This window comes from Acipenser ruthenus, chromosome 5, assembly GCF_902713425.1.
Source record: "Acipenser ruthenus chromosome 5, fAciRut3.2 maternal haplotype, whole genome shotgun sequence".
Taxonomy (NCBI): domain Eukaryota; kingdom Metazoa; phylum Chordata; class Actinopteri; order Acipenseriformes; family Acipenseridae; genus Acipenser; species Acipenser ruthenus.
The window spans coordinates 48,659,327-48,731,415 of record NC_081193.1 but is presented as its reverse complement, the minus strand read 5'-3'; positions in this window follow the sequence as shown (position 1 = coordinate 48,731,415).

Below are 72,089 nucleotides of genomic sequence, written 5' to 3'. Positions count from 1 at the left end.
CTTATTATTTTTATTTCTTAGCAGACGCCCTTATCTAGGGCGACTTACAATTGTTACAAGATATCACATTATTTTTACATACAGTTACATTATTCTTAGCAATAATAGCTGTATTTTGTGGTCACATGACCAAAAAAACCCACAAATACTTGCCATCTATATATATATATATATATATATATATATATATATATATATATATATATATATATACACACACAGTATGTGTGTGTGTTTGCCTGGGGAATCTGAAAGGGAACATATTGTAATTTTGATGTAAAACAGCCAACTCCCAAAATCACAACATTCTTGTAGCACAGAGGGTCATAAGGGCCTCAGCAGAGAAGGGGTTTAAAGATAAACAATTCACTACCCATTTAAATGCGAGAATGGCAGATTTGATTTCCAAAGTGGTTGCAGTGCAGGCAAAGAGAAGGAGAATAAGGAGTAAGAGAAGGTATCCTTTTGCTAGATTATACAGACCCTGTATTCATTTTGTGGACCAAACAGATGATCAGATTATTAGTCATTTTCAATTAAATACACAAGCAATATTGGATTTATGTACAGAGTTATCAGAGTATTTCGAGACCTCCACAATGCGCAGCTTTGCCGTTCCTGTGGTAGTGAAGATAACCACTGCCCTAAGATTCTATGCTACAGGGGGCGGTCAAAGTATGGAGAATATTTTATGCCGGTTAGTGCTCTGGACTCTTGACCGGAGGGTTGTGGGTTCAATCCCCAGTGGGGGACACTGCTGTTGTACCCTTGAGCAAGGTACTTTACCTAGATTGCTCCAGTAAAAACCCAACTGTATCAATGGGTAATTGTATGTAAAAATAATGTGATATCTGTATGTAAAATAATGTATAATGTGATAGCTTGTAACAATTGTAAGTCGCCCTGGATAAGGGCGTCTGCTAAGAAATAAATAATAATAATAATAATAATGCCAAAATGAAAAATAAACAAATAAATATAGAAATAAATAAATAAATGTCTACTTATTTATTTATTTCAATATTTATGTATTTATTTATTTTTTCATTTATTTATTAATAATGTATTTATTTTATTTATTTATTTTTCACTTTGGTATTAAATCCATGTCAAAGATCTGAAATCTGAAACACGTTATTCTATCCTCTGTTTTGCGTGGTCACAGGATCTGTTGATCCTTTGCCTTGTGGGAAGGTTTTATATAAATGAAGAACTGTACCAAAAATTATTTCTACTTCGTCAGACAAAAAATGTGTTTTTCTGTTATTTTTTATTTTCTCCAAAACCAGAGAAGCAGATTCTCCAATTGTTTTGGGGTTTGCAGCCATTTATTGTAAAGCACACCACTTGTGTTTTATTTCAGAAAAGCAAATGACCTTTACAAACATCTGAAGAACTAAATATAGGTGATTCTGAACCCTGTCTGCTCATTACCATCCTAATTGATATTCTGCCTAATCAATCAGCATGTTAGTGACTACAGATTTCGAAAATCACACCTACATTGACACGTCTGAATCCAATGTTATAATTTAGTAATCTAGACCAGCATAAGTGACTTAAATGCTTAAACCCCTAATTAAACACTTAGTCATTTACGAAAGCCGGGGCTCTACCAGCCCTGACTACACCTGCCAAAAAAACAAAACATAACTTTAGTCAATTTAGTCACTTATGAAAATAGGGTCCCCAGCGTTTAATTGGGAGTATAGGGTGCCTTGAATCTGTGCAGGGCACAATGAAATCTCAAGACTATCAAGGCATTCTGGAGCGAAATGTACTGCCCAGTGTCAGAAAGCTCTGTCTCAGTCGCAGGTCATGGGTCCTCCAACAGGATAATGACCCAAAACACACAGCTAAAAGCACCTGAATGGATAAGAACAAAACATTGGACTATTCTGAAGTGGCCTTCTATGAGTCCTGATCTGAATCCTATCGAACATCTATGGAAAGAGCTGAAACTTGCAGTCTGGAGAAGGCACCCATCAAACCTGAGACAGCTGGAGCAGTTTGCTCAGGAAGAGTGGGCCAAACTACCTGTTAACAGGTGCAGAAGTCTCACTGAAAGCTACAGAAAACGTTTGATTGCAGTGATCGCCTCTAAAGGTTGTGCAACAAAATATTAGGTTAGCGGTCCCATCATTTTTGTCCATGCCATTTTCATTACTACAAATTACTAAAATTGTTACAATTACTACATCCATTGAATTTAAATTTGTTTTATTACTGATGCTTTTGTTTTTATTATCCTTAACTGTAAATAAAATTGTTTAAAATGTATGTATTTATTTAACCAGGAAATTAACCCATTGAGACCACCACCAAAATGTACTAGGGGCAATAATTTAGAAATTACAAATACGACCAACACAATAAAATGTGTGGTTCAAGTTTGATACGGAGATCAGAAAACATAATACATAGGATATCTATTTTTAAATGTGATTGTGAACTGAAATAATTTTTTTTTTTTTTAAATAAAATTATAAATATGTAGCTAAAGTAAGCACTTCTAGGAAATGAACTGTTAATTGTGAAGAGAACATACAAAAAAAAAACCTGTCATCATATCCAAAAACTACAAACTAACAATTGTTAGGCTTTACATACTATGTGATAAAGGCTTTACATACTACTCGCAAAAAAAAAGGAGCAATGCAGCCTAACTCATTTATTATCATGATCATACTTAGCTTCATATGGGCTTGCAGCGATCCTGCATTTCTGTCGACACTGGTGGGTTTAATTTGTTGTTATTGTCTGTAGCAAAAGAGCTGCTGATGTATTTTGAGATTGCAGTTGCACAGACATAGTTAAGGTTTGAACAAAGGTTCTGTTTAAAGACAATTTTACAACCAGCTCAAAAGGGGGGTAAATCCCCATCGATATGCATAAAAACTGGGGTGTGTGGTCAGATTGACAGGCTCAACAAACCCTGTGAATGGGGCAGCATTTGGTTAAATACTTTTTGATATACAGAGTGGCGATAAAAACAGCTGTTTTAAAAAGAAAACATTTAAAAATTAAGACGCTTTTGTATACACCTGTATCTCAAAAAGTACTGCTAATTAAGGAACCACACTTGGCATACACATAGTCCCGGAAGTGTAGATGTGCAACGGGGTATTTATATGTTTTGGGGGGGGGGGGGGGGGGGGTCCTGGTTTTACCGAAATTGAACCTTAAAGATAACGGTCTGACGTCACTTCTGTCTGATGTTAGTGCTTGGCAACGTTGCTTTCGACCGTTCCATTTCACTGAATAGGGAGACATTGAATAGCCTATAGTTCAGCATACATGGGTCAGATCTTTGTTTCTGTCAGGATAAAACTGGTAATAATATCAGTTTGTGATAATAATGACTTTTTGTGCCTTCAGTAATGGGGAAACTAATAATAATTAGTTCATTTAGGAAATACGTTTTTCTTCTCAGCCCCCCCCCCCCCCCCCCAGTGGCAGTGGCACTTTACAGTATTACTCTGTTTGCTGGGTTGTATTGTTGCTCACAAGTCCTTAATTTGTAATGCAGGGATGGCAGGGCTCCAGCAATAATTGAATTTAAAATGAAAGTCTGTACGTTGCTGCTGCTTGAATAGAATGAACATAAAAAAAAAACACACACACACATATCAGAGCGAAAAAAAAAAAAAAAAACTTCATAACTAAAGAGGGAAACCAAGAGGTGCCGTGGCTCAGCCCTGGAGAGCCCTGGAGAGCCCTGGCACAAATTAAGCACTAGTTAAATAATAAAATGTAAGCCTTGGATAAAGGCATCTACCAAATGGATCAAAAATAATAAAGACTACAATGTATTTGTTATGACACCTCCTATTTTAAACTCCAATTGCTTTTTGTTTATTGAAGATCGTTTTTACTGGGTTTGTGATTATTTGTTTCTATCACAGTTGTAATTTGCTTTGTTAAACTAATGATCTGACTGACAGCTTTACATGGCCCGGCTTGAACAAAACTCCTGTTCGTCAAGGAACACATTGAATCACATAAAATAAATACATACTGCCTGCTGGATACAAAAAAAGAAATTAAACATGTAGATAGGGAATCATTACTTCAAAAGAAAACAAAAGATTGTGGTAACCCCAATATGATTTGTTTTTCAACTGAATTTAATTATATAGCAAATTACATTAAAATGATAATTTACAAACATTGGCACATCTTAAAATGTGATCACTCTTTGAGAGAAGTAATTCAAGAATATCCACCTTGTGTCACATTTAAACGTGCTAAGAATTTAAGAGATATCTTGGTACATTCCTTTAGTCCTAAAGTAGAACATTCTTGAACTTGGCTTTCAAATAAACCTCCTAATGGTAATTACAAATGCGGATATTGCATACATTGTTCCACACCATGAATACAAAACATTTTCCCCATCCAAGATCAGGTAAAAAAAACAAGATTAAAGGGTTTATAAATTGTAACACTACTGGGGTTATTTATATGTTAACTTGTCCGTGTGGTCTGGACAATATTGGACAAACTAAGAGAAGTTTGAAAATACGGATTGCAGAACATAAAGCAGCTATTCGAAATCAGAATAATGACTATGCTATGGCAAAACACTACAGAAAAGCTGGACATGGATCTTCTCCGCACTCACTGAGATTTGTGGGTGTGGAGAAGATCAACGTACCAGCTAGAGGGGGGAATGAGGTTAACATTCTGTTATGCAGAGAAGCACATTGGATTCTTACTTTGAATACATTGGAACCTTCAGGTCTCAATGACGATATTAATTTATGTCTGTTAATCTAACAACATGTTATTAGTAGTTAATCAGATTGATTCATAGTTTTTGCAAGATGTGAAATGCCTCTAATCATGATGTAATTATAATCACCTGTTACCATTGTAGCTTGCTGACTTTTTTAATATGAAAATAAAAATACTTTTATTTACAAGAGGAATGCCAGCATCACGTCCTGTTTCCTCATCTCATGGAGGCAGCGGCAGCTCCTGCTCCTCTCCTCCTAGCTCCGGAGGTGTACTCGGGAGGGGAGCCCCTGGTCATGAAGACAGCAGCGGGAGCTCCACTTCTCCCTCGTGTTCTGTAGCTGATGGCGTCCTTTTCTGGGGCTCCGGCCCCAGACTTTCCAGCGACGTAAAGGCTGCTGATGTTGGAGTTAACACCACCTCGGGCAATGACAGGCAGGTATCTCCAGGCAGCGTGTTGCAGGCATCCCCGGGCGATGGTGAACTGGCATCCCCGGGCGATGGTGAACTGGCATCCCCGGGCGATGGCGAACTGGCATCCCCGGGCGATGGTGAACTGGCATCCCCGGGCGATGGCGAACTGGCATCCCCGGCCGATGGCGAACTGGCATCCCCGGGCGATGGTGAACTGGCATCCCCGGGCGATGGCGAACTGGCATCCCCGGGCGATGGCGAACTGGCATCCCCGGGCGATGGTGAACTGGCATCCCCAGGCGATGGTGGCTCGGCAGCCCTAAGCGGTGCAGGATCGGCAGCCCTAGGTGTTGCAGGCTCGGCAGCTTTAGGCGATGCAGGCGTGGCAGCCCTATTTATAATAACAAAAATAATGATGATAATAATTAATAATATATATATATATATATATATATATATATATATATATATATATATATATATATATATACATAAATAATAAAAGGGGCGGGCACCTTGCCACATACCCTTATTAACCATTCTTATTAGGAGAGGCTCTAAGATCCTATGTTCACAGGAAGATTATGTTACCGCACAGCACACTTTTATTAGCAGGGTAGATCAGTTCACCAAAAATCATTGCATATAATCATGTAGTAACCAAAATGTGATGGAAATTAAAATGTAAAGCATTTATATGTTTGTTTAATTTTTTGTGGTGCGTATATCACATTTATATATTTTTGTAAAAGCATGAAATGCAGACAATGATTTTCTTGATAAATAGTGTCTAACCTGTCTAATGCAACACTGATGCTACAGTATAGTAATGTTTTGGCAATATACATATGGCGCACATTTTTGTCTTTGTATGAGGTGAAGACAAATTAAACTGTCCTCATGTGTAGTAACTTATATAATGCATCCCTGTTGCAGTTACATTTTTATCACAATGGGAAAGAGATCAGATGGTCCTGGAAGTAGATGGCTGTTTGGCAGTTTCTCTTTCCAACAGTCTTCAAACCGATGACTAGGTGCCACCCCAGAGGACCCCAAACATTGTGAATAAGCGACTGAATAACTATTTTAAATGATATCTTGGGAAGCACTTTATAAATCCAGTTGTGATTAAACCTCAGTTCTTAAAGCGGAATCTAGAGCATGATCTGTAGTACAGTAATCTGTCGTGTATCCGCCCATCACATATCTGCCTTAACCGTTTGTCCGCCATGATGTGCTCTGTGTGCTGCCATTGCTGGTAGTGTCACGTGAGCTGTTCAGTGTGTTGATATGTAAATAAATCCTGTTCGCCTTCGGGACGTATCAACTCCAACCTCCATCTCAATCTCCTGCCTGTCACTCAGCAGCAAAGGGGAGGAGAGCTCCCTAATAAAAGCTGAATCTCAAAACAATAATTGTGTGAATATAGTAATTGTTACGGCTGTGTATAATGGTATTTAAAACAGGATTAATTTATGCTCCTTTTTACATATCCGCCCTTACATTGAGTCCCCCACAGTCGGATACGCGATGTATTACTGTACTTGCTAAAAAAAGAAAAGATTTTATGTATGTGCATTGGAATGCTGTTATTGTATCTGTCTGTTTATTCTTCATGAATATGGCCCTTATTTATTGTACGGCAGTATATTTATATGCCAGTATTCTCGTTTTAACATCTTACAATAACTCTCTGAGGCTATATTTCCGTTGCAGTGGAGTTCTGTACAGCAGCAAACCTGATTATCAGTGTTGTGAAGACAAATGCATTCCTGTTAATAGCAATTCCACTGCAGTGTGCTGTGGTAGGCAGCTACTAACCCCTAAGTATAACTATGAGTGCTGTGTCAAAGTTTTACCAGATATGTGCTTTCAATAAATGACTTATAATTTACAGGGTTTGTTACACAACAATGTTAATAAAATAAGAATGACACTGGATATAACTTGTGGCCGAGTGCTGTTGAGTGGCGGGTGAGTGGTGAATTCATGGACCAGAAACAGGAACCAAAACAAGGAATGGTGGTGGTGAAACTGCAGCGCTACGGCGCACAGTGTATTTACTAAATGATAAAACAAAAACAAAAGATTTAAACAAAAAGGCGCGTTGGCCAAAGAAATAAACAAATAAGGTTTAGCAGTTGTTTCACTTCTACTCTTCTCTCTCTCTCAAAACCCGTCTTGCCTCTGACACTCTCCGTGAGGGTAGAGAGCTGCAGGTTTATATACAGTGACCATCTCCCAATTAGCAACAATTAATCGATGAATTAACTCGAGAGATGGTCACCGTCTGCACGAGCTTAATAAAGATGTGTGACTGTCAGCTAGTTAAATAAATCACTAGCTGATCACTCACGCATCCTCACGAGGTTTTTAAAAAACAACAATAACAAATAAGCAGCGCTTTGCAGTAATATAAGCATAAATCATAATATAAAATAAATAATAAACAAAGGGGCGGGACACTCCGCCACAGAGCTTCTCCTCACAGCTCAGCAAGTGGCACCTCAATCTTGACATGAACACCCCCAGCCATTGTCCTGGGTCTCTCAAACAGAAACTTCCAATTGTTATGCTGTATGATGGTTTTTGTTGTGGAGTAATATCCACTGGTGGGATAAAGTCATTTTACATCAAATCCAGGCCTCCAGAGGTGAAAAGCAGGAGAGGCTATTGAAATATCCCACTAGGCCACTATTTATTCATTACTTCTTATCAAGCTTGTGACCCATGTGGCAATTCATTTACTTGTGCTTTCTAGTGTTTAAGTAATAGCTATGCCCCATGTAGGCAGCCTATTGAGTTTGGATCCTGGTATGTAGTCATTTCCTGTTAGTAACCAACCAGCTGCTTCCCCTAATAACTAAAATGTTTTGCAGTCAGTAAGATGCTTGACCCCAAAGACACTGCTGAGGTGAAATAACTCAGGAAGTGTAACAGATTTATTTAGAGGGAAGGAAAGGAAACTGAGAACTGTATGTTTGCGATATCATGTTTCTATCGAAACTGCGTAATTTGAGACCTATATGGTGAATGTAATTGCATGACAGGTAAGTGTTTTAAAAGTATTTTGTTAGCTTCAGCTGCTGTCATGTATCAATTTGTTTGTGCATTGGCTGTTCCTCATGTATAGACACACGATGATGCCAAATCAAAACTGTTATTATTCTGTATTTTTTTATACTGCAATATTTACAGGTTACGTGTGTTTTCCCAATTCAGACCAGTTTCGTGTTTCGGTCGGGCTGGACAATGCTTGCTGCAGTGGCAATCCTTATTCCTGGTTGTGGCAACGAAGAGAAGGGAAGTGTGCACAAAGAATTCCAAGGTAAGGTTGTTTTATGATAAAAAATCCTTTCATCTAAAAACACACATATTGATCATGAGTTTAAGGTCAAGGACTGCTACACTAAGTGGTGTCTATGCTAACATAGAATCCATTGAAGATGAACTGAACATTCAGTTGTTGATGCTTTTATTAATATTTGAAGGTATTTACACAGAATAAGTCCATAGAGATCTCATTTCCAGGAATGCTCTATCACCGTTTATGAAAGATTTTGAATACATTTGTCCAGCTCGGCCCAAGCTAATGGATTTTAGCCAGGACACCTGGAACACACATAGGGGTTAATTTGTGACTTAAACAGACCTCTTTCTGCCAGACCTACTTTTTTAAGTTAATAAATGTGTCATTTTAAAATGGCTTGGAAAAATTAAAAAGTGTTCTTGGCTAAACTGCACAACATGATTGTGCTGTAAAAACAGCATTAACCACTTCATGCTATGAATTCTCTATTCCAGGACATTCTCTACAATATTACATGGGTCTTTGTCTCTTTTCTTTTTTACAATTCAAAGACAATTAGAAATTAAACAGAACGGTATGAGAAAACTATCTTTATCTGCTTTGTAGATTATTTCTTCTTATAATTTCAAAATTTCAGAATTACCGCACAACCTGTCTTGGGTTATTTCTGACATAAATAAAAAATAAACATTATTAAGAGAGACAGCAGTATTAGATCTGCCCCTGTTTAGATCATTAAAAGGAATGCTGTGACTCTGTATGCAAAGTAGGTTTTGCATCTCACCTGAAGGAAGACCCCCTGCTGTACTCTACAACACTGTGCTTGGACATTGCTTAAGTTCTGGCCCAGAGAGAAAATTAACCCCAAAAGAGTAGCTAGGAATGTCTTGAAATCATAACCTAATATGGTATTTTTACAAACAGTTCATCTAAGTAACTGCATAGTCCTATTAACAAAAAAGAAAAAAGAATATGCACATTTTTTATCCAGCATCTTATTTAAATTATGTTCTGAAATATCAATTTTCTCATAATAGACCACATCCTGGAGAGAACATATGTTATGATGGATTGAACCGTTAGGGCAACTAACGACCATTTGCCTAGAACAGGTACCAGGAGTCTGAAGGTTCATAATTCAGCAGGGCACAGTAGTGTAGTTTTCACGTGTTGTGATTTTTCTAATTCCTAACCTTGGCAATACATGTCTGAAGTTACTACAAGGTTTTTATTTTATTAATAATTTTGACTGTATTTTAAGTCAAATGGGTAGATAAAAAGCAAAAGTATTCAATTTAATAAATAATTGCCTTGAGTTCTCCATGTTCCTCCAGCTTATAAACACTTCATGACACATTCGTCATTATTTTTGCTTAAATGTACTATGGTATTTGGCTGTATGCAGAACCTCTCCAGACATTTTACTGCTATGTAGATTTTGAATTATTATTTTATTGTATGACATTTTTGTTTTTTATTAGGACTGGCAAGCTAGTTCCATAGTTCTGTAGTTGAAAGATAACGCTGGTCAAGGTTAAATAGGACCCCCCCGCCCCCCCATTTAAGTGTTAAAAGCTTTTCAACTGCTATATATGCGAGCCTGTCTATGAGACAGTGAAGTGAAAAAGAGCTGTGATAATAATTATAAAAAACTCATCAAGGACACACAATCATTTGCTAAAAATCTACATAAGAGAACCGTTCACTTTGGTGCACAAAAATATTTGATAAAGCTGAGATCTTAATAATTTAAAATATGTTCCCAGTGAATGATGCCAAGGGTTTTTTTTTTTTTTTTTTACATGATAAACACAAATCGCAGTTGGTTGGGTTGATCATTCTAAATGCACACTTCCACTTTTAAGGTGGAACCAGAGTTTATTAAAACTGCCCTCCAGTGCCTTACTTAGAATGAATCCCATGCCACAGTAACTGGTCATTTTAGGAATATTACTAACCAGGCAAGTGGACAAATTCAGACAGATTCACAGTAGAAAGAACTGCCCTGATATGAAATGGATGTGACCTAATTTGCTATCCCAAAACTTTCTTAAACCGAATAAGTATGGACCACATACTCCCATCTGTGTTTTTTTTTTTTTTTAATTTTGTTTAAGTCAGGGTGGAGACTCAGTCATTAACAAAGTCACATTCCAATTGTAAGATTTCCTTGTGACATGATTAGATTTTAACTAAAGACATGGAAAATTGAAATTTTTCATTTCTATTGTTTTATTTTGACTGAACAGAATGTCTTTTTTTAAAATCATACAACTTCATCCTGCTTGAAATATGTTTTATTACAATGTTAATATTGAACAAAAGAGGATCTGGACATTACTGGTAGTTACTACGAGTACTGCAGAACCATAAATACCCCAACTACATGGGGATGCTACACGTACCTCAGTGTATGCTTTACTCTATTACTAACACTTCTGTTTGCCTAAGGGAGCTCCTTAACAGAATCACATTGAATTGACTTTCTCACACCAAATCCGATCTAGCATGTCCCAGTTCAGTTGTCTTTGTCAATATGTATTTTATAAATGGAATGAATTAACAGATGCTGTTGGACTAAAACTGCTGGGGTAGCATTTATATTTTTGCTGCTCTCTCAGGACTGCTAGGTTATATATGAGTAATACAGGTGCCCAAGGATGAAAGTCATGCCTGCTTCATAATTTCATATAATGATGTCATTATAAGAAGGTAGCATTTTTTTTCTCTAAAACATATTCTCAGAGCTTTTTCCTACAAACTGTCATTAGTACAGTTTTGTTTCTAAAAAAAAATACAATTAAAAAAGGAGTAAGAAACAAACAGGGACTACTTGCAAGCTCCTAAATTAATTGTCTAATTAATTAATTAATTAATTATTTGTTTCTGGTTTGGTAACTTTATTTTGAAGAGTTTTTCCTGTAAGAAATGTGGAAATGACAAGTTGGAATAAAAAGCTTTGAGAATCTTGTCCTTAGTCTTTTTAATAATTTTCCAAAACTTAAAAAACGTGCACTGATGGTGTATTGCTTTTTTGTCATGTCAATTCAATTTAGATATTTATTTACACTGCATCATAATTATTTACTTAATTATGACTGTAAACTTGTGTCTTAAAGATCGTAGGATTCTCTATAATTGCTTGCATGCAGTCTAATGAATACAATTTTACTTTATTACAAAATAATGTAAAAGTAGTGAATGTTATGCCTATAAAAACAAAACAGTAACAAGTCAAAAATTATAATAACATACTTTAAGTAGGTTAAGAATAGTAAATAAAATATGAAAATATATATGGGTCATGCTGTATATATTTTAAAACGGTTGTATAATGCTAACATATAACGCTTATCGCACTTCATATCGCCTAATAACAAACTAACATACTTTCAAATGTAACTGAAATCAAGAATGTGCTTGAAAAGAATGTCAGATAGGTTTGCCACAGCAAGGTTGATGGTGTCATAGTTCAAAAGTTGTGATACTATATTTGATAGAGCAGCCAGGGATCAAAGGGTAGACATCTATTCTAGAAAATTGTCTAGCTGTTTATTTGCAACTCATTCATGCTGAAGTGATGCACTATGGGAATTACCACCAAACTCCACTCAGCAACATCTGCTCTCCCTAAGTGAGTTAGTGCACGTCAGACATCTTTATGTCAGAATATTGCAGTGATGGATGCAGTCTCCAGAAAATGTTGCATAAAAATCTGGTGTGCCGTTCTGGCCGTTAAGTGAAATTACTATTTAAATTAATGGTGCTGTCACAGTTTATCTGTGCAAAGAATGAACGCTGATTAGGGTATTAAGCAATTAGCAATTTATCATACTGGAACAAGGTTGATAGTAATTAAAGTAGTGATGGTTTACCCAAGGAAATAAAATAGGAGTCACTTCCTGTTAGACTAATAATAAACCCTGTGTTGGAGAATTGTAGTTCCTCCATAAAGAATATGAAAAAAAAATAACCCCTTCCTAAAATTCAATAGACTTGTTTTATTTAGGAGTTGGCATGAATAGAGGGTAACCAATCCACATAGTTTTGACTAGGATTGTCACCGGTTATGTATTTTACTAAACTGTGCCTTATTTTGCTTGGCTGTGTCCTTTACTCCAAATTCCATTTACACTTCTGAAGGAAGGAGCATCATTTGGATTTTCCAAACCCACAGATTTTCTGTCAGATAACATGTGCCGAACATTTTGAACAAGATCAAACAATTCAATATTTTGGATTAATTAAACTACATAAATGTCTCTACATCTACTCCTAGAAAAAAGTACAAATGCAAAAAAAAAAAATGTTTATGTTGGAGATCTTCGGGGGCAACCCTAGTTTTGCCAATACAAAGTCATTTCAATAATTATTTCCTTCACTGGGTATAAAACCACATTAACCTTGACTAATTATTGTTGCACATTGTTATAACCAGCATGTTTTTTGATTCATATGGTTTTTGTACCACTAAAATATTTATATATGTTTAAAAGCCAGGGATCTGTGAAAGAGACTGTGTTGTTTTTTTATGATAGTATTACTAGTGTATTTTATCATTTTGTTTATAGCAAATTTCATAGCATCTGTTCAGTGTATGATATGCAGCATATTTAATCCTTTCAGTACAGACGGGATCTCAAGGTCCCACTTTAACTTAGCACGGTATGTTAACATACAGTATGCCGTCTGAAATCACGCTGGAACCTTATGGAACTATATATATATATAAACAAGCAATGTGATTGGTCGAGCAAAGTTCCAGCAGTCCATATATTGGATGGATATGGACAATTGGAGCCTCATCACATTATTAGAAATCACTACGCTGCCTCACAGACTTTAAAGTAACAGTAGCCATGTTTACAGTTACAGATGTACATTAAAGCTATAAAAGTGAGTGACCAATTACCAGCAAAAACAATCTCAAAGAAGTAAGTAGACATGCCGATTTGGATGAAGAACAATTAAATGAACTGAAATACAAAAAAAATTAAAACTAATTGCTGTCTTTATATTCACTCACCCCGACTTTGTCACTTCAAATAATGTATTTTTAGCAGTTTGTAAATGTCAAAGGAAAACACAAAAAGACACTTGTGCACATTATCCATCCCTCTCTGACACAGACCTTGAACAAATTACTGAAATCCGAGACGTTGTTGAATTTATTTTTATTCCTCACTCTGTTCTGCTCAAACACTGTGTCTGTACTGAGTGACAGGAAAAAAAAAAAACTCAGTGCTGTCTCAGCTCCGCCCCCTGATGTATCTTTTCAATGGCAATGTGCACAATATCAAAAATAAAGATGTACTTTCTTTTACATGTTCTAATTAAATTAATGTACTCAGCTTAACTTAGCGTGTAGTTCAGAGTTATAAATGGGACTACTTTATCGGCGTAAGGATATTTAATTTAAAAAAAAAAATGTTTTGCTCTAAACATGATTTATGATTTTTTTCTTTAAAGTCGCTGTTTTTCCTGGATTATAAATGCAATAAGGCCCTTCAGGATGTATGTATACGTAAAATATACAGACTTCTCTGGGGTTGGAGGCTTTGTCCAGAGGCATCCGTATATTCGACGAGTACACCGTTGGGACTTATTGCATATATATATATATATATATATATATATAGTTAGTAAATATGGACTGTAGACAAGGCGTATAGTGGGAAACTATAGTTTCCAGTCAAGAAAGTAATGTTTTTGAAGTCTATAGCGCATAGTTATTAAAAAAAAAATTGGCATAGAATGGATGGAGACGCAGATGGATCACATTAGTTTACTGTAAAGCTGTTTCTTAGTTGGTGCTTATCTTGGTGAGAGCCAACTTCAAATCAGCATGAAGTTTTAACATCTACTCTCATGTAATGGAAATCATGAAGCTCTGGATACGTTCAGTGACTGCTGTGAATAGTACAGCTGGCAACAAGGGAAAGACCTTGTGACAGCCTGTAGAGACAGCTGACAGGAGGAAAGGGTTAGCTACCCTCGTCGGCAGTATCCAGCTCTGTGTTTACAGGATGCTGGAGACACCCGCACAAGGCTTCTATGAAATTAAAGAGAAAAATACCCCTAATGTCGACGAGAGCGGGGGTGGAAGATGACTCAGTGTTGGACAACACAGTTAATGACTTAGGATCGGAAATGGATATGAGAATGGAGAGTACTTCACAAAAGACTAGTTCAAGATCTGCAGTTAGCAAAGATATGGAACTCCAGGTTTGTGTCTGCGGCTGAAGCAAGGTGACAACGGTCAGGGGTTTGAAGATTCATCAAGGGAGAATGAAATTCTTGAGGGAGAAGGGACAAGGGCCTCACATTGATCAGTACTTCTTACAAAGTCAGTCAAGTCAGTCGAATGAAATCCAGCAACAAGAAGCAAACCTCAGTTCGCAGGATATCAGCACCCCTGTCATAGATGAGAGCAGGACTTGCATAAACACTACTAGTGAACCTAATGACCGTCAGATGAACCAGCATAAGAGAGAAAAGAACCTCAACGGCACAAGCCTGGAGTTAAAAGAGCTTGTGAGAAAACTGCATGGGACACAGTAAACACGGATCTCTGTTTTGCATTGGAAAGGTTAAGTGGAACAGTTGAAAAGAAACTGGATAAATTTGGGGACATTATCTACGCATATGGAAGTGAGAGGTTTGGAGTTGAAAAAAGGAAGGAAAAAGTACAAACCATTCCTGGAAAGTCTAGATGGCAGCAGGAGATTGAACGCTTAGTTAGAGAAAGGAGACAGCTGAGGAAGCAATGGAGAAGAGCAGAACCAGGTCAGAAGGAGGGACTCAATCTGTTACAAAGGGTCATAAAAGACAAGCTTGCAACATTGTGCAGAGCTGAGTGCCTACAGAAATTCTACAAAAAGAAGGAGCATGCGAGAACTAACTTTTATAAAGATCCATTCAAATGTGTAAAGAAGTTATTCACCAGTGAGAATAATGGCACACTAAAAGCATCTAAGTTTGAGCTGGAGAGATATTTGGAGGAAACACATACAGATTCAAAAAGGCAGGAGCCTATGTCAAGTACTTCAGACATCCCACTTATCAATCCACGAGAATACCAAATAGAGGACTGTGCATCTAAGTTGAAAGAAGTAGAGCAAGCTGTGAACAAAAGCAAGGGCTTCATCATCTCCAGGGCCTAATGGGGCAGCAGTGTGTAGTGGTTAGGACTCTGGACTCTTGACCGGAGGGTCGTGGGTTCAATCTGCTGCTGTACCCTCAATCTACTGCTGTACCTTGAGCAAGGTACTTTACCTACATTGCTCTAGTAAAAACCCCTGTATAAATGGCTAATTGTATGTAAAATAATATGATATCTTGTAACAATTGTAAATCGCCCTGGATAAAGGCGTCTGCTAAGAAATAAATAATAATAATATAATAATAATAATAATAATAATAATAATAATAATAATAATAATAATAATAATAATGGAGTTCCATACAGAGTGTACAAGAGTGCTTCAGTTCTACGAATCAGGCAAGCGGAGTCCTTATAACTAAAGAAAAAGATCCTACAAGCATCAGTCAGTTTCACCCTATTTCCCTATTAAATGTAGAAGGCAAGATTTTCAACTTACCTATTAAAGAACTGCTTCATTGATACTTCAGTACAAAAAGTGTGCATTCCAGGTTTCCCAGGATGCTTAGAACACATCAGTGTGATCTGGCAACAAATTCAATCAGCTAAAAAGGAGAGGAAGGAGCTCCATGTGACATTCCTGGATTTGGCTAATGTATATGGTTCCATGCATGAACTTCTTTGGGCAGCATTTGATTTTTTCAGTGTACTGATGACAATAATAAATTTAGTGAAAGCCTAATTTGGAGATTTGCAATTTCGTTTTTTAAACTTCAGAATTCAGCACTACATGGCAATGCCTAGAGGTTAGAATAATGGCAGGATGCACCATTTCTCCACTGGCTTTTACCATGGCAATGGAAGTAATTATTATGGCATCAAAATGGGTACTGGGAGGAGAGCGCTTGGCTTCTGGAATGCGACTACCACCAATTCGAGCATACATGGATGACATGACAACCATGACTACAACAGTAGCCTGCACTAATCGGTTATTGGGCAAATTAACCAATAACATTGAATGGGCACGAATGCAATTCAAGCCCACTAAATCAAGTAGCATCTCTATAATTAAAGGTAAAGTAGTAGATAAAAGGTTCTACATTAATGGAGAAGCCAGTGAAAAGTCTTGGGAGATGGTATGACGGGGATCTAAAGGACACAGTTTGTGTGGGAGAAGTTAGACAACAAGCAGTGGAAGGGTTGAAGAGCATAGACAGCAGCACTTTACTGGGCAAACTGAAACTCTGGTGCTTTCAGTTTGGTCTACTGCAGAGGCTGCTGTGGCCACTGACTGTGTATGAGGTTTCTTTGACAACAGTAGAGAGGCTGGAAGCTTTAATCAGTTCATACATCAGGAAATGGTTGGGATTTCCACGCTGCCTCAGCAGAGTGGGACTTTGTGGTAAAGGAATACTGCAGCTACCAGTCTCCACTCTAACCGAGGAGTTAACACTTGAAGCCCCGCGGCAGTCATTTTGGCGATTTTTAGTTTTAAATGTAATTTTCTCCAGTCGTGTAACACATATGGGGCTGCGTGTTCATGTACCTTTCTGTCCGTATGTATTAAATCTATAACAAAAACAGTGTAAAACAACAAGTTAGAAAAATGCTACAGCCGTCTAAAGTGGTGATATCAAACACAAAAGTCCAAGTTAGGAGAAGCAAATAGGCACAATTGGAAAGGTGCTGGGGCCCAAGATTCACACAATTCTTGCTTCTAACTTGGTGCTTTTTTTTGATCGCTTCGCTCCACTTTATCGCTCCACCGGGGGATTATTAAATAATGAATCCCTCGGTCACTAATATAAAAGCCTGCAGCTCTCGGCACTCGGGGTGGTGGTGTGTTAGAGAGGAGTGACAGAAAAACTAAACTACGATTAAACATAGGAACAGTGAAGGCAATCTGCCCAGCCTGACCTGTGTTTTATATATTTTGTTTAAATATTTATTTTCGCTCTGTGAGCAAGTTTCTTTTAGTTAAAATATTTTATTTATTTTTGTATTATTCAAAAATAAAATGGTGCGAGCACCTTTAACTGCAGTACTTGCCTGGTGTCAGTACTTTTCCCTTCCTGCTTCTGCCTGATGTCACCGACTCAGCCACCCTGTCACAGTGACAAATGCTAAATGGACTTCAAATACTTTCCCATAAAAAATGTTACTTTATTAACATGAATTTGGCAGAGGCCTTTATCCAAGGTGACATACAAGGAAAGCAGTTTATATAATAACAACATAAACACAGTAATCACGTAGTTCATAATAATTAACAGGTATGTACCAATATAGGAAGCAAGTTACATAAAACAGTGTTTCCCAATCTTGGTCCTGAGGACCCTGTGTTTGTTGATTTGTGTTCCAACTGAGCTTTAAATTACGAATTGAACCCTCAATTGAATGAATAAAATGTCTAATCAGAGCATTTGAATCATTTGTAAAAATGGCTGGCTGCACAAGCCTCAATTAACACTAATCTAGGACTACATAATGTTAACTCAGGTAAGGTAGTCCAAGATTAGTGCTGATCAGGGTTTGTGAAAGTAGCCAAGAGAGTTGGATATTTCAAGTTATTTCTAACATTGCATTAAGTCACTAATTGTTAGTTCAATTGGGGGATCAATTTAATAATTGAGAACTCAGTTGGAAGACAAACAGCAGACACAGTGGGCCCGCAGGACCAGGTTTGTGAAAAACTAACATAAATGATGAGATATATGTATATATTTATATATGTGTGCATTGCACAATTATTATTTTTACTTGTTTTGTTTGTTATGTTTAATAAACATGAAGTTCTCAAAAGTATCCTTTAGTTTGCATCTTTCAGGTTAATCAACTTTACCAGCAATACTGAAAAGTCTCTTTATTATGAGCATTGTTATTGAAAAGTGTTTAACCTGTTAAATGCAAAGCTACTTATTCAACATAGATACATAAAGAGCGAATAAGAAGCTGAGCGATTGGTATATGTGGCATATTTATCCACTGTTCTGCCCCAGTAAACCACGTTGGGCCGGGCTAAATACAAGTGGGGCTTGCAGAGGGGTTGCCCCTTGTCAGGTACCGGCAAAGAAATCGGCAGCCCAAATTGATTTAACCCTTTAAATGCAAGGCTTTTTCTAGCGAAGAAGCTATGCAATTGGTATATGTGGCATGTTTGCCCTCTGTTCTGCCCCAGTAAACCACGTTGGGCCAGGCTAAATACAAGTGGGCCTTGCAGGAGGGTTGCCCCTCTTCAGGTACCTGCAGAGAAATTGGCGGCCCAACGTGATTTAACCCGTTAAATGCAAGGCTACTTATTCAACATAGATACATAAAGAGCGAATAAGAAGCTGAGTCATTGGCATATATAGCAAGTGTACCTGCTGTTCTGCCCCAGTAAACCATGTTGGGCCAAGCTAAATACAGGTGCAGCTTGCAGAGGGGGTGCCCCTCGCCGGGTACCTGCAGAGAAATCAGCGATCCAATGTGATTTAACCCATTAAATGCAAAGCTACTTATTCAATGTAGATACATAAAGAGCGAGTAAGAAGCTGAACAATTGACATATGTGGCATGTTTGCCCTCAGTTCTGCCCCAGTAAACCACGTTTCATTACATGAAACTTGTACTTTTTATATAGGTATATAAATGTCAATTGCTGTGGATAAACGCATCAGCCAAATCAATTAATATGACATGTAGTTTTCTAGCTTGCTATTTATTAATTTATTTATACATTTATAATATAAACATGTATTCATTTCTACATTTATTTATTAAAAAATATTCATTTCTAAATGTATTTATTCCTCTATGCTTTTTTTCAAATCAGTTATTTATTTCTACCAAATAAATTATTCCTTTATTTATTTTTAATTAAACGAGGAACTACAATTTATCAGAGTTCGGAGATTTAGACAAGGAAGCTACATGCCACTCTTGTGTGCAATTCCATTCTATGGTATCTACCAAACAAACAGGAAACCAGAAATCTTCAAACAGGAAATCGAAAATTTCTAGAATTGAGCATCATCTTCACGTTTTCAGCAAAAGCTGGTGAGGCTGGATGTAAGCTTAAAAAATGAACGCATTTTAACAACTGCGCAGTGGCGCAGCGGGATAAGGTCATGTGCTCTTTAAGAACGTCATGTTTCAAGTTCAAACCACAGTATTTTTTTGTTGTTGTTTTTTCCTCCTGCGATATGTGCTGTTTTAAAACATAAATAATTTGTTTAATATAAATGGTGTGGATATCAAACTGCTTGCTCACCCTGGTATGTTTTGACGTTGACCAACATGAGGAATCACCTGATTGGTAGATGTCCAGTTATTTAGCTTTTCTGTTTGAATAGTCGCTACACACCCTTAAAAAGTAGACTACCGTTCCTCTCAATATTCTCACAAAGCATGAAACGCGGGAGTGCAGAAATAAAGGAGATATATTACATTATACCTAAAAGCCCCGGGAGCAGTCACATTGATGGCCACACAGAAAACAATTGTATTGTGATTATACAGAGCGGTATTCTACTTTATTATTTTTATTTACCAGTTCGCAATGTGTTTAACTGTAATTAGATTAGTCTCTACTCTCTGCCTGAGTGAATGACTGTTTTTCAATCAGCATTTTCAAAGGCTGGTGCCTGCTTGCCAGCTGCGCTGCTTTGGTCAGTCAATTAGCATTGGGACTAGTGAAAATAAATACCAGAGACCGTGGAGTTTTACAACGCAAGAAAATATGGAGTTGATGTTTTGGATCAGATGGCACGTAAGTATTCCATGAAAGCTGGCTCCTGATGGTGGCCTTTTCATGTGTTTTACAATGTATTGGACCTAGCAGCCATCAGCTCCTGGGTACTTTACAAAGAATGCACAGAGAAGAACTTACCAAGGAGAGAATATATTTTACAGTTAGCATAGGAACTTCGCAAGAAGCATTTGGAACAGAGGGAGACTGCCAAGCGTGTACCCACAGCTGAAGCTGGCAACCCCGCTGAGGTTGGCAAGTGCAGTAAAAATAAAACTTTGGGCAGCTGTTCCCTGTGCAGAAAGGCGGCGTGGAGAAGCGCATTATCTGTATTGATTGTGAACAGCCTTAGACTCAAGGTAAAGGAATACCATTTTGTCGAAAAAAAGAAAAATAAATTAGACTTTTTTTTATAAGTTCTTGTGCTGTGCGCTTCTGTAAAATGTTTTCTTCTAAGTTTATTTATCTATGTTGTTCAGTTGCTTTTGCACATCTGAAAATAAACTGATTGCTGTTGAAAAGTTAAAAATGTATTGCTGTCATTTCCGTTTTATAAATATGTATGTTGTAAACCTATGTCTGTTCAGATGTTTATTTATTTACATTTTCTTGTTTTGATTTGTAAAATAAATGTTCATATACAGTACTGTGCAAAAGTTTTAGGCAGGTGTGAAAAAATGCTGTAAAGTAAGAATGCTTTCAAAAATAGACATGTTAATAGTTTATATTTATCAATTAACAAAATGCAAAGTGAGTGAACAGAAGAAAAATCTACATCAAATCAATATTTGGTGTGACCACCCTTTGCCTTCAAAACAGCATCAATTCTTCTAGGTACACTTGCACACAGTTTTTGAAGGAACTCGGCAGGTAGGTTGGCCCAGACATCTTGGAGAACTAACCACAGTTCTTCTGTGGATTTCGGCAGCCTCAGTTGCTTCTCTCTCTTCATGTGATCCCAGACAGACTCGATGATGTTGAGATCAGGGCTCTGTGGGGGCCATACCATCACTTCCAGGACTCCTTGTTCTTCTTTACGCTGAAGATAGTTCTTAATGACTTTCGCTGTATGTTTGTGGTTGTTGTCATGCTGCAGAATAAATTTGGGGCCAATCAGATGCCTCCCTGATGGTATTGCATGATGGATAAGTATCTGCCTGTACTTCTCAGCATTGAGGAGACCATTAATTCTGACCAAATCCCCAATTCCATTTGCAGCCCCAAACTTGCAAGGAACCTCCACCATGCTTCACTGTTGCCTGCAGACACTCATTCGTGTACCGCTTGTGGCAACCGCCATACAATGTGCTGCAAGAAGCGTAGCACCTGCGCATTCTTAAGTGAATGCCAGTAAGCCTGGCCAGGCAATCTAGTTATTTCATGACAGCGTTTTTTAATTAGCTCCTTAATATTTCGCCATACATATATGTGTATATATAATCTATATCCTTGCCTGGTTTAAAAATAAACTCTTGGGGCAATTATTGTTTTAGTTCATATGCTGAGTACATTGTTTAAATTTGGGATAAAACACTATGGTCCTAGACTAATTCCTTTTAGATATTTTGGCCATGACTGTTTTCCGTAATTGGGGGCGGAGCTACCTTTGTTTGAAAGCTCGAGACCAATAGGGTTCGACTAATAGCGGGTTCGACTAATACTGGTGCAATAGCTATTCTCACACGCTGCTCAGTTCGCGTTGGGCAATACTACCGTTTTGGGACCTGTTTTCGTCCAGTTGTTTGATTTATATATTTACTTTGATCCTTTACTGCTGTTGTGGGACAACAGATGAGAGAAAACATTTTCAAGCAAGTGGCGACTCCCAACATTGTATGAACTGGAGGACTTGCACACGAATTCATCACAACCGGGTGAGATCGATCCTTTTCTATTTTTTGCTGCAGTTTGGATTACAAATATTTTTTGAATGGCCATTCAGGTTTTTGTTTGAAGAGCGGTCTTTTGCGATTGCTGGATTGTTGTGTTATTTTTCTAGAACTTTATTGGTTTGTTTTGTTTGTTTTGTTACTTTCTGGGTGCGTTTTAATATCAAGCCCTTGACTGAAACTTTTGAATACTCATACACTTGTATATTACTATTGCAACTGCATGGGCCATAGAATGAACAGTCTGATTATTGGTTGGCCTGCCTGTATTTTTTTGTTGTCTCCTTCCCTTGTCTCCTTCCTTCTTTTTTGTTTACTCAAGGGCAGCAGTGTGGAGTAGTGGTTAGGGCTCTGGACTCTTGACCGGAGGGTCGTGGGTTCAATCCCCAGTGGGGGACACTGCTGTTGTACCCTTCAGCAAGGTACTTTACCTAGATTGCTCCAGTAAAAACCCAACTGTATAAATGGGTAATTGTATGTAAAAATAATGTGATATCTGTATAATGTGAAATAATGTATAATGTGATACCTTGTAACAATTGTAAGTCGCCCTGGATAAGGGCGTCTGCTAAGAAATAAATAATAATAAGTTCCAACAGTGAGGCAGAATATTAATGGTTTTGCTATACATTAGTATTGTAATTGTATGTATCGGTACAAAGGCCTGTACATATATATATATATATATATATATATATATATATATATATGTGTATATATTGTGACAGAGATCGAATGAGTCTTAGTGTTAGATCTCCCTCTCGACCTGTGAGAGCACGGTATACGAGGAACAGAGTACCCTTAATGAAATGGCACGACAATTTATTCCGTAGGGTAGATGGAAGTCGGTCAGTTCGGAAGGGGGCGGAGCCATGGCACCCGAGCTCAGTGACCCAGACGGTAAGCGGCGTGGCATCCGAGGACTGGAGGAGCGGATGCGCTCGTTAACCTCGGGGTCATGGGCGAGGGTATAAATAGGGGGCATGGCTTGAGTGATCTGTTCCTTTGCAGATGGTTAAACCAAATAACCTAGAAGGAGCCCGTCTTGTTTGTGCTAAAACCGTGAGTGATTGCTTGTCTGTGTATTTACACTGTTTGTCTTGTGTGTCGTTTCTCACAAAGATTACTGAGCACGATCCGGAGCTGCAGCCGCCGGCCAGCGAAAAACCCGGACTTCACCACGCACCTTTGCACTACAGGAACTGTCTTTTGTTTGCACCTTTAGCACTTTAATCACGCACTGTCTTTGTGTTTGTGTTTAGTGTGGGTGTCTGAACGGGACTTTGGGGTTGCGGGTCAAACCCGTAGGATTTACAAATAGAAGTGATACACGCCGCTGTATCACTTCCAGCACTATTATTATTTGCAGGTTTTGCCTTAAGGCTCTGGACATTTATTAAATTAAATAAACACCCTTGCACCTGTACCAACGTTGTCTGTGTGATTCTTCTGCACTGCACTCACCTGCACGTCATTACCACTTTGCCACACGTGGTTGTCAGAAGTGAGGATGGACTACGCAACACTGTCGGCGCTGCTGGAGCAGCTGGACAGCAGACGGGAGGGGGAGGAAAGACGGAGAGAGGAGAGGTACACCGCGCTGATCGAGAGGGTCGGGCTGGCAATACCTCCCACAGCAGCAGCGGAACGCGGCTTCATAGCGCCCAAAGCAAGGACGCATAAAATGACGGCGGATGATGATCCAGAGGCATACCTGGTGGCATTTGAGCGGCTGGCTACCACCGCGTCATGGCCCCGACAGTTCTGGGCAAGCCAGCTGGGACCCTGCCTGATTGGGGAAGCGCAGGCAGCCTACCAGGCGATGGGGGATGACGACGCCGCTCAATATGACCTGGTAAAACTGGCTATTCTCCGCCGTCTTAACATTACGGAGGAAACGCACCGAGTGAGGTTCAGGGAGTACAGGAGGTCCCCGAACGTACGCCCCAGGGTGGTCGCGCAGAAGCTCTGTGACCACATGATACACTGGCTCACCCCGGCGCTAAAAACAACTGCCCAGATGGGGGAGGCCATCGTGATTGAGCAGTTTTGTCATGTGGTCGGCGCCGAGACCCAAGGATGGATACGGCGCCACAACCCCGACACCCTGGAACAGGCAGTCAAGCTCGCTGAGGACTTCGAGGACTCCCTGGTATCGGCCCAGACCGGGCTACTCACCCCGCTACCTCAACGGAGCAGCCGAGCCCCACCTCCTCTCTCTGCTCCATCAACCCCACCACCAGGACCGGTTCAACGACTTCCGAGAGCACCAACCCCAATGGGCGACCTTGCCTCCTCTTCATGGAGACCAAGGTCGGCCCCCAGCGGGGGTAGAGGTGCTGCCCCTGCCCCGTTGCCATACCAGCAGCGGGACAGACCATTTAACACTGTGCCCTCCTTTCCCCCTACCTGTTTTAGGTGCCGCCAGCCGGGACATCAGGCTAGGTCATGCCCATCTGCGATGGAGTGTGACGTGGCCGTCTGTAATCTGGCATCTGAAGCGGGTGAGCGAGGGAAAAATGGTCGGGAGGGGCCTTGTATTGTTAAGGTGATTTTTGGAAATGTGAAAACCCATGCATTAGTGGACACAGGGTGTGGTCAGACCTTAATTAGAGCATCTCTCTTAGGCGGTATGGTGTGGCAGCCACAAGGTCAGGTGGCGATCTCCTGTATCCATGGAGACACGGCAACATACCCCACAGTAAAAGCATATTTATCGGTCAGTCCGATGAAACGTTCCCTGGTAGTTGGGGTAGCGGAAAGGTTACCACATCCCATTATTCTGGGTCGGGACTGGCCCAATAATAAAGATTTATTGAAATTAAGGGCAGTCCCGGCCATACACGCAAATGTGGCAGAAAAAGTAGAAGGGGAAATGATTGGTAATGTTTTTCCCTTTCAAGCGGAAATGTTCTCTTCCCTGTTCCGGCCGAAAAAAACAAACAAAGAGAGAAGGCTGCGGAAATGGGAGGGAGCGTTAATGAGACAAGGCTGGGGGCTGGTGGGAGCCTGTTATAACGGTGAAAAACGTCAGTCAAAGGGGGTCGGAACGCAGTGTGACCGAGAGGGCGAGGTTACTGGGCCATCAAGGGCAGATGTTACTCCCGCCCCGCTCAATATACCGGACATGTGGCACTCGAATGTGAACCTAGTGTGGGAGCAGGACAATGACCCATCACTGGTGCACATTCGGGGACAGGTCCGGTCCATTGAAGGTAAGGATGTTGAAGGCGCTGGGGCACTAGTATTTCCACACTTCATTATCAAGGGGCAATTACTATATAGGGTAAACCTGGCCGCGGGCACAGGACATCCTGTAACACAATTATTGGTCCCCCCGTCTTGTCGGCTGGAGGTCATGAGGCTGGCGCATGATATCCCTTTTGCGGGGCACCTCGGAGTTGACAAGACAAGGGAACGGATATTGGCTCGATTCTTTTGGCCAGGTCTTTATAAGGAAGTGTCGAAATATGTAGCCACATGCCCAGACTGCCAGAGAGTAGCGCCGGGTCGAGTGCGCCCCGCCCCTTTGGTCCCACTGCCGATTATTTCCACCCCCTTTGAACGCATCGCAGTGGACATAGTCGGCCCTTTGCTACCTTCTGACTCCGGGTATACGCATATATTAGTGGTGGTAGATTACGCAACGCGATACCCAGAGGCAGTTCCATTGAGGTCCACTAGTGCTGCTGCGATAGCCAAAGAACTAGTGCAGATTATGGCAAGAGTAGGGATCCCCAACGAGATATTGACTGATCATGGAACTAATTTCTTGTCAAATACGCTACAGCAGGTATATAAATTACTAAAAATACGTCCCATCAGAACGTCGGTTTACCATCCACAGACGGACGGTTTGGTGGAACGTTTTAATCAGACTCTAAAGGCGATGCTGAGACGATTTGTGAATCAGGAGCAAAAACATTGGGCATCACTTCTTCCCTACCTCCTTTTTGCAGTGAGAGAGGTGCCGCAGAGTTCGACAGGGTTCTCCCCCTTCGAGCTCTTGTACGGCCGACAGCCTCGCGGCATTCTCGATCTGTTGAGAGAGGGGTGGGAGGAGCACAAAGGCTCGTCCAAAAATGTAGTGCAGCATGTGCTCCTACTGAGAGATCGCCTAGATTTGGTCGGTCGTTTGGCCCAAGACAATCTCAGATCGGCTCAGCATCGACAACAGCAGCATTACAATCAAAATGCATTAATCCGAACTTTTCGACCTGGAGACAAGGTAATGCTGCTACTTCCCTCAGCGGAATCCAAACTATGTGCTAAATGGCAAGGGCCATATGAGGTGATTCGGGCTATAGGAAAGGTGAATTACGAAATTAAACAGCCCGATCGCCGTAACAAAAAAGAAATTTATCACATAAATTTATTAAAGCCCTGGCAGGCAAGAGAGGTGTTATTTATAGCCCCAGGCAATATAGAGGATGATTTAGGGCCCGAGCTAGAACCCTCTAGCACAAAGAACATTTCGATGGGGGAACAGTTACTTCCTGATCAGCAACGTGAACTACGCAGGTTAATTGAGGAATTTAGCAATGTTTTTTCTAACACGCCCGGTAGAACTAACCTCGCTGAATATGACATTATCTCTCCCCCAGGTGTCACAGTGCGAGAGAGACCTTACCGGGTCCCGGAAAGTCGACGGAGTGGCGTTCGCAAAGAGGTATGGGACATGCTCGAACTTGGGGTGATTGAGCCTTCCAGGAGCGAGTGGTGCAGTCCAATTGTGATAGTGGCCAAAAAGGACGGCACCAACCGCTTCTGCGTTGATTTCCGCAAGGTAAACGCTATTGCCAAGTTTGATGCGTATCCCATGCCTCGGGTCGACGAACTCCTAGATAGACTGGGGACGGCGAGGTTCATCTCCACTCTGGATCTGACGAAAGGATATTGGCAGATCCCGTTAACTCGTAGGTCTAGAGAGAAAACCGCATTTTCAACACCAGAGGGGCTGTTTCATTTTATAACCATGCCGTTTGGGTTACATGGTGCGCCTGCTGCCTTCCAGAGACTGATGGACCAGGTTTTACACCCACATCGTGAATATGCGGCAGCGTATATTGATGATGTGGTTATTTACAGCTCCACCTGGCGAGAGCATTTGGCTAGGATCACAGCCGTCCTTCAGTCTCTAAGGGCAGCCCGGCTGACAGCTAACTTGCGAAAATGTGCGTTTGCCAAAAGAGAAACACAATATTTGGGATTTGTAATGGGGAATGGCAGGGTGAAACCCGTTGTCTCCAAGGTCCAGGCCTTGGTAGACGCGGCAATCCCCAAAACCAAGGCTCAAGTGCGGTCGCTACTGGGGTTAGCCGGTTATTACCGCCGCTTTATCCCCGAGTATGCCACAGTGGTTAATCCCTTAGTTGACCTCACCAAAAAGAGCGCACCAAATTTAATTAAATGGTCAGAAGAATGTCAGGGGGCGTTTAATACTGTTAAGCAGAGACTTTGCTAGGCCCCTGCTCTCATCACTCCAGACTTCACTAAGAGATTCATCCTCCACACCGATGCTTCGGATGTCGGTTTGGGTGCAGTCCTGTCTCAAATGGTAGGCGGAGTAGAACACCCTGTTTTGTACATAAGTAAAAAAATGCTCCCTCGGGAGCGCAACTACTCAGTCGTCGAAAAAGAGTGTTTGGCCATGAAATGGGCTACTCACTCTTTAAGATACTACCTGCTGGGACACTCATTTGATCTTGTCACTGACCACGCCCCACTCAAGTGGTTAAGCACAATGAAGGACAGCAATGCCCGGATAACTCGGTGGTATCTGGCATTGCAGCCCTTCATGTACCATATGGTACACCGTGCAGGGAAAGACCACCAAAATGCGGATTATTTTTCCCGGGAGGGGGGAGTAATGGGAAAGGTAGGTTTAGCCGAGTGTTCCTTCGGCTCCACTCTGAGCGGTGGGATATGTGACAGAGATCGAATGAGTCTTAGTGTTAGATCTCCCTCTCGACCTGTGAGAGCACGGTATACGAGGAACAGAGTACCCTTAATGAAATGGCACGACAATTTATTCCGTAGGGTAGATGGAAGTCGGTCAGTTCGGAAGGGGGCGGAGCCATGGCACCCGAGCTCAGTGACCCAGACGGTAAGCGGCGTGGCATCCGAGGACTGGAGGAGCGGATGCGCTCGTTAACCTCGGGGTCATGGGCGAGGGTATAAATAGGGGGCATGGCTTGAGTGATCTGTTCCTTTGCAGATGGTTAAACCAAATAACCTAGAAGGAGCCCGTCTTGTTTGTGCTAAAACCGTGAGTGATTGCTTGTCTGTGTATTTACACTGTTTGTCTTGTGTGTCGTTTCTCACAAAGATTACTGAGCACGATCCGGAGCTGCAGCCGCCGGCCAGCGAAAAACCCGGACTTCACCACGCACCTTTGCACTACAGGAACTGTCTTTTGTTTGCACCTTTAGCACTTTAATCACGCACTGTCTTTGTGTTTGTGTTTAGTGTGGGTGTCTGAACGGGACTTTGGGGTTGCGGGTCAAACCCGTAGGATTTACAAATAGAAGTGATACACGCCGCTGTATCACTTCCAGCACTATTATTATTTGCAGGTTTTGCCTTAAGGCTCTGGACATTTATTAAATTAAATAAACACCCTTGCACCTGTACCAACGTTGTCTGTGTGATTCTTCTGCACTGCACTCACCTGCACGTCATTACCACTTTGCCACAATATATATATATATATATATATATATATATATATATATATATATATATATATATATATATATATATATATATATATGTTTGTCTTTTCCAATTGCCATGTTTATGTGATTTAGCATTGCAGTGTTGGTGTGCTCCTTGAAGGATTATCTAGAAATATACTGGGTAGTTTCTTCTACTAATAGTTCTACTGGATATTGTTTGTTCTACCAACCTGGATGTTTAGTTTGCTTACCATTGAGTCAGGGTTGATAATTGCCAGATTTCTGATTTTACTTAAGACTTACTGTTCTGATTACTCCAGGGTACACCTGTTCTTAGTACTATCTACAAATAGACATAATAAACCTATCCTGTTTAAAATTTACTCCCTTGGTTCTCGTGAAATCCTTGTTTTTTTGCTGTACTGATTTACCTGCTGGGGCTGTGGTATTGAATGTTTTATGCTCGGTGCTAGTATACACTTATGGCCTAGGTGTTTGGTTATTGTACGCTAGGCGAGCCTTTGGCGAACAAACTACCTTCTGCTACAGCCAAATATTTCAAATTTTGACTCATCAGTCCAGAGCACCTGCTGCCATTTTTCTGCACCCCAGTTCCTGTGTTTTCGTGCATAGTTGAGTCGCTTGGCCTTGTTTCCACGTCGGAGGTATGGCTTTTTGGCCGCATGTCTTCCATGAAGGCCACTTCTGACCAGACTTCTCCGGACAGTAGATGGGTGTACCAGGGTCCCACTGTTTTCTGCCAATTCTGAGCTGATGGCACTGCTGGACATCTTCAGATTGTGAAGGGAAGTAAGCATGATGTGTCTCTCATCTGCTGCAGTAAGTTTCCTTGGCCGACCACTGCGTCTACGGTCCTCAACGTTGCCCGTTTCTTTGTGCTTCTTCAAAAGAGCTTGGACAGCACATCTGGAAACCCGTCTGCCTTGAAATTTCTGCCTGGGAGAGACGTTGCTGATGCAGTATAACTACCTTGTGTCTTGTTGCTGTGGTCAGTCTCGCCATGGTGTATGACTTTTGACAGTAAACTGTCTTCAGCAACCTCACCTTGTTAGCTGAGTTTGGCTGTTCCTCACCCAGTTTTATTCCTCCTACACATCTGTTTCTGTTTCAGTTAATGATTGTGTTTCAACCTACATATTGAATTGATGATCATTAGCACCTGTTTGGTATAATTGTTTAATCATACACCTGACTATATGCCTACAAAATCCCTGACTTTGTGCTAGTGTACCTAGAAGAATTGATGCTGTTTTGAAGGCAAAGGGTGGTCACACCAAATATGGATTTGATTTAGATTTTTCTTCTGTTCATTCACTTTGCATTTAGTTAATTGATAAATATAATCTATTAACATGTCTATTTTTGAAAGCATTCTTACTTTACAGCATTTTTTTCACACCTGCCTAAAACTTTTGCAAAGTACTGTGTGTGTGTGTGTGTATATATATATATATACACACAATGCCTATAGAAAGTCTACACCCCCTTGAACTTTCTTTCACATTTTGTTGTGTTGGTGCCTCAGCGTTTCATGCATTTAATGAGGATTTTTTTCCACTTATCAACAGACCATACTCCACACTGTTAAAGGGAAAAAAGTTATATATTAAAAATACAAAACTGAAAGATCATACTTGGATAAGTCTCCACCCCCCTGAGTTAATACTTGGTGGAAGCACCTTTGGCAGCAATTACAGCTGTGAGTATGTTGGGATTGGTCTCTACCAACTTTGCACACCTAGATTTGGCAATATTTGACCATTCTTCTTTACAAAACTGTTCAAGCTCTGTCAAGTTCCTTGGGGAGCGTTGATGGACAGCAATCTTCAAGTCATGCCACAAATTTTCGATCGGATTTAGGGCTCTGACTTGGCCACTCAAGGACATTTACCTTTTTGTTCCTTAGCCACTCCAGTGTAGCTTTGGCTGTGTGCTTTGGGTCGTTGTCATGCTGAAAGGTGAACTTCTGTCCCAGTTTCAGCTTTCTTAAAGAGGGCAGCAGGTTTTCCTCAAGGACTTCTCTGTACTTTGCTCCATTAATTTTCCCTTCTATCCTGACAAGTGCCCCAGTCCCTGCCGATGAGAAACAACCCCATAACATGATGCTGTCACCACGATGCTTCACAGTAGGGATGGTGTTCTTTAGGTGATGCGCTGTGTTGGGTTTGCACCAAACATAACGCTTTGCATTTAGGCCAAAATGTTCCATTTTAGTTTCGTCAGACCACAAAACTTTTTGCCACATGGCTACAGAATCTCCTGAGTGTTTTTTTGCATACTTCAAATGGGATTCAAGGTGGGCTTTCTTGAGTAATGGCTTCCTTCTTGCCACCCTACCATACAGGCCAGATTTGTGGAGTGCTTGGGATATTGTTGTCACATGCATACTTTGACCAGTCTTGGCCATAAAAGCCTGTAGCTCTTGCAAAGTTGCCATTGGCCTCTTGGTAGCCTCTCCTATGAGTCCCCTTCTTGCTCGGTCATCCAGTTTGGGGGGACGGCCTGATCTAGGCATGGTCTTGGTGGTGCCATACACCTTCCACTTCATAAAATCGTCTTGACCGTGCTCCGAGGGATATTCAAGGTCTTTGATAGTTTTTTATACCCATCCCCTGATCTGTGCCTTTCAACAGTTTTGTCCCGGAGTTCTTTTGAAAGCGCCTTGGTGCTCATGGTTGAGTCTTTGCTTTGAAACACTGACATATCTTATCAACTGATACTATTGGTAGCAAAATATTTCAATCTATGCCCCTTTTTACACACTATATAGATGCTGAAATATGTGAGACATTCTTGTTAAAGCTGATTCTTTAAGATCCAGCAAAAAATTTAAACTGGAGTACAGTGATATACGGTTTCTTTCCATGTTGGAAATGTGCAGCTTGTGACAATGCTATTAAAACTAAAACCTTTATAAGTCATGTAACTAAAAAAAGAATACAAGATTTCACAAGTTATTACCTGCACATCTGATTTTGTAATTTATTTAATTTCCTGCCCTTGTAAGTTACAGTATGTTGGTAAAACCAAAAGACAACTACGGGTGCGCATTAATGAACATAAAAGTGCCATCTGGAGGAAAGTCGTACACACGCCACTGGCTATACATTTTGCGGAGGTAAACCATTCCATTTCAGACTAAAAATTTTGTGGTATACAAAGATTATTTCAGTCTCGTAGAGGGAGTGACTTATTATTTCAGTCTCGTAGAGGGGGTGACTTGAATCAAAAACTACTTCAATGTGAAGCAAAATGGATCTTCTATCTCTCGACAGTACAACCGGAAGGCAATAATGAAGAACTTGGATTATCATGTTACCTATAATATATAATTAATATCTTTATATCATTAATTTTTTTTTGATAATTAATTCATTACATTATACTTAAGACTTGTTGGCTCTATGGCCGCTAATGTTTGTCTATATTGTATTTACATATTTTTAACATCGGTGTTACTCTCTTTATTATTTTGGCTGTAGTAGATCTACATGAATTGAAATAGTCTAATCAATAGATTCTAAAATTCAATAATTAGTAATATGATGTATTTAAGTGATTTCTGCCATTGTTGTTTTTGCTATTTTTCTGTAACTCGTCCTATAATGAAATTTTATAATAGTATTTAATAATATATTCCCTCTAATGTCTATCACAATATTAACATATTAATTGGTCTGTGTACATGTTGTTCTGTCTTCAATAGAACACCTGAGCTCTGATATTTATCTTTAATTGAAGATGGTGTTCCTAATTTGCTAGCACTGAAGATGGTCATGCGACCGAAATGTTTGCACTGAGCACTTTTTGCACTGTATCACTTTTTTGCCTGTTCTACTAATAAAAGACATAATTTGGCATAATTTCGAATTTTTTTTGTGTTTTTTTTTATTTTCTGATTCATAAATAGATATCTTTAAGTGTTACTGTTATAGACAACATCTATTAAACCCCATGTTCTGGTACTATCAACAGCCTGTGCTAAGGAATGGCCTCCCTCCATCAACTCCATTGATGTTGTCATATTCCTTCAAACCTACTGATTGGGGATTTCTTTTTAAGTGCATATTCTGTGTCTTACTTCGAAATGCCAACAGTCAGCTAATGGATGCTGCACCTGAGTCTGTAAAGCATGAGGCAGATATAGACCTCTAATTAGTTTGTAGGTGCAGTTGGAACATTTAGCTCTTCTCATGTGTGTTATCTATGTGCTGGGAAAATTGTCTACACAGGAGTCAAACTCATTACAGCACTGACAGGAGGACCTGTTGGGAATCATTCCCTGATTTTAGATGTGAGCTAGATTGAACACCCCCCCCCCCCCTGGAAAACACTCCAGTTGGGCCCCTCATCCACAAACAAGTGGGATAAGTCAGACAGACCCGTGTTAAAGGATAGACCCATTTTTGGGAAATAACAGCCCATGCCATGGTTGTAGGAATTGACTATACTAATAATATCACAACCATTTACTATAAAGGAGGCTGTGTGGTCCAGTGGTTAAAGAAACAGCCTTGTAACCAGAAGGTCCCCGGTTCAAATCCCACCTCAGCCACTAACTCACTGTGTGACCCTGAGCAAGTCACTTAACCTCCTTATGCTCCGTCTTTCGGGTGAGACGTAATTGTAAGTGACTCTGCAGCTGATGCATAGTTCACACACCCTAGTCTCTGTAAGTCGCCTTGGATAAAGGCGTCTGCTAAATAAACAAATAATAATAGTAATAAACCCTCTTTTTCACAAAGACCCAATTTAACTATAACTGGTTATTACTAATACTCCATGAATGGAATGCTGTTTTTCTATCTGCTGTTTGTATCCGTGTGTTTGTATTTCCATCTAACTGCCTGCCTGTATCATTGTATGTCTCTTAGTAAGTGTTATTCTATCCCTTCTATTCCCCAAAGGGCATAATGACAATTGCCTCTGGGCATTTAAAGATAGTGCCAAAATAAACCCACACTACTGTATAATTGTATTGCCAGTTAATGTTTGGGGAAAAGTGTGTGTGTGTGCATGCATTTCATTATTTATATATTTAAGAACATAAGAACATAAAGTTTACAAACGAGAGGAGGCCATTCAGCCCATCTTGCTCGTTTTGGTTGTTAGTAGCTTATTGATCCCAGAATCTCATCAAGCAGCTTCTTGAAGGATCCCAGGGTGTCAGCTTCAACAACATTACTGGGGAGGTGGTTCCATACCCTCACAATTCTCTGTGTAAAAAAGTGCCTCCTATTTTCTATTCTGAATGCCCCTTTATCTAATCTCCATTTGTGACCCCTGGTCCTTGTTTCTTTTTTCAGGTCAAAAAAGTCCCCTGGGTCGACATTGTCTATACCTTTTAGGATTTTGAATGCCTGAATCAGATAGATCGCGTAGTCTTCTTTGTTCAAGACTGAATAGATTAAATTCTTTTAGCCTGTCTGCATACGACATGCCTTTTAAACCCGGGATAATTCTGGTTGCTCTTCTTTGCACTCTTTCTAGAGCAGCAGTATCCTTTTTGTAACGAGGTGACCAGAACTGAACACAATATTCTAGGAGAGGTCTTACTAATGCATTGTAAAGTTTTAATATTACTTCCCTTGATTTAAATTCAACACTTCTCACAATATATCCGAGCATCTTGTTGGCCTTTTTTATAGCTTCCCCACATTGTCTAGATGAAGACATTTCTGAGTCAACTCCTAGGTCTTTTTCATAGATCCCTTCTTCAATTTCAGTATCTCCCATATGATATTTATAATGCACATTTTTATTGCCTGCATGCAATACTTTACACTTTTCATTATTAAATGTCATTTGCCATGTGTCTGCCCAGTTCTGAATGCTGTCTAGATCATTTTGAATGACCTTTGCTGCTGCAACAGTGTTTGCCACTCCTCCTATGTTTGTGTCGTCTGCAAATTAACAAGTTTGCTTACTATACCAGAATCTAAATCATTAATGTAGATTAGGAATAGCAGAGGACCTAATACTGATCCCTGTGGTACACCACTGGTTACCTCGCTCCATTTTAAGGTTTCTCCTCTGATCAGTACTTTCTGTTTTCTACATGTTAATGTTTTGCCATGAAAACCTAAATTAAATTATTTCTGCCAGGCTAAATCTCCTGGCAGTTGCATATTACAGAGACAAAAGCAAGCAGAAGTTGATAAAGTACTACATATCAAGTAAATATGTTCCAAATCAATCTGCCAGAAAATATGTAAATACAGTATTAATTTATGTATTTTTACCTTTTTTTCTGCTTGATGAAAGAAAATCTCTTTTCACGCCCTCTGAATGTTGTCAGTCATCAGTACAAACGACACTGGAAGAGACAGACCAAAATCCCTACAAAACAAATTCAGAGATCTAGGAAGGAAATTAAAAGACAAGACCAAAACTGGTATTTTCTGGGATACCGCCGGCACCTTGCAAAGGAGCATATGGACAGATGGAAATAAATAATCTAAATGCATGGCTGAAATCGTGGTGCACACGGGAAGGCTTCACCTTCCTTGAACATTGGACCACATTCTACAACAAGAACTATCTATGTAGGCGGGACGGACTGCACTTAAATAAAAAGGGCACCAATCCACTCGGAGAAAGGATCCTCAAGGAGGTTCAAAAGCAATTAAACTAGAAAGGAAGGGGGGATGAATCAAAAAAAAAAGGGAGACTACATCAAAACAAGGGCAATGACTCCGGTAAGACAGCCATTAAATGTATTTATCTAAATGCTGGAAGTCTCAGAAACAAAATGTTAGAACTTTAAGCTACTGCACTAATAAGTAACTATGATGTGATAGGTGTTACAGAAACCTGGTTATCCGAGAGTGATGGAGACGAATATAATATTAGTGGGTATACACTGTATAGGAAAGACAGGCAAGACAAGAGGTGGAGGGGTAGCGCTATACATCAAAAAAATTGTCTTGAAGCCCAGGTGTTAAATCTGGAAGAAAAAAAAACAACGCAGAATCAATATGGGTCACAATGGACAAAAATGCAAAGGGCATAATAATAGGGGCATGCTATAGACTGCCAAATTCAGGCACAGAGAAAAATAATCTGTTATACAATGACATTAAAAACGTGTGCAGCAAGCGATAAGCCATATTAATGGGGGATTTCAACATCCCCATATAAAATTGGAAAACCTAGTGGGGAGCATGACAGATGAAATTGAAATGGTGGAAATTACAAATGACTGCTTCCTAATGCAATTTGTCAAGGCACTGACTAGAGGGGAGGCATGCCTTGATTTAGTCTTTTCAAATAATGAAGACAGAATAACTAAAACAGAGGTCAGAGAACCATTGGCAAACTCAGACCACAACATGGTCTCATTTGAAGTGCTTTTTAAAACCACAAAATAATGACTAAAACTAATGCTTACAATTTTAGAAAGGCAAACTATGAAGGAATGAAACAGAGACTAACAGAAGTAGATTGGAGTAAAATAGAGAAAACATCCATGGAAAAAGGATGACTGTTTTTTTTTTAAATGTAGTACTAGAAGCGCAAAGCAATTACATCCCAAAAGTAGACAAATCTAAATCTAAAACAAAATTGCCAAAATGGTTTAATAGATCAATTCAAACAAAACTATATTTAGCGAAAAAAGGCACTTTACAGAGCATTTAAAAGGGACCAAGAACAAAGTACACAAAAAGAGTGGAACTGCAAACACAAGTCAAAAAGGAAGATAGAAAAGCCAAGAGATAGAAATGAGCATTACTAAGGGGGCTAAAACCAATTTCAAAAAGTGTTTCCAATATTATAACAGCAAGAGAACATTCAAAGAAGAGGTAAAATGTCTAAGAGATACAAATGTCAAAATCACAGACGAAGGGAAATAAATAGCAAATATATTAAATGATTACTTTTCACAAGTTTTTACAAAGGGGGATATGGGCAACATTCCCTACATGTCAATCTGTTCTTATCCAGTTTTAAATAACTTTAGCATAACTGATTGCAGAAGTGTTAAAGGGACTAGGAGCTCTTAAAATCAACAAATCCCCTTGGCCAGATGAGATCCTCCCAATAGTACTCAAAGAAATTTAAAAAAGTTATTTACAAACCGCTAACCAAGATCATGCAACAGTCTCTTGACACAGGGGTTGTACCGACAGACTGGAGAATTGCAAACGCAATACCTATCCCACAAAAAGGGAGACAAAACCAAACCAGGTAACTACAGACCAATAAGCCTGACTTCTATTATATGTAAACTTATGGAAACTATAATAAGATCCGAAATGGAAAATTACCTATATGGTAACAGTATCCTGGGAGACAGTCAGCATGGTTTTAGGAAAGGGAGATCGTGTCTAACTAACCTGCTTGATTTTTTTGAGGATGCAACATCGACAGTGGATAACTGCAAAGCATATGACATGGTTTATTTAGATTTCCAGAAAGCTTTTGACAAAGTCCCGCATAAAAGATTAATTCTCAAACTGAACACAGTAGGGATTCAAGGAAATGTATGCACATGGATTAGGGAATGGTTAACATGTAGAAAACAGAAAGTACTGATTAGAGGAGAAACCTCAAAATGGAGCAAGGTAACCTGCGAGGTAATTGAAGACGGAATCTATGAAAAAGACCTAGGAGTTTATGTTGACTCAGAAATGTCTTCATCTAGACAGTGTGGGGAAGCTATAAAAAAGGCCATATAGTGAAAAGTGTTGAATCTAAATCAAGGGAAGTAATGTTAAAACTTTACAATGCATTAGTAAGACCTCATCTAGAATATTGTGTTCAGTTCTGGTCACCTCGTTACAAATAGGATATTGCTGATCTAGATAAAGTGCAAAGAAGAGTGACCAGAATCCTCCTCTCGTTTGTAAACTTTCCTATGTTCTTAAGTCTGCTTCCTTGCTCTCGTATTTGTTCTATTAATTTAGTATAGCAAATAAAGTTTAAAAAAACAGCAATAGCAACTAGTCCGTGGTTTGAAAAACACATTTTAGAAATCAAACAATTGGATGCAGACTGATTACTTTCAATAACATTTATTTTAGAATATCATAATAACAACACAGGCATAGTGCTCTCTTTTTAACAAAGCCAGGAGGCTTTGAGGAAAGTTTATGAACCCATTGTGAACAAGTTACTGAATTTGTTGTTAGTATTGAGTTATTATTTAGACTATTGGAAATACCCACGATGCAAAATCATCACCGGCTTGTTTACTGAAGCCTGAAGGCTACCAGACTACATATGGAGTTCTAAGCAAACTACATTACTCATGGAATGTTGAGGAAAATGTTTGTATTGATTACCAACAAAACCCAGTGCAGTACAAAATCATGAAAAAACAAACAAAAAAACTTAATACTATTGAAGAGGGCTTTGCCCTTTTCTTTGGATTCTATTGCTTAATTAAAACACATTACCATTTTTGCCATACTATTACAATAGAGCGATACTATTAAGTTCTTTGTCCTGTGTTTTGGAGACGATTATTATTTTTTTTTAATTTGACATTTGTCATTTAATTGAAGGTCTTGGCTTTTTTGCCCTTACTTATGATGAAACTATAGGTGCACATGTGTAATAAGAGGCTGTTGTGTTCTGCATGTTGGTAATGTACACCTACTTATGCTAATGAGATTTATATATCCTTTATTAATGATATACATTTACTTAATTTCAACTTTGAACTAGTAAAAAAGGCTGTATAGCATATTAATTAAAGTTGTTGCCTGGCAACCAAGAGATATGTTTTGAATCCTAGTTTAGTCTTTTATTTAGACCAGGTTTGGAAAGTTTCCTCAACATCTTCTTAAAGGCCAAACAAATGTGCAATCATGGGTAAATAATGCATTAAGAAATGCAAATATTATTGTTATATTAAATGTGTATAAAGAATAGCTGCAGCTGCATCAAGTACAATATTTCACATACAACCCAATGGCAACAGCTGGATATGCTTAAAGCAATGTCAGTGTTACACCGAAATGGCAAAATGTAAAAAATAATAATACAATGTGGCAGAGTGGTGAATACGTGCAGGTGAGTGCAGTGCAGAGTAATTACACAAACAACGTTTGGTACAGGTGCAAAGGTGTTTATTTTATTCAGAAAATGTCCAGAGCCTTAAGGCAAACCTGCAAATAATAACACTGTAGGAAGTGGTACAGCGGCGTGTATCACTCCGTTTTATAATCCAATGGGTTTGACCCGTAACCCAAAAAGTCCCGTTTCGTCACCCACATAAAACACAAAACACAGACACAATTTAGACAGTGCGTGATTTTGGTGTTAGTGGTGCAAACAAAGACAGTTCCTGCAGTGGAAAAGTGAGTGCTGAGGTCCGGGTTTTCGCTGCCCTGCGGCTGCAGCTCCGGATCATGCTCAGTATTCTTTTAGTGAGAAATAACACAAACGACACACAGTGTTAAGACACAGACAAGACACACTCACGGTTAGTTTTCGCAATACAGGCTCCTTCTCGGCTATGTAATTTAACCATCTACAAAGGAACAGATCACTCAAGCCATGCCCCCTATTTATACCCTCGCCCCTGACCCCGAGGTTAACGAGCGGATCCGCTCCTCCAGTCCTCGGATGCCACGCTGCTTACCGTCCGGGTCAATGAGCTTGGGTGCCGTAGCGCTGCCCCCTTCCTAAATGACAGACTTCCACCTACCCTATGGAATAAATTGTCGTGCCATTTAATTAAGGGTACTCTGTTCCTCTTGCACCGTGCCCTCACAGGTCGAGAGGGAGATCTAACACCAAGAGTCATTCGATCTCTGTCACATACAACCAGAGTGTTTCTAATGTTATCATTAAGTTGCATCCCCAGCATTCATTCAAATGCAACTTTTTACATGGCAGCTGACTAAGTTATATTAAACACAGTGTTAATGTTGTCAGTATGGTCATTAATGGGATATAATGCAGTTGTCTTTCCATAACCAAACTAAATGTATTTGTCAACAGAAAGATTACAGCCCCGGCATATTCTGCCCTATATCAACGGCAGCTGGAGCGTTTTGTGGCAAGTGTGAGTTTAACCCAGCAACCCACTTCTGCACCTGGGTTGAAGGGTCACCCTCAGCTGTGCCTAATGAAGCAGTGCAACAAGGCCTGTGTCCATCACCTGAGGAGACTGTCTGTCTACACTGGAGGCCCAAACTGATATATATGTTTTAATGGTATCCGACAAGGCATTTGTCAAAAAATAACTTAGAGATACAGAACATTAAGTCTATTTGATAATGAACATGTTATTTTCTGTTACTTCCTGTGACGAGGATAGCTGGTGGTGACATCAGGCCAGGAAATGGAGATCACACAACAGCAGACTGGGGTAAGAAACATACTGATGCGTGTATTTATTAAATAAAATAAAAGGTTTAAACAAAACAGAACAAACACTGAACAAACAAAACGGCATGTTGGCCAAAATAAAGACAAACAAAACACTCATCCAAACAAGTACCGTGCTGAGGTGGTTTAGCACCAGTAGCAATTGTTATTATTGTTATCTCCTGTCTTTACGCCTGTTCTCCATTCACCGAACACCCAACCCCGTGTGCGTGAAGCACTCACTCTTTTATGCAGCTTTGCCGAGACTCGATTGTTAATTACTCATTCTATTGAATCTCGGCACAGTCTGCACATGGACTAATTTTGCACTCCCCGTGCCCCCATACAAATACCCACTTTAGGTTTGTGCAATCCCTGTGCCTAAATACAAATATACATTTTAAATCACCTGTGCTACATAACCCACACTCTGTGCACCAATACATACACACAACATAAAACACAAAAATATAGCTTATGGTTTCATTTAAAACAAAACTGCCTTTTTAATTGACATGCATATGTTATAGTTCTTTACACAATAGCCATGATATTTCATCTATAACTTCAAAAGACCTCATAGATAGATTAAAATTTATAAGAAACTAAGTCAAGTTACGGATGGGTTTAGTATTGTTGGTATGTAATGTAACACATAATGAAATGCTTGAGATCTCCCTGGACCTCTTTTTATTGAAAAGATTCATCTAAATGGGTTTAATAGTTAAATACAGTGCTCACCCGTTATAACGCGCCTCGTTATAGTGTGGAATCGGTTATAACACGGTAGAGTCATGGCTCCCATTTGCTTCATAATGCCATTACAGTAGCCCTTTCATACTCATTATAAGGCAGAACACAAATAGCACAGTCTTGTAACTATGGCTCCCCACTATAGTGTTATAAAGGGTGAGCACTGTATTTTAAATAAGTACATAAAAACATGAAAGATGCATGTTTTTAATTTAATGGCATTTTTTTATAGCATTACCTTAAAATAAATAAATAATGGTTGAATGCTCTTGTACAAATTTCATAGTTGCAACGGTGTCTGGGAATATATTTTCTTCCTCTAATAAGAATATGGATTTCAGATTTTTCATTGCAATTGGTTTTCAAAAAACCATCCCTGCTTCCCTGCATGTTTTCTGTGTCTGCCAGTAAATGAGATTGTGACGTATGTGCACGTTTATTAGACACAAAAACAAACACGAACAAACAAAACACTGCATGAGGGCCAAAATTAAAAGATTTAAACAAAAGAACACCACACTTGGCATTAGCCTTCTAACACATTGCAAAACAATACAAAAATCACAGCACAAACACTCACCCTACCCTCACTGGCATACCATTAATGACCAGATTCTGACTTATTTTTACCCCCTGGTATTTTGCAAACTAATCAAGCCTGAATAGTTAGCTTGGAAATATTAGAATCATTGTCAGCATTTCTTGTTAAAATGCTAAAAATGAGAGAAAGGGAATACTATTTAGTTGCGATTTCTTGCTGTATCTCTTAGGGCAAGTTTATAGGTAATGTAACAAAGCATCCTTGCTAAGACTGGTTTGCACCCTTCAAACAGCAGACCCTAACACTGGAATTGCATGTTCAGCACTTTCCAATAGCCTCGCTCCAACTTGGAGCACTAGCTACACTTTTACCCACGCTTAAACTAGTACGGGACCGCTACACGCTTTACCTGTTTCCAAATCACAGTTACCGGTTTTTACAACACACAGTAGTAAAACTTACAACACACACTTGTTTCCCCATACTTACAGTAACCAACACACAGATTCTTACTTCACCCACACCAACACAGACAGAGACAGGCTTTTATACACAAACATATGACACTAATTACAAACACTCAACCAATAATTATATTACCGTAAAACTTCAGTTAAACGCCTCCAGAGTTTATTTAAAATATTTACCAGCAGACCCGGCGCATATAGGAGACCGGCGTTTATATTAGATCTCTAGCTTCACATGATTCATGCAGTCATTGAGAAGCCGATAACACACAACCTTGTAGCAACATCGTAACTCAATTTAAACATTCCAGCAACTTTGTTAAAAGGTTGTGTTTCTTTGGGAACTAAGTAACAGTTTTGTTTTATAACAAAATTACATTGTAATGTACACCCTCAAGTATAAAGCGAAAGTATTATTACAGTCTTTTTATATGCACTGGTTAACAAGGATATGGTATGCAAAACGTTGGAAAATGAACAAACAGAAGTACGAATTTATATTTAAAAATGGAATTAGATCTACCATTGTTAATAATAATAATAATAATAATAATAATAATAATAATAATAATAATAATTAACAGTTAAATCCACTAAAAGCCCTGTAGATATCAGAACAAGGTGTGTAGGCTACGCTTACAGTATAATAATAATAATACAAACTTCTAAAATGTTTTAAAAATGAACAATAAAAGCAATAAGTATCATTATCAAAAAATAATTTGTTTAATCTCAAACTTTGTTAATACAACAAAGCACATTAAAATACACAAAGAGATTTGTATCTGGCCTACTTTCAGCACGCTTAAAATTATCAAAACTTTTAATAACGTAATAACTGCATTAAACAAATATGCATTACATGTAGGCCTACCTTAAATTACGTTTTCTATTATTATTATTATTATTATTATTATTATTATTATTATTATTATTATTATTTATTAATCCTGAGAGTCACTTTCATCGCTGTCACTTATTAGCAGTTTATTACACTCAAGCTCCTCCTCATCTTCCTCAGCTTCAATGGCAATGACAGAGATCCGACGTTTAATAGAGACCCGGCATTTATTTACAGTAATTGCCAGCAGACCCGGCACATATTGGAGACAGGTGATTATTTGAGACCTGGCAATTATTTGAAGTTTTACGGTAAATGAAATCTTTTAGCTTATGGTGATGACACCTCTCCTCTGCACTAAATGGTCACACACACCGTGAATACCCAGCAACTATACAGTGAATACCCTGCCACAATACACATACCATCCTATTCTGAAATAAGTGCAAAGGCTAATTTCTGAGCAGGAAAAAAAAGAATAATCCTAATGGCATCAATGCCATTGACAGCATGAAATGTAATGATTTATATTCAATAGACACCGACTTGAATCCGAATGTTACCTATGAGTACAAGGTGGTTGCCTGGAACAGTTACAGCCAGGGTTTCAGTGATTTTTAGCAGCACCACTACAAAGAAGGACATGCCTCAAGGTGTGAGTCCACCTAAATGGAGAAAAGTGGACAACAGGGAAGACATTATGCTGCTGAACTGGAATCCTCCTGCACGGCCTAATGGTACACATTTGTATAAGTCTCGATACTTCAGTCTGAGCTCTTCCCTTTTAATTAAAAAAAGGGCTTAAGGCTATATATCTTTAGAAATAAACACAATTTTCAGAAGCAGACATGAAATTGAATTACATTCCTGTTAGGTCCTGATGTAAAGCATATGCCTTTCCTACACTCATTAGTTATTGGACTCTCATACTTTTACTGGAACCATCTCTAGACTAGAAATGAGAGAAAGGTCAGGCTCTCACTAAAATTTCTCAGCTGGGCTCATAATGCTTTCTCTGCATTATCTTGAGGCCTTCCGACCAGTTCATGTACTGTAATTGTTATTGATATCAATGACCCTAATCACAGCATTTTTTAACTAATGATATTAGAGCAGTGGTACTTACTTTCACTGTCGGTCCATTCCAATTCAGGACCTTGTTTCAGCCATGTCCTTAATTACTGAATTGAGCAATTGAAGCAAGGTGCTCACCTAAGTAATTAAGGACCTGGTTGGAATAAGGTCCTAGACTGGAATGGATTGGATGAGCCGCAAGTGAGAAGCTAAGAGTATCCTAAATAGTAAATGGTGACAGTCCCAGCAGGTCCTACCCTAGTGTAGGATCCCAAAAGGCCCCTCATTTGCAAGGTGTTCTGTAGGGACGTGTAACCTTTCCTCAGTGATTAAACCTCTAAGTCCTTCAGGAAAGTAAAATGAGCCATGGATGTTAACACTGTTCTTGTGATCAGGTTTTTGTGAGCCAGCATGTTATGATTTTGTTGTTTTACATCAAGCGTCATCATTCATTATATCATCCTTCGAGATGGCAGTGAGCGCTTCAGAGGCACTGAGAACAGTTTTACAGACACAGACGGCATTATTGCAGTGGAATTAATATCACCCGATGAAATGGAATATTTCCTCTACCTCCATTCTTTAAATATACTCAAATGGAAATTGCTTTTCTGTTACCAAATAAATATTAGAAAGTTCAGTGTTGTAAAAGCTGTGGGTTCCTGTTCTGAAATAAATATTAGTAATTATAAATTAGTACAATTACTTAAAACAGAGACCAATTCCAGAGGGTTGACTCTGTACAGTGAGCTAAGCCCCTGCGCTATAATTATTTTAAAGACCTGGCATATCCTTTTACATTTCTTGTTGGATTAACAAATCTGTATAAAATGTGTCACTTTACATAATTGTAATGTCTGCTTTATCACTTAGCTGCCTTTTAAAATGTAGATTCCTTTCAGGCAAGCCTTCAGGGAACCATAACTGTTGTAAGACAACCTTCCTTTGTGATGATTCAAACCATTTCATTATGATAGAAAAAAAAAAAAAAATCTTTATCAATGTTACTATAAAATTCATATTTACTTTACTTTTTTTAATGGAATGGATGCTGTGTTTATCCTTCTAGGAGGGATACTGAAGGATTTCAATATTAAAGATTGCTGTTTCTTCCTGGTACCTTATTACTGCCTGGTCCAGTTGTAATTAAAATCTGTGACCTACAGTACATACTGTAAAGCGGTTTGGTACAAAGAAAAAGCAGTTTTAATGTTTAATCCATACAGTAGTGTTAAACTTAAAAATCCTACATATGCTGAAATAAGCAAGTGAATACACATCTTCAGTGCATCAGAAAGAAGTGGCAGTGAAAAGTTAGATAGGGAAATGTAGATTTGCTAATATATTTAATAATTTAACCTTTTACTGACCTTAAAACAGAGACGTATGGCAATCCCTACAGCAATGGTTACTCGTGGCTTTTTAAACCCTAGTTGTTCTACTCAAATAATGCAGGATCAACACACATTGAAACCATCGTGATTGCCATTCACAACATGTGATGATTGTGAATTATTTAGGCTGTGTGAATAGTTTTGGTCCATTCCAATAAGATGCTAATTATTTTATTAAACATTCTGGGTTCAATTAATCAATTAAAGACCTGGTTAGAACATAGATGTTGACTAATTAATTAAATAATTAAGGACCTGGCTGGAACAAGGTCCTGGAATTGAAAGAACTGAAAGAGCCACAAGTGAATACCACTAGCCGAGAGTATTGGCTTTGCTTAGACATCTTAACTACTCTTTCTGGTTTGTATTAAAGGACATTCAGATTGATTAAACTTTTGCAGTTTTTCTTAAATGTCACCCCCTCCAGAAATGCACCTTGTCTTACAAGGCCTTTTTGGTGAATTGCTTTAATGAATCAACAAATATGTATTTCTCACAGATTCCAATAACTGAAGTGGTATAACCCTTAAGCAGGACTCCTACCCCCATATCTATTCCCAAGAAAAATCTGAAACCCAAAAGATCTTGCCAACACTTACAATTATCAGACAACCTAGGATTTTAACCATCAACCCACAGGAAATATGGCTTTAGCTCTAACCTGCTGCCTTGTCCCAGGTGGAAAGGCCTGATTTAATATTACCAGACATTCTGTGAGAGTACAGAGTAGCTCAGCAAGAAAGATGGTTGCCTCGGGCTCAAGATGTATCTATGGTTCACTACCATCCAAGAAAAGCTTAACTGGGTCTCGCAGCCCTTCTTAATAGTCTGCCACTCTTGAAGGCAACAGTTTAAACCACTAGTGACATTCTATTAGAACAGGATATCCAAGCCTCTATTACAGCAAATTGCTCTGTAATTCTTTTTGTCTTTAGGTAGTTGCAGTGACTGTCCAGGGAATCCCAGAGAATGTCCATCTACCAACAGTCACAGCGCAAGGTCCTACAGGTTTGCAGCTTAGCTGGAGAGTACCTGCTAAACCAAATGGTATTATCAGGGAGTAACAGATCATTCTGACTAGGAGAGGGCTTATCTACACAGATGGTGCTTGGTAGGATGCAATGCACTGTAACAGGTATGACAGATCCAAAGTTTTGGGAATTGACAGCCTTTAATTTCAACTAAAGAGTTAGTCAGTGCCAATGATTCAAAATAATGTTTCCAGTTCTGATGCATTAAATAAAGTTGTATGCATGCACTTGATCTAGTCAGTTCTTTGTTTTGTGAATATGGCCTTCAGTTTTTCTCTGCGATTCTCTGTCAGCTTTTGATTATGTATATTCCTTAATAAAAATAAATAGAAACTGTTAATGTTGCATGTATCACTTATCTTTCTTTAAAACCACTACTCATGTTTTGACTTGTCTTTTGTACATTACTTCACCTCTACAAACCAAATTTACCCTAAACTATAGTTAAATTAAGAAAGTTACCTCAACTGATTGAAAGTGATTTCCATAAATTAGATGTTCCATTAATAAATAGGTTGAAAGATGTATAAATACCATTAGTACATGATCAAACATTTGGCAATGTAAATAAAAAGCCTAAAGTTTATTGTGCCACTATAGACCATGTCTTATGTAGCGCTAGATCAAAATGGGGGGGGGGGGGGGTTAAGTTTTTGATCACAGTACAATGATGTTTAATGATAACTACCACTCGCTTTCAGACAATGGTCTCTATGTATCATTGATTTCGCTTTCTTATCTTGACTTTTCATAGGTTTTTGTGACTTTGTAGACCGACCCACGATGTATTAGTCATTTTCACTCCCATAACTTAGTTTCATCCCTGCTGCGGTAGTTTAGTTACGACTGTTCGTTTCAAACTACTTTCGTATGGAAATGTTCGAATCTCATTATAATATCAAAGTTTTGCGCTTGCCCATGATGTATTATCATTTTTTCTTGATTTATGACTTTGGTTTGTGCCTGTTATTTTACGCATGCCTCTCAGTGGCGTAGATTTAACTAACTGTTCATATCTGAAACTGCCTGTTTAAACGTTTATGGGCTTTTAGTTACTTTAAAATAAAGCACCTTAAAATATAACCCCCCCCCCCCCCCCCCCCCCCAAAAAAAAAAAAAATTATTAATAGTCTATATTAAATAACAATGGCAATAAATACATTTTGTTTCAGTTTCTTTTATATGTTAAGGTGCTTTATTAATGAAGGAAAGCATGGAAACAAATCATTGCAGAGTTATTTAATTAAACACAGACTGAAATCTTTTCTTACCTGTAATTAATTATGTAGTGCATAGACAACTGAAATATGCCGAAAAGTATTTACTTGCCTAGCCTACTGTATGTACTGTATTTTTTTTCCTTTACACAACTAAAATATACATAGACTCAAACAAAAGTTTTCTGCAATATTCTTAAACTAACATGCTTTAGGGATATTAATTTGTTAAGTGTGTTCATAGAATTTTTTTTTTTGCTTATGAGTTGTAATAAATGCATTTGCACAGTGGGCTAGGTTTTGAGCAGCACATGTGTGTTTTTAAAAGTTTTCATACTAACTGCTGTACGTGATAACATTAATTAAAACATCCAATTGGTGTCTATGATTAAAGTGACCAGATTTTTAAGTCGTTAAACTGGGACAGTATGGAAATATTGTGAATAACTTCCAACTTCCAAGCTATGGGGAAGCTTTAGGATTTTAAATTTTCACTTCGGCAGTGTTTGATCTAATATCATATTGAACCTGAATGCAGAAACTCATGGTGATATTCAGAGTGGAATATTTTACTTTCAAAAACTTTTTTTGGGGGGGGGGGGGGGGATAAATGATCTTATGAATTTGTAGTTTTATTTTTACATTACATTTACATTATACAGTTGCTATTCAACATACAATTCCGAGATTCTATTTTATTGCTGATTACTGCTCCCTTTTCTGCTTAAACTACATCTAATCTGCAAACCAGCCCCTTCCTCTATGAGAACATTACATATGTGGTGATAAGTTATGATAAAGTAACTGTAACATAAATGCTTAAGCTATCTTGAGACAAGTAAACATGTATTTGGATGCCTTATCAAGACACAGCTTTAGCTATGTATAAACAATACCTTACTATAATGATCTATGGTTTCACCACAATATCCTTCTATATCACCATCAAAAATTAGACTTAAACATATGAATATATATTTTACAGTAATCATTGAATTCTAACTGTAAATATGATTAATTCATTCGGCATATGATTTAAGGTTTAGAGACAATATTCAACTTTGATTCAATTCAGTGTTATATCAATGCTTGTTTTTCAACATACAAAAACAAAATGACAAATCTTTGAAAAGTTACAAAAATAAGAGTAGGTTGTATTAGATTGTAATAATTTGTTTTCAATGTATAATCAAGTATTATACTAAGTGTTCGGGACAAATTAAGATTCTAAATATATTCAACATTCAACAATGCATTGATATTCGATCATGTAATTCAACATAGGTTAATATTAATCCATACTAAACTTAAACATAATTAATCATACAATCGATTTATGCACCATGGAAATGCATAAGTTGTTTAGTTAACAGTCCTTATATGTGAAGAAAGTTGAAACAGTCTTGCAAGGAAGAATTATATAGCTTTCTTAGCTTAGTTAAAATATTTCAATTTAGAAACTTGAGATCTGAAGGGTAGTCCTCTCCATTCAAGATTGTTAAAGAAAAAAAAAACAAGAAAAACAAGATGGCTTTTTCTTCAGGACTCCATGTCCCACAATGCAACAAAGCCCCATTTCCTGTGTGCTTAAGATGTTGCTTGTAGCAAGGAAGCGCCAATTCATGTATATTTAAAAATAACTTTTGTATTAACTTTAGTTTCTTCTATTTACTTATTTGTGTATTTTAGCATACTTTTAGATTTAGTAGCAACAAAAGTATTTTATTCATCATTTGAATTAAGATCTTTTCTTCAAGAAGTCATTTTCTTGTTGTCAGCACCTGTGTTTTAGTTTTCGTTCCTTGAAGTTAAAAGGTTGAGAGTTGTTGTTGAGTCTTCAGCGCTTCAGTCCAATTGTACATTTGCTTTTCCAAGATTTGTATTGTCTTTTGGAAGAGAGTACTTTGAGAGCTGTTTCCTTTGAAAGAGAGAGAGATCGATTTATCCATGCTGCAAGTATTTTTATAACATTTAAGAATAGGTGTAGCTCTCAGATCATTGTCATTCCATTGGTAAATGCTACATCAGGTAATTTTATTGGCTGTTTTGAATGTAAGCAGATGACATCATAACTTCATCAAAAAGATGCCTCCCCATTTTCATATGAACAGTCGTAAATCACAGAAAATGCATTCAGTAAAGAATACTCTTTTGTGAAATAACTTCATTTATTCATTTTTACTTGATAATCACATATCTATTTTCCTGATGTGATTTCACACAATGCAGTACCAAAACAAATCATTATGTCCCATAATTATCATTCCAATGAATTAATTTGATTTTAATCAGTTTCCTGAATGATAAATTACTTAATTTTCAGTGATTAAAAGGGTATATACCTTTTTATTTTATTGTTACATGTTCCCATGTGTTACTACAACTGTTTAAGTGAAGTGTGTATATTGTTTTAATTATTATTGTTATTATTACTATTATTATTACATCTTGGTCACTGTTTCACCAGATTTCTTATTGAATACACATTCCTCAGACTTGGTGTCTGTCACTTGGAATTTGTATGTCGTGTTATCAGTTTCGAGATGCAAGGTGTAAACAAAATCTGTTTGAAGCCTGTCATACAGTTCTGATAACAATCTGAATTTTCTTAGTCAAGCCTAGCTGATCTTCACAGCAGTTTTTCTCTAAACAAATTTCACTGGTAATCAATGAGTTTGTTTTTATCTCTTGTTAGAATACAGTCAGTGGTATATTCTCATTTAAGCAAATATTAAATTGTACTTTTTATATCACACATATCATATATATATATATTTTTTAAATGGTTACTTCACAGAATCTTTTTTCTCAAAATATTTATTTTCTTACCATTTAATATGACATGGTATTTGCTCTGTATATTTTTTTCTATTGCAGTTTCTGCTTGGATCATTAGTGTGCTGTGATTAATAGATACTAGGAAATTATTTTCATCCACTTTCTACTATTAAACTATTACTATTAAAGTTGATGAAATGTGTTAAATATCCTGTTTGACTGTGCAATAAATGAAGCCCACTAATCAGCTTTTCTGGGTTTTGTTTAGAAGCTGCCCTGATTGCAGAAACAGGAATTTCCTTTTGAAGTAGTTATTAAGTATGGTAAATAGTAACCCACGTAGGCAAACTGAAAGTGAATATAGACTTATTGCAATAATAAATGTTTCAATAGCCATAGACGGAATTACGTTTAAACATCCCAAAGTACAAAAGATGGATAAAAACTGTCCCTTTTATAAAAACAGAATTCTGTCTATGGCTATTGCATGGTTATAAACCATCTACAATGTTTTATTAACACTATATAACATAGTTATTAAGTATATATTATATATTTATGAAACATTAATAAGCAGCACCTTCTTCTCTGCTGAAGAAAGCCAAGAGTTTTTGACTGACTCAAATCAGTGTGACTAGTTGCAAGTAATGTTGCTGTCTTCTACTTCAGGCCTATCCACATGTCCACAACAGAGGATATGTGGCATCCTTAGCTTGGCTATCCTTAATAAACAAAGAAAAAAATTAATGAATGTATATTTTGCATTTAATATTCGGTCGAGCTCACCCTGGAAGTGTATTATCCATACAGAAGCAGAGAACAAAGTGATCAAAACTTATTCAAGTTTATTTAGCTGCTAATGAATAATAGTGAAATAAATTGTAATGTCATTATTAGTAATAGTTTTAAACTGCTACTCTAACCCGGAGGGGGTTAAGCACAAAAAAAAAAGATAAATGAGCATTTTGCATGAAGTATGAGCTTAAATAATTGCTCTGGTTTGCTGGTTCTAAATGAATTATACCATAATTAATTTTTAGAGCATGGATTAAATGTGTCGCAGGGTGCACTAAATTTGTACCTACATTTGTAGTTACATTTGTACTTAGAAGGTGCACTAAATGTATACTTACATTTGCTATTGCAAATATTTAATTTAAAAACAGAAACCAGCAACCTTTTACTGCATCCTATACCATTTTAAAAAAAGAACAAGATTTACAAAATATAATGGAATAGTAAAAGCATTTTTTTCCTATACAGTAGTTTAGTAGTTATCATTCAGAATCTATCCATATATCTATCTTCCTGTCTGTTTTGACTGATTTTTTAAAGGGTAGTCGCTTTTACTGAAACATGAGCTATTATAAATTACCAGATACATTAAAAGTGTATTTATATTACCTGAATTAAATGCATTAATTATACACTTACCTTGATGTATTGAAATGACTTGTGTTAGTGACTGTTAAAGAGTAACATGTTAATTGCTTGTTATTTTAGTAATTTTGTGAATGTATAGAAGATTTGTCTCCACTTGCCTCAGGCCCTCACTGGAAACGAGATTTGGTCTCAGGGAAATTTCATGGCGATTTTTTAAAATAACAGTAATACAAAATGACTTTGTGAAAATGAGTCAAGGTTACAGCAGGACTTTTGGTTAATACTATACATGCATAACATACAATAGGGATTTTTATGGTGGTTTATTTTTTTTTTTTTGGCTAGCTAAGCCTTTTACTTTTGGAACCCTGTCTCATATAAAACCTATTTTTTTTTCTGCATAGCTTGCCAGCTGATCACTGTTACTAGCATCACTAAATGACTTATACCAACCATAAAACAAACCGGACAGTAGGCAGTAAACCTAATAGCCTTTCATTAGTTTATTCTAGCATATATAATTAGCTGAATGATTTGTTTGCACCACTTTCCCATTTGCGATGTCACACTGAAGAGCTCTTACCAGCTTCAGAGTAAAAGGGTCAAGTGGCAGTCATTGAGAGGCCACAAAACCTGTGATGGCCATTCCAGCTGACTCCATTCGTCAAAACAACGTCTACTGCAAGTGTTTCTGCTATTGATCTGTTAGTTTGTTGGGCTTTTAAAGGATGTTATGGATTTGTCTATATAGGGGTCGCTTTGATATCATTTGTATTCATTTTATTGATGGGAATTAGCAGTTTGAGCCATTCCAGGTTTTACTGTGGGCTTAATTTCGATTACTCTCAAAGTGCAACCAGAAATGGCTTGACTGCTATGAGGGTCTTACTTATATTGCTGGACCACCCCTTATATTTTTATATAGTTGTGTTTTCATCATTGGTTTGAGGACACACTTCATAACTTATTGCCAGTGACTGTATAGGACTATAGTGCATTTACTGGTGCAATATGTTTTAATAAACCAAACTCTTGTCTTTTCCTCACCAAGTTTGATTTGTGTTTCATAGTTTTTGATTGTCACAATAAGCCCATGAGGCACTTAGAGCCCATTCTAGGAGCTTGAATTAACTACATGGATGAAGCCTCTAATGTTGTTATAAAAAGTCAGGACTGTTCTTGAATATGGAACCTTAAAGTGATTGTTACCACTTTGCTGATGTGTAATTAGATTTGCGCTTGGGAAACGTGATCCTGTAAAATGCTTTGGGGTAGTCTTTGAGCACGCTCATCATGTGGAATCCAGAAATCGCTTAATAATCCTCTCAAGACAAAAAAAGCATTAAATAACTGAAGACAGGAAGTCCTCACTTAATTATTTAGAAGTGTTATCAATGCTTTAAGTAAACTGAAACATTTTCTGCTATCTCTCAGAGTTGAATACCTCTGGGGATCAGGGCAGCAGCGATCATCTTCTCATATTCTGTAATGCAAACAGTAAATGAAAGCTTGTCAATAAAATACCTTTTTTATATCATTTTTACTGAACACTTCTACACTCCTGTACAGAACAATTTGGATGACAGTTAAGGCATTGTTTCACTTTGTGTTACCAGTACTTTACAAATGGACTCGCTAATACTTCAAGGGGTGAATGTTGAAATGATTAAGATTTTTGAAGGTGCTGAGTTCTAAAGCAGGCTAAGAGAGCCCCCTTCAGCTGAGGTACATTTATTCTCACAAAAACACTGTTCTCTAAAATTACTTTATGGGTAATACAACTTTCTTACAGGAAAGGCAATATCAATATCAACTCTGACCTGGACTGCTCTGTTTTATGAATAAGGTGTGGTAATTGGTTATGAGAAAAAAGTGGATATTTATTTTACCTTAAAACGGAAACTGCTATGACATGCTGGATGACCACAACAATTACCTGTACCAGAAAAACAGGTGATCTGACAAGGATATAATAGGTTTTGGATTGATTTGACCTGGCTTCGATTTTAATTACCATTGTATAATGTATGCAACCACTCCCTTAATCCAATGAAATTCTAGATATTGATTCAATTTGCAGCCTAACATTCCCATGTGTGAACACCAACATTTGATGTGCCAACAAATGAACAATACTAATACTGTAAATGTTAATAAGTCAAGCATATGATATCAAAAATATTATTATATGATGCATGCAACATCTTAGATTACTTTTGTTTTGTTTTTGTGGAAGATGTAACTAGAAAGAAAAAGGCTTTCACACAACATTTCCAGTATATATATACTTTCTATACACAACCTTGCAAAAATAAATAGATGCTCTCAAAACTAAGATGATGATACGGGGCTAGACTGAAGATGGCAGACTGAAAATATAATGGTGGTTTGTAATTTAAAAAAAAGAATAAAAATAACAGAAATGAGAAAACTTGGTTGTATTTCTGGAAGGAGAATCCACTCACTAATCAACATGTCATATCCAAGTGCCATAAAAACTCTGTGTGGCTTCCATTCATGTTGCTTCTTTCTGTTTGGCTCCTCCTACCAGCGAGTAGGGGCTTTTCCTTACCTGAGTGCCGAGCGGTTCATATTTAGTTTCTACAGGGTGCGTGGGAGGCCGGGTTCTCTCCCTCATTGCATTTCATGCTCTGGGGGGGCGGGCCCGAGTTTCAGCCGCTTAATTTTCATGCATCCTTTTCCTATTTTTGGGGGTAGGTGGCATTGCGCCACAGCAGTTGTTGCATTAATCATCCATTGTTTTCTTTTTTCCAGTCATGGTTTGGCGGCCTTGTCTTTTGGGTGGAGGTGGCCCTACGATCCACTTCCTATCTGCGACACTAGACTACATGATGTCATCGTGTTTTCGCTAGTCGGCCAACATTGTGGATAGCTTTCACCACCCACGGTCAAGGTCTCCAGCCAAATTCATTATCATCATTAAATTGTCTGTCCAATTGCAATTCAAATCATCCACATTGCGGATTCTCCGTACTGAATGTACAGTAATTGTTTTTGGCTGTTTAGGTACATTTGTATTAAACTTTTTGGAGTTTCATTGACTGAAAGTACCACTTTTGAATCATTTGCTATAACTTGGCAAGACTTCTAAATTTCCACAGAACAACACAAGAAAACCATTACCAATGGATATAACTGTATTTATATTTTTGGCATCCATTGTGGCTTTTTTGGTAATTTCACCTTGGCTAATTTAATGGCAGGCAGTCAATAAACAACTTACTTATTGGTATATTTTGATTTTGGAGCAGTTATATTTTGAAATTGTATTATTACTGTACATCCTCGCTATAACGCCCTTCATTATAATGAACCTGCGGCTATAACGAACCTGGCCCCTGGACACCAAATTTAAAAAAAAAAACAAAAAACAAGATAATATAAGCACACGCTGTCAACATCCTGGTCTGTACGCATGGGAAGCCATCTCTGCAGTGAAGTCAACTCTTTTGTCTTAATAAAAATATGTGCTGTGTAACTATGCCTCCAAAACGAAAATCATTTTGTTTTGCAACAAAGCTGGAAACTATATTGATCGTTTTAAAAAAAATAGTAACGCAGGCATATCTCTGTCGTGAATATAGGTTGTCAAAAAGCACTCGTTTTTTGGCTTGTTCAGCAACCATGCGGCAAAGCAAAATTGATTAAAGAAAAAACGACAACAACAACAAAAAAACTTGAAGATCTGATGATCATGCCAAACTTTTCAAGTCGGGTTGATTTGGAATAAAAGCTCAGTTTGGGATTCTTGCATGTTTGATTAAAATTTGCTGCACTTTGAAACGATTCAAGTCGATTGATTTTTGAATAAAAGTTCAGCTTCAATTCTGGATTTTTGAGTTGTATCCAATTAGTTTGTCTTTCATTTTAATATTGATGTTGTTTAAAATGTAACCATCATAGACTGCCAGTGGCGGTTTTAGGTATTAGTACAACCACGGCATTTCTAGTGTTAACGAATTGGATAAAGCAAAGTCAGAATAATGCATACATGAGACGAACAGGTACATGTAATTCTACTTTTATTCACAATCTCATCTCATTAACTTACTCCAACAGTGTATCATTCATTTTGATTGTCCTTTTGCTATAAGGAACCCCTTGATATAACAAACAAAAGGCTTGGACCCCAAAAAGTTTGTTATAGTGAGGGTGACCTGTATTATTATTATGAAAAATACAATAACAAAGAAAAAATAAATAATTAAAATATTAGTGTTGCTATTCATAATAAGCAAAAAATAAAATGTCAGATTCCTGTATAACAGCTTCCTTCCCTCATGTTTTAATTGTAATTTATTTTAAAAACAAAGGTTATAACACACACACACATATACATACTGTCAGTGTGATTACAAAACCTTGTATGTAATTTCTTGGCATTTTTTTTTCTTCCCTTAAATAGAATGCTCTCATCTATTTCTATGTCCTGTTAATGTCTCATAACTCAACAACTAATAAAGTTGATTCAAACACCATGTGACTTAACCTTGTAATTCAATTGGTTAGTACACCGTCATGAATAAACCTTGTATGTCAACATTGATGTCAGCTACCTAGCTGTTTCCAAGTGCTCTTAAATTGAGATAAGAGGTTTTTCTTAAACAGCTTTTTGCCGTTATTGAAAAATGTATTAATTTTACATGCAAGGATTTGTCACAACACCGACGATACACACACACACACTACTATTCCAATTAAATGCAAACTTGTGAGCAGTGAAATAAATGTTATCTCAAGGAAATCGTACAAGACATAATTAAACCACTAACATAGTTCATCTTTTCTTTTTTGATCTTTTATCATCTATTGATTTCATGTTATCATTTTTAGGGGCAGAGCTTCTTGTGAGTTTTGATTAAGTAGCCCACATCAAGATAAAGCACGGATATTGTGATCTACAGTATGCATGATTCATTAGGTAAGAGCTGTCTTTTTGCATTAATGCAGGTCTCCAGCCCCATACTAACTACAGATTCATGGTAAAGGAAGGCCTGCATGCCTGCCAGATGTAGTGCAAGTCAGCCATCTATAGGCAGGACTCTGCAAGAAGCTCCTCAACGTAAGCTCTGGATCTGCCTCTGGGTTTTTCTGTTAGACTATTTAGAATATTTTGATACCTAATAAATAAATATATATATATATATATATAGGAATAGATTTCATATTTTCACATTTCAGATACACCACTTATTTAAAAGGTCATAATGAAAAAAATAAAACTCACAGTAGTTAAAGCATATAAGACCTTCTAGTTTCTTCCTCTGTAAGAGACTAGAACTATTGAATAAGTTATCCTGATACTATCTTGATGAAAGTGTTAAATGCTGTCTCTCACATATCCCCCCCCCCCCAAAAAAAAAGCAGATTGGAGAAATATTTATGGAACCACTATTGTCTTAATAGCAATGCCACACTGGGACAGATGTCACTGGAGCAGATGTGAGCTCCCCTACAGCTACAGTACAGGCTGTCAAGGCCTTTTCTCAAATGGTTTTCCATGATGACCATGCCAGCTCAGTTTTAATTTGATTTATTTCACATTGATTTAAATAAGAGGCCCCACCTGAAATAAAAAGAAAGAAAGAAAGAATAATATTTTTGAAGCAGTAGAGTTACAAAAGTTCAAATAAACAGTACTGTACTAATTATCACACAGGAAAAATGCAATGTTAACCTATCGATTTTTTTTTTTTTTCAGTTACATTACGTATTTAGCCATTAGGTCTTTTTGAATACTGTTCCTTGAGAAAGGAGGCAAGACATTAAAGTGTGTTTGTATTCTGGTAGATCTACAGCTGTCATCCTTTGATCTGACATGCTTGGCTAGATTTTTTCCCCAAATTTTGCAAGTTCACATATTTTAATTGAGCCTTTTGTTTTATAACACTTAGGAGTGTGGTCTAGACCTCACCACGTCATTGTCAGCTCTGACACTGGAGCTGTACTGGAATGAGCCAAGCAAACCAAATGGTATAATATCTCAGTACCGCCTGATCCGTGATGGCATGGCTATTTCCACTGGCGACAGAGGAAACCTGAACTACACAGACAATGGCCTGCGGCCCAACACCAGGTTATATCTTTCACAGATCTTTAACCGGCTATTAGGAGCTGATTATCGATGACATTTAATCCTGTGTGTGTCTTAAGAAATCTTTTGACTTTCCTTGCAAGAGGAAACCTCATTGATACGAAATCATTAAAACTTTTAAAGAAACCATCTGAAAAGCTTCCTAATAACAAACGGGTGTCTCTTAAGACTTATTGATTGAGCTCCCTTGCCATTATATTTTAAGGAGCTTCCAAAGCTTTCAAAACATTTGTCATGTATTGTAGGAAATGGATGACGGGTTCCTGTCAGTGCATTGCAGATCACTGTATTTAATAATATTGTAGTTAACTGGACACTTTACAGGTACAGATCACTATTCTAACTAAATAGTAAACCATGCTACAGCGTACTATAGTTTTACTATGTTTTTTTTACTGCTTAATATTGCATTTTTAGGGTTATGTGTTTATGTAAAAAAAGTACTTTTAAGTATACAGTGTCTAATAAAATGTGTTTGACGTTTATTCTGTCCAGCGTCATACCGCCCCTTTTATAACGCCACCCTCGCATACCGCCAGCTATTCTCTCTGAACAAATGTCACCAATATAAAAACAGAGCTATTTGTACCCGTTATATTGACACCCGCCAAACTTCCCAAGCCAAGCAAACGTAAATATAAGCATTGTAGTTTCCCTCATTGTAGCGCCAGTGAAATAATCATGGTCAATTAAAACAACAAAGTTATGCAGTTAACCATTGACTGGCTTTCCTAATTCGTTGTTAACTGAACATTCATACCAATGTCATCAACACTCCCTCTCCCAAAGCAAAACAGAAAGTACAAAATGGCGAGTCGACCCTACATTTAACACCAGAGCAAAAGAAACAAATCTGCATGTATGCATCTGAAAATAAGAAAGCAAGTCAGCAAGACATCGCAAATGTTTTATCGCCTAAGTGAGGCATATACTGTTAATCGAAGGACAATCAGAGACATTCTAATGGATAAAAACAAATGCCTGAAAAAGTCTTGACGCAGTCTAAAATAAGTGACTTCAATAAACCACAGTAAATGTTAAAAAAAGTACAGTAAGAGATGTGTTTGTTTATGTGCAAGTTTTACACAAATGAAGGCTGACTTAAACTAAAGCATCAGTTTTGTAAACAGCAGAATAGTTTTTTTTTTACTTTTCGTTTATAAAAAGGGTTTGCCTGTACATATTCAACTTTTTTTTAACTGCTTAAAAAAGAATGCTGTTGAGCTTAAAATGCTTTGTGAAATAAATAGACGGCATTGTTCAATGGGGGATAGTATGCAGCAGGCTTACAGTCGTGGCACAAACAGTAAATTTCAAATGACAGTACAGTAAAATATATATATATATATATATATATATATATATATATATATATATATATATTAGCTCAAAGAGCATATATATATATATAATATACGCTTTTTAGTTTTTATGGAATTGTTGTTTGGGTGATTTGAAATTAAATTAGTGTTTTTTTTTAATATATATATATATATATATATATATATATATATATATATATATATATATATATATATATATATATAATATATATATTTATTTTTTAAGTATAAACTGTTCCTCAAAAGTAACCATGTATGTTTCATACAGATGGGAAAAGATGGTAAAATGTCACTAGTATACCTACTGTTGTGTTAAGAACCAGTACTGTAGTTTTAAAAAAAGATTAATGTTTTATTAAAATGGCCTGGAGATACTGTAATTGTATAACTAAAAAATTAAAACGTTAGAATTTATTGCAAACATAGAAGGCTGTGTGTGTGTTTTTGTTTTGTTTTTTTGACCCTCACTATAACGCCACCCTTGCTTATTGCCTGTTTTTGCCCATGGCACTTACCTGGTGGCATATAGAGGGTTGACTATATATATATATATATATATATATATATATATATATATATATACACTGATATGTGAAACAGTTAAAAGGACAATTTATGCATGATCTGCTGCACTTCATTGATTATTTATAACACTGCTGATTAGCTGTCACTTACCCAACAATTTTATAAATTCCTATGAGGACTGAAATATCTAAAATATCCCCAAGGAAATCTGTTTTTAAAACAGAACTTCTTTTGTTGTAAAATAATTGTTTATTTTCTGGAAACCTGTGATGGTCAGAAAGCCTTGTGAGCATGCTGCAGACTTTGAGGTACAATTTATAATTGTATATGTATTATTGAATTACAAGCAAAATGAACATGGTCTTTGATAAAATTGTCATGTTTTTATCAAACCTTTACTTACCACCATGGTTATTTGGGTTCCATAGTGGACAGTAATTTTCCCCCCAAAAATAGTGGATACTATAACATTCAGAAAAAAAAAAAATACTCAATATGTATCTGTAATATCAATAAATATTTTTTTTTTTTAATACCGCAAATTAGTAGTGATAATAGGTTATCTTAATATACAATTACATTAATTACAATTTAGAATGGTACATATCTTTATATAGACTTCACTGCAATAAAAACTTTTAATTTTTCATGACCCACCCTTTTGTATGGATACATGACAGCATGTAAAATGTAAAATCCATAACTTATAGTTATATGTGCATCCGTTAAATTAAGCAAGTGCTCTAGTGGGGTGTATTTTTGACAAAAATGTAATTTGTTTAAATAGTTTACATTAAATGAAAAAAATAGTAGTGAAGGTAAAAACAGATGGTGTTATTAAGAGAAAATAGAATTTAACACACTTAGCTTCTTTTAATTTGGTTATATATAAAATGTTCTAATCAGGAAAGCAAATGTATTTAAAATATTTCTTCATACTGTGTCCTACTATGAATGTAATCACAAGAGCATGCCTATTAAGGACCCCTTGAGCGAAAACAGACTTTGGAGGATGTAAACAACTACGTTATCAATAAATTCTGTTTTCAGATCAAGTTCATTGTGCAGAAGGATAAACTATGGAAGAATGTCATTAATAGACACAAACGAATTGTAAAAGAAACAAAAAAAAGAATTAGCATGATAATAGGACATTGCATCTTTAAGTTGATTTAAGATAAATAATTCAGCAGTAGGGTTTAAAGGAATCATGAGCCGGAAACATAAGACAATTTGAAAGCTTTTATGCTCTACAATAAAGATGTCTCTTTGCTCCGAGCGCATAGGTGCTTTTGTGGCAACCAGGCTAAGGTCTCTTGTGTAGTGAATTAGGTATACAATTTATTTAAAAATAAATAAGTCTGTAGACACGAACCCAGGGACACCAAAATGTAGTGAAATATATATACTGTATATACTGTATATAGTAACAGAACAAGGGGTAGGGTCATTAATGGGAGGTACGTGAGGACAAGTTTGTTGGCAAACTATGGCCTCACATTACCCAAAACAAGATGGCCGACCCGGGGAGACTGCATTTCCCAGACAGCCCCATGTAAGGAAATGATGTCACATTGACTGGGTGTTTGTATGCTACAAAAAGGGACAGCCCCATTCAGATGGTGAAGGAGTAGGAGACAGCATTGTGCTGAGAGAGAGAGAGAGAGAGGAAAACCTGTGCGAGAATGAGTTAGAAAATTAGGTAGACGAGGAAGATGACGGAGCAGGCGACGACGATGGAGATGATGATGAGGTTGAGGGAGGTATAGGAAAACGGGCTGCTGAAGATGAAGAAGATGATGATGTTGAAACAAAGTTCAGTGTAAAACAGGGCAGCACCTGGTTTATTATTCCATAGTTCCAAAAGCATGTCAGTAAACAGGTAAGGGTCAGGTGCACGTAGCAGGTTATCCACACAAAACAGGGTCAATTCACAAATCAGGTAATCACAACTGTCCAGCTCAAAACTCACAGGTACCCGTAACTCAGTCTCGCACAGGTTTTCCTCTCTCTCTCTCTCTCTCTCTCTCTCTCTCAGCACAATGCTGTCTCCTACTCCTTCACTATCTGAATGGGGCTGTCCCTTTTTGTAGCATACAAACGCCCAGTGATTGTGACATCATTTCCTTACATGGGGCTGTCTGGGAAATGCAGTCTCCCCGGGTCAGCCATCTTGTTTTGGGTAATGTGAGGCCATAGTTTGCCAACAAACTTGCCCTCACGTACCTCCCATTAATGACCCTACCCCTTGTTCTGTTACTATATATATATATATATATATATATTATATATATATATATATATATATATATATATATATATATATATATATATATATATATACACACACATACACCTTATGTGTTCCTCATCATATAGAACCAGAATTCCCTTGACAATAATCGACAGTCATACCATTTTTCAGAAATATAAAACAAGATTTTATTTAAGAATAAATAAAATAAAAAGGGTGCATAACTAATTTAATATTACAGAAAGGAAAGGTGATTGGTTAAAGATATGCATGAATAGTATACAGTTCATTGATTTCTTACGATTTCAAACGATTACAACGACCACAGCATTATTAGCATACATGGCTAATATACTAATATTAATTATGGTTGATTACAGAAAGTGTCTACTTTGCATTAGTATTTTCAAAACTCGTTTCGCGTTGTAAATCAATCATATTTCATATCAAAATTCATTAGAATTAATTCAACTTCCCATTCAGAACGGAATCCAATATTCCAATAAGTAATTTATCAAATTAGTTTTACCGTGTTAATTTAGACGTGATTTACCAAACTGACAATATGTTATCAATCCCAATTGATTCTATATTCAAATTAACTCAGAAATGGGGCAATGGTCAAATTCTCTGCATTTATTAGGCAACTCCACAACTTACACATTTCAACAAACAAAATACATTTCTTGCACATTCTAAAACTTTGCACATTCTAATTCAAGTTATATTTTATTACTAGAACAATTTATCCACTAACTTGACAGCATTTGCTACAGTTAATTTCTCAAGTCATAAAATGTTTTATATTTGATATGTTGAATACGATTTTCAACCAGGAAGTCAGTCTTCGGGTGATGAGAACCCTGCAGATTTTCCCATCTCTCTCTACCGAAGGAAAAGAAGTCGGTACTTTACTTGTTGTAGGCATTGTATTGCGTCAGCTCGCAGCAATAGGCAGCTGTTGATTTTCAATAGTCTTGTAAAATTATCTTTGGCTTGTCGGAAGATTTCCAACTGGAATGGGTTCAGTTGGTCAGATGTACTCACAGTTCAAAGAATGTGTTGCACTTGAGAAGTTATGTAGTTTGTAACAATGTTCTTGTTGCAATTCTTTGGTAAGGCTAAGGGATCTTCCCAGCTGCACAGCTGCTGGCTAGTTGCTTCAATTTGTCTCATGGTTGATTTCCAGCAGTGAAATAAAACAAAGACCCATTTTTAAATCAATGCAGCGTTTTGTTTTCTGGTTCAGTCTCTTGCAGGGCAGAGAGCAGGGCCCTCTTCAGAGCGGATTTCAGCTTTCTCAGGACATGATTTTAGCCATTTTCATATCTGATTCTATTCCCACTCCAGAGCAGATTTCAAAACAGATTTCCAGAACCACTTTAGACCCACTTTTCAGAACATTTCTTTTTCATTTCTGACCACTTTCAGCACCTTTTACAGTCAGCTTCCACTTTTTTTTCATACCTTGTTCCAGTCTTTTTTTAACTAAACCCAGACCCGTTTTGATTGGATCGTTGAATTCGTGGGTGGTGTTTAACGTCATGTAATGTGACTAAACACTGGTTAATTCATCTCTGGCCATTCCTTGGCCTTGCCCACAGCTCGTGATTGACAGTACACTCGAATGTCCTTTGTCTTGTCAAGCTTGATTGATATTCTTCCCCCACTGTCTGTTTGCAGAGATCTCAGTTCGTGATTACACAAAGATATTTTTACGACTCAGCTTCACAAAGCTGCATTTGTCTACTTTGACCAAGAGATGGGGGGGAAAGAGAAAAAACATTAACTTGCAACTTTCTGAAACAAGTTTAAACAGTGTATATTACATAAAGCAATATCCTGATTTGACTGCACTGTCCGCTACACTTGCAAGAGAGCAATAGCCTCAAAATTGTAGTACCAACTATGCCAGCTCTGTGCTATAAGCATAGAACAAATATTTATAATAACCATTTTCTCTTATTGACACACAGTTTTGAAGTATCCACAGAGGGGAGCAACACCAAGCCAAACCACACTAGAACACCAAGGTAAGTAGTATCAACAGTTTCCTATATTATGCAGTTAAAATCAACACTGGTGAATGGTAAAACAAACAATAAATTAAGAGCAATAATCACATTACATGTATGTAACAGGGGGGAGACCTGTGCTGACTCTTCTGGTGCGTTCATAGTGCTGCAGGAAGAGTGCAGCAGCCTTGCAATATCCGCCGGTCAGTCATGGTAGTGACACAGAGAGGTGGGAGAGAGGGTGTGTGGGCTTTCCCTCTCTCCGAGTGGCTGAGAGGTGGGCCTTGGGGGGATTGCTGGCCCTATAAAATAAAGTTCTGTTGTTCCATCAGCTCAGCCAGTGTACGACGAAACAACGAGCTAGCGGAAGCTCTGCTCCAGGACCGAGAACGGCCGGAAAAGAAAACTAAAAGAAACCCAAAGAGTAGAAAATTTAAAATATTGATAATGGGGAAACCTTGGGCAGACCCCAGAAGTGTATAAGAAGCAGGCTGAGCTCCTCTATGCCTCTGTCTCTTCTGGTCCTGCAATCGGCTCCTGGTACCACTGTGGTTATTCCGGTGGCTGTTCAGCTGTAGTCCTCGGTTCTCTCGTCTTTGTTCCTTTCTCACCCTCTGGGTTCAGCTGGCTCACCCCTCATTAGCTTCCCCAACTGTTCTCTTTTGGTTTTTCCCCGTCTTCGGCTTATATGCAGCACTCTATCAGCTGCACTTGTAATCAATCTGACCATTTACATTAGTGTCCTGATTGCTAAGCAACCTCGTCCTCCAGTGTCTCTCCGGGTGGAAACACAACAAATAAAGTGAACACAAACTACACAGCGCAATAACGTGCTCCAAATACAATATTCAAATCTTACAAATGTGAAATCACAAAAATAAAAAAAACAATAATAATAATAATAATAATAATAATAATAATAATAATAATAATATTATAATATTATAATAGTGATTTACCAAACTGACAATATGTTATCAATCCCAATTGATTCTATATTCAAATTAACTCAGAAATGGGGCAATGGTCAAATTCTCTGCATTTATTAGGCAACTCCACAACTTACACATTTCAACAAACAAAATACATTTCTTGCACATTCTAAAACTTTGCACATTCTAATTCAAGTTATATTTTATTACTAGAACAATTTATCCACTAACTTGACAGCATTTGCTACAGTTAATTTCTCAAGTCATAAAATGTTTTATATTTGATATGTTGAATACGATTTTCAACCAGGAAGTCAGTCTTCGGGTGATGAGAACCCTGCAGATTTTCCCATCTCTCTCTACCGAAGGAAAAGAAGTCGGTACTTTACTTGTTGTAGGCATTGTATTGCGTCAGCTCGCAACAAGATAATAGGCAGCTGTTGATTTTCAATAGTCTTGTAAAATTATCTTTGGCTTGTCGGAAGATTTCCAACTGGAATGGGTTCAGTTGGTCAGATGTACTCACAGTTCAAAGAATGTGTTGCACTTGAGAAGTTATGTAGTTTGTAACAATGTTCTTGTTGCAATTCTTTGGTAAGGCTAAGGGATCTTCCCAGCTGCACAGCTGCTGGCTAGTTGCTTCAATTTGTCTCATGGTTGATTTCCAGCAGTGAAATAAAACAAAGACCCATTTTTAAATCAATGCAGCGTTTTGTTTTCTGGTTCAGTCTCTTGCAGGGCAGAGAGCAGGGCCCTCTTCAGAGCGGATTTCAGCTTTCTCAGGACATGATTTTAGCCATTTTCATATCTGATTCTATTCCCACTCCAGAGCAGATTTCAAAACAGATTTCAGACACTTTTAGAACCACATTTCCAGAACCACTTTAGACCCACTTCTCTCTCATTCTCTGACCATTTTCCGAACTCTTTCAGAACATTTCTTTTTCAGTCACTTTCATTTCTAACCGCTTTCAGCACCTTTTACAGTCAGCTTCCACTTTTTTTTCATACCTTGTTCCAGTCTTTTTTTAACTAAACCCAGAACCGTTTTGATTGGATCGTTGAATTCGTGGGTGGTGTTTAACATCATGTAATGTGACTAAACACTGGTTAATTCATCTCTGGCCATTCCTTGGCCTTGCCCACAGCTCGTGATTGACAGTTCACTCGAATGTCCTTTGTCTTGTCAAGCTTGATTGATATTCTTCCCCCACTGTCTGTTTGCAGAGATCTCAGTTCGTGATTACACAAAGATATTTTTACGACTCAGCTTCACAAAGCTGCATTTGTCTACTTTGACCAAGAGATGGGGGGGAAAGAGAAAAAACATTAACTTGCAACTTTCTGAAACAAGTTTAAACAGTGTATATTACATAAAGCAATATCCTGATTTGACTGCACTGTCCGCTACACTTGCAAGAGAGCAATAGCCTCAAAATTGTAGTACCAACTATGCCAGCTCTGTGCTATAAGCATAGAACAAATATTTATAATAACCATTTTCTCTTATTGACACACAGTTTTGAAGTATCCACAGAGGGGAGCAACACCAAGCCAAACCACACTAGAACACCAAGGTAAGTAGTATCAACAGTTTCCTATATTATGCAGTTAAAATCAACACTGGCGAATGGTAAAACAAACAATAAATTAAGAGCAATAATCACATTACATGTATGTAACAGGGGGGAGACCTGTGCTGACTCTTCTGGTGCGTTCATAGTGCTGCAGGAAGAGTGCAGCAGCCTTGCAATATCCGCCGGTCAGTCATGGTAGTGACACAGACAGGTGGGAGAGAGGGTGTGTGGGCTTTCCCTCTCTCCGAGTGGCTGAGAGGTGGGCCTTGGGGGGATTGCTGGCCCTATAAAATAAAGTTCTGTTGTTCCATCAGCTCAGCCAGTGTACGACGAAACAACGAGCTAGCGGAAGCTCTGCTCCAGGACCGAGAACGGCCGGAAAAGAAAACTAAAAGAAACCCAAAGAGTAGAAAATTTAAAATATTGATAATGGGGAAACCTTGGGCAGACCCCAGAAGTGTATAAGAAGCAGGCTGAGCTCCTCTATGCCTCTGTCTCTTCTGGTCCTGTAATCGGCTCCTGGTACCACTGTGGTTATTCCGGTGGCTGTTCAGCTGTAGTCCTCGGTTCTCTCGTCTTTGTTCCTTTCTCACCCTCTGGGTTCAGCTGGCTCACCCCTCATTAGCTTCCCCAACTGTTCTCTTTTGGTTTTTCCCCGTCTTCGGCTTATATGCAGCACTCTATCAGCTGCACTTGTAATCAATCTGACCATTTACATTAGTGTCCTGATTGCTAAGCAACCTCGTCCTCCAGTGTCTCTCCGGGTGGAAACACAACAAATAAAGTGAACACAAACAACACAGCGCAATAACGTGCTCCAAATACAATATTCAAATCTTACAAATGTGAAATCACAAAAATCAAAAAACAATAATAATAATAATAATAATAATAATAATAATAATAATAATAATGCAAAGTAATCTGATACATGCCAATCCTCACCACAGTCAAAGTACCACTCCTCCCCCTTAAGGCAGGTGAGGCAGACGTCTCGACTTCGGCCCATTATTCAAAAAAAGAAAAACAGCAAGAAAAAACTTGCTGTCCTGCTCCGAGTCTTGGAGGCGTTGTTATCCTACTTCTGGACACCATAAGTTGCAGGGTAGCGGCGAGACAGAGACTCAGAGGCAAGGAAGCTGCAGTTTAAGCGCACATTTAATAAACAAAATAACACCAAATACAAACAAAATGGCACAATGGCCAAAATAAAGGTTTAAACAAAACACAAAAATGTAGGCTGGGCATTTGCCTTCACTACATACAATTACACCACAAAAAACTGTTCAGGCTGGGCAGAGCCTTCACTGAACTTTATAAAAACCAAATATGCAGAAACAAAGTAACAAACAAAACACAGTGTACACTCACCAAACTCCTCTCTCCTAGACAGAGGATATTTGGCTGCTTTTCTGCAGGTGGCCCCTCCTCAATTAGCACCAATCTGCACTAACTGGAGAGTGGCCACACCTGTGGTTGCTGGCAGGAACATTAAACTGTTTCCAGTTAAGAAATGTAAATACAGTAGTATCCTTAAACTCTCTTCTTGGTCTTTTGAAGTATATCCGGTTGCTGCATCCCCATATTATAAACCTATGTAAACAGCTCTCTTAATGATGTGTTGAATTGGATTTGGAAATAAACAATGTACAATACTTGTCATTAATGAAATATTAATTAATATTAGGGATAGTTGTGTTGGCTGCACAGCATGTCAAGCCTGTTGGCAAGGTTTTGAATGCTGTGTCTGTGAGTTTTCCTTTTGATCACAGGGTAATGATTGTCAATAAAAAGAAGCTTTATTTATTGATTTTTTTTGATAACTAAATTAATATAGTAACTGAGTAAGTCGTGTAACGTTCATTGTATATGCACAATTAAATAATTAGTAGTATTGGTAGTTGGTATGCATGAATTTCCAGATGGAATGTTACATCTGTAAAAAAGTTTCTGACAATGTATTTGTGTTGTCAATGTTGGCAGGTATGTGTATGTGCTGGAAGCCAGTACAGACAGAGGGAGCAACAGAAGTGAACAATATGTAATTTAGAACCCAGTGGCTACTCCAGAGAGAATTCCAGTCCCATATAATGTTACAGAAGTTGGACCTCGTTCAGACTTTGTTTCCTGGACCTCTCCAGGTACAGTAATGTTTAAATCTTACGCACACTAAACAGGATCTCAATTTAGTAATCAGTCACAGTGATTTATTCATGGATTGGTGGTCGTTTACTTGAAAACTCCATGCTAATAATTTATGGGCATCATTTTATGTAATTTAATGGGAGATGAACATGGTCAAACCGTACATGCATCACAGAAGAGTGACATGTATGGCTGATAGAATCAACTAGTATACAAACAACTGAGTGACTGCTTTTCTAACCTATCTGTGATTTAGGGGGAATCATTTTGAAATGCACACACAATAATACAGTACAGTACTTCTCAGTATTCTGAATTTCAAATTACTCTCTACTAGCTGTTGTTTAGACCATAAGAGCAGGTAGTAAATTATCAGCCAGAACAGCAGCAGGACCATGATTTAACAAAAGTTTACATACCCCAATGGAAATGTATAATTTCTAGAAATTTCTCAAACAAAGAATTATAGGAACAATCTTTTGTAGCAAAAGTTTTCCTTTTGTGGATGAGGAAAAAAAGTTACAAGAAATAGATGTCTACAATTATTTATTTCAGCAATTTGTTTTTGCAAAACAAATTCAAAAGTATTCATACCCTGACAAGGACAATTGAACTAATATCTAATTGAGGCACCTTTAGCAATAATAACCTCTTTCAAATGATTAGAATATTTGTCAATTAACTTTTGGCTTGATTCTTTAGTGATTTTTGATTTTTTCTTCAATTCAAAATTGTTCCAGTTCATTCAAATTCTGAGGACTTCTCTTGTTCACAGCCTTCTTCAAAACCAAAACCGCTTTAACCAAGTTTTGTTTCGGAGGGTTTCAGTTGATTGGTCAATATCTTTTGGTATGCTATGGAATCCATTTTAATTGTATTGGAACTAAACAGCCCCATTGAAGGATAGTACCACCTCCATGCTTGACAGTAGGTATGGTGTTCTTTTCTTTGTATGCCTCACCAGACTTTCTCCAAACGTAATGACTATCAGCGTGACTAAATAGCTCGATGTGTGTTTCATCACTCCACAAAACCTTTGACCAGAACTCATATCCATCATTCAAATGCCGTTTTGCAAACTTTAAGTGATTGTCCTTGTGACATTTTCCTAAGAGTGTTTTTTTTTCCTTGGCCTGCGACCATTGAGACCTTCACCATGTAATACTCGACCTATGGTTGAAATGGAAACCCCAGTCCCACTTGTAGCCAATTCACTTTGAATATCTTTGGCTGTCAATCTCGGATTGTTATTAACCTTCCTCACAATTCTTCTACTTGTTCTTGGTGAAATAACCTTCTTTCTTCCAGACCAAGGGAGCATTGTGACCATACCATGAGTTTTGTACTTCTTGATAATAGAAACAATAGCTCTTTACTTGTTCTTTTTCCCATATTGACTTATTGCTAATGACAGCAATCATCCTATGCCTAACCCTTTTATACTCTGCAGGTTTATACTTCTTATTGCTGTCTCTCCCCCTTCAGTAGATATAAGACTGTGTAGACCTTATTCTCCTAAACCATGTATGATTTACTTACTCTTGGGACAGACTTTTGAAAATGTACTTGTTTCAGATTTAAGACTGGGGTAATTCAACTTTGGCCAGGGATCAAGCCAATGACCCTCTTCCCCAAATCCAAGATGTCTGAACTGCTGCATGAGTCTTCTTAACATTGCTGTTAACTTTGTAGCTAACTTAAATGTGTGGTTACCATATAATGTCTTCTTAAACTAGGATTTTACAAATAAGTACAGTATTCCTTGCTTAAGTTGGCTGTATGTGATACAGCTGAAATACAAATCTTTAAATGATAAAATTGATTTGAAAGGCTATATACTTTTAGATGGAAAGTATAACGCTCAGACTGGGTGATTAGTGGTAAATAATAGAACTTAAGAATCCGGGTGATTGAACATTTTGACAGGTAGGTATGATCAAAGCACTGTGTCATTTGAATGGGATTTGTATCAGGGATATAACAATGAAGGAAGTTGAATAATTTCACTTTTTCATTTGTAAAGATAATCACCCCGTTCTTAATACATCTCAGCTTCATAAATGTTAAATAACCTATCAGCCTCCAGTTGTTGTAAATTATGAAACAGAGCAGTGATGGGAATATTAACAAACCAAAAACCATATTCCTTTGCAAAACCTGGAAATGTGTTATGGCAGTCTGTCAGGGTGTTGTGTGTAACTCTGCCACTAAATAACAATGTGCCATGTGCAGTTAGAATAAATTGGTTCACTTTCTTTTTATGAGGCCTGTGCTTCTGCTTTACATGCATATCAGCAGCGGACTAATGAAGGCATGTGACTTCCCAAGTGGCTTTAATGCAAAAGGCCAAATGTCATCAGATGAAAATAATGTTCCTCTATTTCAGAATGAGTGACAATACAACTATTCTGATTTCAGTATTTCTGTTTTATATTACTTTTTTCTAACAGTTCTTTATTTGAACTTTTTATCTTTGAGACTAATTGTTAATATTCTTACTGCATTTTTCATATACAGCAGTGTAGAGTAGTGGTTAGGGCTCTGGACTCATGATCATTGGGTTGTGGGTTCAATCCCAGGTGTGGGACACTGCTGCTGTACCCTTGAGCAAGGTACTTTACCTAGATTACTTCAGTAAAAACACAACTGTATAAAGGGTAATTGTATGTAAAAATAATGTGATATTTTGTAACAATTGTAAGTCGCCCTGGATAAGGGCGTTGGCTAAGAAATAAATAATAATAATAATAATACAACAAATATACAGTATTGCAGTGCCAATCCTGTCTTGATCCCGTCCTGGCATTTTTATATTGACTTTAGAATACAAATTTATGGTTTTGCAAGAAGCATTGATTTAGTAACATGTTTTGAATATATTATGTTTTATTCTCCAGAAAACTGAAATTGATAAATCACTTTATAAATTGATTTATTTAACAATCATTCAAGCAAATTTGTATATTTTGCTTCCCTGGTTTGCATTTTGATGGTTAAAAGAATCAATTTGACACCCATTTTACCCCATTCTATAAAAGAAAACTACATTTCTTCCAACCATCTTATGATCAAACATTGTTTTGTATGTTTTCTTTAAAGGAGTGTTTAATACGACCATGCTGTTGGAGTAAAATATTCTGCTAAACATTGGAAGTAATCAAGCATTGATCAGAGCAGCAGGGCACGATCAGTTCTTGTTGGTTGAGAGACTCCACCCATTCACACAATATGAAATATGACTACAAGCATGTCAACAAGGTATGTCATCTAAACTCTTCTATACATTTTATGATAAAAATACTGAAAGCAAGTAGACAGGAGTTTTTTAAATACTGACGGCCCCCATATACTATATGTAAATGCATATTTTATGGCTTCTACACACCAACTGCTAATTCTGTATGCTTCACCAACTATAGAAGTCACCTTCAAGAAATCTGAATTGTAATGAAAATTCACTACTGGCGACCTAGCATCAGCTTTAGTACAAGAGGCAGTTTGAA